Source organism: Oncorhynchus mykiss, chromosome 3, assembly GCF_013265735.2.
Source record: "Oncorhynchus mykiss isolate Arlee chromosome 3, USDA_OmykA_1.1, whole genome shotgun sequence".
NCBI classification, from domain to species: Eukaryota; Metazoa; Chordata; class Actinopteri; order Salmoniformes; family Salmonidae; genus Oncorhynchus; species Oncorhynchus mykiss.
In genome coordinates, this window is record NC_048567.1 from 80,944,567 (window position 1) to 81,010,742 (window position 66,176).

The 66,176-nt window shown below is 43.5% G+C and overlaps 2 protein-coding genes across 2 annotated transcripts; one reads left to right on the top strand and one right to left on the bottom strand.

Moving 5' to 3' along the window:
• The first annotated feature begins 18,407 nt into the window (after positions 1-18,407).
• LOC110520655 (granzyme B) lies at positions 18,408-20,899 on the top strand. Its single transcript, XM_036975320.1, has 5 exons — positions 18,408-18,511; positions 19,081-19,231; positions 19,362-19,509; positions 19,792-20,052; positions 20,277-20,899. Exons 1-5 carry the CDS (start codon positions 18,466-18,468, stop codon positions 20,460-20,462), a joined length of 792 nt encoding a protein of 263 aa, XP_036831215.1. The 5' UTR covers positions 18,408-18,465; the 3' UTR covers positions 20,463-20,899.
• A 13,672-nt stretch (positions 20,900-34,571) lies between these two features.
• LOC110520654 (putative butyrophilin subfamily 2 member A3) lies at positions 34,572-39,817 on the bottom strand. Its single transcript, XM_036975309.1, has 11 exons — positions 39,701-39,817; positions 39,383-39,498; positions 38,832-38,885; positions 38,596-38,694; positions 38,057-38,158; positions 37,807-37,968; positions 37,551-37,688; positions 37,379-37,430; positions 37,109-37,135; positions 36,982-37,008; positions 34,572-36,840 (listed from the first exon to the last, which is right to left on the bottom strand). Exons 1-11 carry the CDS (start codon positions 39,717-39,719, stop codon positions 36,305-36,307), a joined length of 1,332 nt encoding a protein of 443 aa, XP_036831204.1. The 5' UTR covers positions 39,720-39,817; the 3' UTR covers positions 34,572-36,304.
• Positions 39,818-66,176: the final 26,359 nt, after the last annotated feature.

Sequence of the window (66,176 nt, forward strand, 5' to 3'; positions counted from 1 at the left end):
GAGGGGTGGCCAGTCCTCTTCTGGCTGTGCCGGGTGGAGAGGAACCAGGCTCTGAGGGGTGGCCAGTCCTCTACTGGCTGTACCGGGTGGAGATTATAACAGAACATGGCCAAGATGTTCAACGTTCAAACGTTCATAGATGACCTGCATGGTCAGATAATTTTTTACAATGGTTGTAGAGGGTGCAACAGGTCAGCACCTCAGGTGTAAATGTCAATTGGCTTTTCATAGCCGATCATTCAGAGCTAGAGACAGCAGGTGCGCTAGAGAGAGGGTCCAAAATAGCAGGTCTGGGACATGTAGTCCAGTGAACAGGTCAGGGTTCCATAGCCGCAGGCAGAACAGTTGAAACTGGAGCAGCAGCACAGCCAGGTGGACTGGGGACAGCAAAGAGTCATCAGGCCAGGTAGTCTTGAGGCATGGTCTAGGGCTCAGATCCTATGAGAGAAGAGAGAGAGAGGGAGAGAGAAAGAGAGAGAGAGGGAGCATGCTTAAATTCACACAGGACACCAGATGAGACTGGAGAAATACTCCAGATATAAAATACTTACCCTAGCTCCCTGACACAAACTACTGCAGCATAACTACTGGAGGCTGAGACAGGAGGGCTCGGGGGACACTGTGGCCCTGTCTGACAATACCCCCGCACAGGGCCAAACAGGCAGGATATAACCCCACCCACTTTGCATTAGGACAGCCCCCACACCACTAGAGGGATATCTTCAACCACTAACCTACTACCCTGAGACAAGGCCGAGTATAGCCCACAAAGATCTCCCCACAGCACGAACCAGAAGGGGGCACCAACCTAGACAGGAAGACCACGTCAGTGACTCAACCCACTCAAGTGACACACCCCTCCTAGGGAGAGCATGGAAGAGCATCAGTAAGCCAAATGACTCAGCCCCTGTAATTGGGTTAGAGGCAGAGAATCCCAGTGGAGAGAGAGGAACCTGCCAGGCAGAGACAGCAAGGGCAGTTTGTTGCTCCAGTGCCTTTCCGTTCACCTTCACAACCCCTGAGCCAGACTACACTCAATGATAGGACCCACTGAAGAGATGAGTCTTCAATAAAGTATTAAAAGGTCAAGACCGAGTCTGCGTCTCTCACATGGATAGGCAGACCAATTCCTCCTGTGGGGAAATCGGGGCTGAAAGGCCAAGAGGAGAAGCCAAAGTTTGGCTTTGTTGGAGAAGAGGCGCCATGTTACTTAGTACTGAATGGCCAAGAGGAGAAGCCAAAGTTTGGCTTTGTTGGAGAAGAGGCGCCATGTTACTCAGTACTGAATGGCCAAGAGGAGAAGCCAAAGTTTGGCTTTGTTGGAGAAGAGGCGCCATGTTACTTAGTACTGAATGGCCAAGAGGAGAAGCCAAAGTTTGGCTTTGTTGGAGAAGAGGCGCCATGTTACTCAGTGCTGAATGGCCAAGAGGAGAAGCCAAAGTTTGGCTTTGTTGGAGAAGAGGCGCCATGTTACTCAGTGCTGAATGGCCAAGAGGAGAAGCCAAAGTTTGGCTTTGTTGGAGAAGAGGCGCCATGTTACTCAGTGCTGAATGGCCAAGAGGAGAAGCCAAAGTTTGGCTTTGTTGGAGAAGAGGCACCATGTTACTCAGTGCTGAATGGCCAAGAGGAGAAGGCAAAGTTTGGCTTTGTTGGAGAAGAGGCACCATGTTACTCAGTGCTGAATGGCCAAGAGGAGAAGTCTGAAACCTTCTATCAGCTTCACTCCTTTGAGTACTGGGCTCCGGTTGCTTGGTTGGGTAGTCACGCTGTAGCGTGTGACCGTTCTGAAATTCCACCGGATTGTACCTAAGGGTGGTTTTCTGTTGCATTGCAGAGTCTACTTGAGTGCTTAGAGTACTGATTTTGGACACGTGAGTGTTGCACTTGCTTTTTTCGGTCTCATACTTATCTGTCCTGGTTTGCAGAGAGAGGTCTTGAGTACTGAGCGAGAGATTCAGTGAGGAGATTTCCTTTGCTTGCTTAGAAATCAATACTTAAGTCTTCATCACCGGAGTTCTCTCATCATTCATTTGGTCAGCGACTTCAATGAGTTATGCTGATTTGTCATCCAACTTAGTCACTGTGTTCGTTAACTAAACGTCTTTGGTAGTAGAACTGCATGCATATTATCAAGTTGCGCGCTCCTGTTTGTAGATAACTCGTCAAATGTATCTAGTTTGGCGTGGACATCGTCATATTTAGTTTTGGCTAAATCGAGTTGTTCCTTTAGAAGGTGATTTTGTTCCTGTGGAAGACAATTTTGTTGAACAGTTTGTGATTGTTCTTCCTCATAGGTTTTTGCAATTACATTTAATTGTTCAGTTTTCAAAAGCAGTTCCAGGGCTAGCAGATTTTTTCATTTTTCTGCTTTTTTCATTAGTTTCCTGGTTCTCTCCCCCTGTCCCCTTATGTCTCCCATTTCCTGCTCGTGCTTCAGCTGTGCACTGCGACGCCGATCTCGGATGGCAAGACATCAAGGCTAAACTGGAGAGAACCTTTACAAGGCCTGTGCCCAAAGGTTGATTTTGGAGAGCGTTTGTCGCGATTTCTACTGTTTTTCCACGAATGGCATAGTTAGGGTTCGTATCGCTGCTGAGGTCAGAGATCAATCCTTTTATGGGTGAGGGTTCACTAATTAGCAGGAGAGTGGGGACCACCCCCTCTGATAGCTTGCACATTATTTGAAAAATTGAGAGTGAAAATATTCCAATTTTTTCAAAGGGTTTGGAATTCGTTGGAAGCTGCAAAGATAAAAATGATCTATTTATAGACATTAATGAACAAACACTACTGTATCTGTAATGTGGGAGTTGAACGTGAATTAATTTGCAAAATAAAATGTAATTGATTAATCATTGATAATGACTAATCATACCTAGATAGGCTATCTGGGAAATAAACTTTAATTAACCTGAGAAGTTGGTTCATCTAGGTTAATATGGGAAACTGCAAAATGTCTCATTTAATTGGAAGAACCTGCCATTGTATGTTCGACAATTTAACTTATTAAATTGAATGAGACGATGATATTCAATCAATTGAGATTGTCTGGATCATCATAAGTGTAACCAGTAGTTCAAATGTTAGGGTACATTCACCACCAGAGTCCCTTATCCATAAGGCCGAAGCCACATGGGATTCCCGCGAAGGCGGGACTTCCGTCAGTACTAGACAGTACTGAATGAGCTTTGCAAAAGCAAATTTGACTGATCAATCAATGTTAATGATAAATCAAACCTGTATAGGCTATTTGGGAATTAAACTTTAATTAACCTGAAAGTGTAGCTGTGTATCAAGCTTAACGTGGAAAAGTTTAGATTGTCTGTTTCATTTGTAGAAATCAATACTTTCGCAAGGCACTGTATATGTATATATACAGTGGGGAGAACAAGTATTTGATACACTGCCGATTTTGCAGGTTTTCCTACTTACAAAGCATGTAGTGGTCTGTAATTTTTTTTATCATAGGTACACTTCAACTGTGAGAGACTTAATCTTAAAAAAATCCAGATAATTACATTGTATGATTTTTAAGTAATTAATTTGCATTTTATTGAATCAATAAGGATAATATTTAAAATGTCCATTTAAAAAAAGTAAATCTGTTTTACCTCTTAGTTAAATTGAATGAGACATTGATATCCAATCAGTTGAGATTGGCAGGATATCATAAGTAACCACTTGTCAAACGTGATACACGTTGGGTGTCAAGTAAATTATTATAAAAAAAAAACTAAAAAACATTTACTGCCGATTCTTCACCCCAAGGGGGTCACTGATCGCAGAAAGCTGAACTCAAACGGAAGTACAACGGGCGGGACTTCCATCGTCCAAGACGGAGGAATTTCAACATGACACAGGAAAAACAAAATGGCTGCTCTCCCTTTGTAAGCTGCAGCATCTCTTGCAAGCTAATCCTACTTTATAAATTTTCAAGCATAAACGATTTTATTAGTAATTGTCTTACATTCAAACCTTTCCGGCAATATTTTTTGCAATGTTTTAACCGGCCGGCAAAGAAATACACAGAGTCTACTCTCTCTCTACTTCTACTCTGAAACACGACTGACAAAAATAGTACTACGTCTGGCCCAACGTGTCTATTTGTCAAATTTCTATAATTAGCTGGATCGTGTCCTAGCACTAGAAATGTGATCTGACCCGACCCTGACTATGTCAGAAAGACAACACGGAGGGAACCTCCTTGTATTGTTTAAATGTCAACACACGCAACCAGTAATTCCTGTCTACAACTCCCATGTTGTATAACATAACCTGGGTGCATGATGCAATCTGCTTTTCAAATGTATATAGGCTGAATCAAAATAAATGCCTCATTCTATTTTAGATTCCGAGAGCTGCTTTATGTTGTGTCATTGACTATCATTAAAAAGTGAAGACTGTTATATTATCAAATCAATTCTTTATGTGTTATTTAAACTAATCATGAAACTTTAATGAACTAATCATGTAACTTTAATGAACTAATCATGTAACTTTAATGAACTAATCATGTAACTTTAATGAACTAAAAAGTTGGGGCACCACCGGAACATGTTTTTTGTAGAATGTCAATTTGCTGAATATAACTCTTCAGATATTTTCTTATCTTATCAAAACAGTCGCTTATTAATGAATTTTACCTCATCAGTCTCATTACTGAATGTCGCAAGCTCTCAATCACAGAATTACATGAACACACACACACAAATAGGTTATACTTTGGTTACTACATGATACAAAGAAAAAGTCCAGAGTGGACGAAACTGATATGACGGCTTGGTAGACAATGGAAAAGGGGGTGGGGACCGCGCAAGAGCGGGAAACTCAGAGGATAACTACAATCATAGAAATTGCTAATACTTTGAACATGAACAACCGCTCATTCGAAAAGAAATTGCAATTTACATATTAACGGGTGTATTTTTTGTCTCTCTCTGTGATCGCCGGTCTGTCTGTTGGATAGTCAGCAGACAGAGAGCCTCTGGTTTGTCCATCAGAGATCACCATCGTAGGTTGTTAGAACGGATACTGTAGCGTCAGTGCCATCTAGTCGTCTTAACCATTCCAGACGTCCGGCTTACCGTGGGTCTCTTTGACACAGTTGCCAATCATTTCCACACGTAGCTACCGCTTCATGTTTTCTAATCGAATGTAAATTTTGTCGAAAGTGGGTTTTATACTCTGTAGAAAAGGGGGCGTGTCGTGTCTGTGCTCACGGGGGGCGTGGCCACTGACTAATTCAACTCTATATGTATACCCATACTCTCATCACATTTAATCTTTTCACGAATAGTTTCATATGTACTCCAATACTTTTCAGAACATTTAGATGTAAACCCCATAATGGAGAAGTGTACACAACCAAAGACACAGTAATGTGTGTTTCCTGTCCCTCATGAGATCACCAAATGAAACACACTCGACATGACTGTCCCTTAAGTGTCCACGGACCATTCCAAATAATCAACCTGGCCCGGGTATCCTGGAAGGATATGGACCTCATCCCGTCAGTAGAGGACGCCTGGTTATTCTTTAAAAACCTTCCTCACCTTCCTACCTTCCTCACCAACTTCAAAAATTTAGAACCAGGAACAGATATAGCCCTTGGTTCTCTCCAGACCTGACTGCTCTTGACCAGCACAAAAACATCCTGTGGCGTTCTGCATTAGCATCGAATTACCCCCGTGATATGCAACTTTCAGGGAAGTTAGGAATCAATATACACAGGCAGTTAGGAAAGCCAAGGCTAGCTTTTTCAAGAAGAAATTTGCTTCCTGCAACACAAACTCAAAAAGGTACAAAAAGGGACGCTGTAAAGTCCATGGAGAATAAGAGCACCTCCTCCCAGCTTCCCACTGCACTGAGGAAAGGAAACTACTGATAAATACACAATAACTGAGAATTTCAATAAGCATTTCTCTACGGCTGGCCATGCTTTCCACCTGGCTACCTCTACCCCGGTCAACAGCCCTGCACCCCCCACAGCAACTCACCCAAGCCTCCCCCATTTCTCCTTCTCCCAAATCCAGTCAGCTGTTGTTCTGAAAGAGCTGCAAAATCTGGACCCTACAAATTGCCGGGCTAGACAATCTGGACCATTTCTTTCTAAAATAATCTGCCGAAATTATTGCAACCCCTATTACTAGCCTGTTCAACCTCTCTTTCGTGTCGTCTGAGATTCTCAAAGATTGGAAAGCAGCTGCGGTCATCCCCCTCTTCAAAGGGGGTGACACTTTTGACCCAAACTGCTACAGACCAATATCTATCCTACCCTGCCTTTCTAAGGTCTTCGAAAGAAAGTTAACAAACAGATTACTGACCATTTCGAGTACCACCGTACCTTCTCCGCTATGTAATCTGGTTTCAGAGCTGGTCATGGGTGCACCTCAGCCACGCTCAAGGTCCTAAACGATATCTTAACCGCCATCGATAAGAAACAATACTGTGCAGCCGTATTCAATGATCTGGCCAAGGCTTTTGACTCTGTCAATCACCACATCCGTATCGGCAGACTCAAAAGCCTTGGTTTCTCAAATGATTGCCTCACCTGGTTCACCAACTACTTCTCCGATAGAGTTCAGTGTGTCAAATCGGAGGGCCTGTTTTCCGGGCCTCTGGCAGTCTCTACAGGGGTATCACAGGGTTCAATTCTTGGGCCGACTCTCTTCTCTGTGTGCATCAATGATGTTGTTCTTGCTGCTGGTGAGTCTCTGATCCACCTCTATGCAGACGACACCATTCTGTATACTTCTGGCCCTTCTTTGGACACTGTGTTAACTACCCTCCAGACGAGCTTCAATGCCATACAACTCTCCTTCCGTGGCCTCCAACTGCTCTTAAATACAAGTAAAACTAAATGCATGCTCTTCAACCGATCGCTGCCCGCACTTACCCGCCCTTCCAGCATCACTACTCTGAACGGTTCTGACTTAGAATATGTGGACAACTACAAATACCTAGGTGTTTGGTTAGACTGTAAATCAAATCAAATCAAAATCAAATCAAATCAAATGTATTTGTATAGCCCTTCGTACATAAGCTGATATCTCAAAGTGCTGTACAGAAACCCAGCCTAGCACGGTGGCTAGGAAAAACTCCCTAGAAAGGCCAAAACCTAGGACGAAACCTAGAGAGGAACCAGGCTATGTGAAGTGGCCAGTGGAGATTATAACAGAACATGGCCAATATGTTCAAATGTTCATAAATGACCAGCATGGTCAAATAATAATAATCACAGGCAGAACAGTTGAAACTGGAGCAGCAGCACGGCCAGGTGGACTGGAGACAGCAAGGAGTCATGTAAACTCTCCTTCCAGACTCACATCAAACATCTCAGATCCAATTTTAAATCTAGAGCTGGCTTCCTATTCCGCAACAAATCATCCTTCACTCATGCACCAAACATACCCTTGCAAAACTGACCATCCTACCGATCCTCAACTTTGGCGATGTCATTTGCAAAATAGCCTGCAACAATCTACTCAGCAAATTGGATGCAGTCTATCACAGTGCCATCTGTTTTGTCACCAAAGCCCCGTATACTACCCTCCACTGCGACCTGTACTCTCTCGTTGGCTGGCCCTCGCTGCATACTCGTCGCCAAACCCACTGGCTCCAGGTCATCTACAAGTCTTTGCTAGGTAAAGCCCCACCTTATCTCGGCTCGCTGGTCACTTTGTATATAGACTTGTTTTTCTACTGTGTTATTGACTGTATGTTTGTTTTACTCCATGTGTAACTCTGTGTTGTTGTATGTGTCGAACTGCTTTGCTCTATCTTGGCCAGGTCGCAGTTGTAAATGAGACCTGGTTCTCAACTAGCCTACCTGGTTAAATAAAGGTGAAATAAAATAAACATAAATAAAAAAAACATTTTTAAAAATAGAAATATTGTTTAATTCTCCCATTTTGGTGATTATGAGTTTTGGCAAGGAGAATTGATTTGTTCTCCATAGGCCTATGGAGAACAAATCAATTATCCTTGCCAAAACTCCCTCCATACTGAGAGTTTCTACCATTCATTTATGACCGTTTTATGACCGTAAAACCTGATGTGGGAGAAGGGGGAGCCACGATATACACCCAAAAGGGCCACGTCGTGACAGTGACATCAAATGTACTTTGGTGGCCAAGATGTGTTGATATCTGTACTGATGGTGTGATGACAGGGAGACATAGTGGAGTGGTAGTGCACGTGCAAGCAGTTAGGTACACTGCAGTATCCACCGAGAGGCTCTTGGGTACACTGCAGTATCCACCGAGAGGCTCTTGGGTACACTGCAGTATCCACCGAGAGGCACTATGTAATGATATGGGCAGCGACCATCTAACGCTTTTACAACATACAGAAGTGTGCTGGTTGTCAAGGGGCAAAGTATTGACTTTTTTTTTTTTAATTGAGAGACGAGCTTAAAGTTTTCTTTACTGACCATCATTTTCACTTGTCTGACCTCTTGCATGATGACGAGTTTCTCACACGACTGGCCTATCTGGGTGATGTTTTTTCTCGCCTGAATGAACTGAATCTAGGATTACAGGGACTCTCCGCAACTATATTAAATGTGCGGTTCAAAATTGAGGCTATGAGCTCTTTTCTGTCTGCTTTAACAAGGACAACACACAGGTCTTTCCATCATTATATGATTTTTTGTGTGCAAATGAACTCAAGCTTATGGACAATGTCAAATGTGACATAGCAAAGCACCTCAGGGAGTTGGGTGCCCAGTTACGCAGGTAGTTTCCCGAAACAGATGACACAAACAACTGGATTCGTTATCCCTTTCATGCCCTGCCTCCAGTCCACTTACCGATATCTGAACAAGAGAGCCTCATCGAAATAGCAACAAGCTGTTCTGTGAATATTGAATTTAATGAGAAGCTACTGACAGATTTCTGGATTGGCATGGGCTCAGAGTATCCTGCCTTGGCAAATCGCGCAGTTAAGCCCTTTGCAACCATGTACCTATGTGTGAGTTGATTCTCGGCCCTCACTAGCATGAAAACTAAATACAGGCACATTCTCTGTGTGGAAAATGATTTAAGACTAAGCCTCTCTCCAATACAACCCAACATTGCAGAGTTATGTGCATCCTTTCAAGCCCTTCTCATTAACCTGTGGTGAGTTATTCACCATTTCCAATTGAACAAATACGTTTTTATATGTAACATGGTTAAATAAAGAGCTAAATTATTGATTATTATTATATTATTATTTGTGCCCTGGTCCTATACTTTCTACGAGATGGGTTGTGACAAAAACTCGCACTCACTCTTATGTTTAATAAATGTATCGTATAGTGTGTGTGTGTGTGGCAGGCTTACAACGATGGCAAAAAACAACATTTGAGAGTGCGCTGACCCTGGTGCTAGAGGGGTATGCAGCTGGAGGTTGAATGTTTGAAGGTGTACGGGACTATAAAAACTTTAGGAACCATTGTACTAGAACAACAACAACTAGCTATATCAGATCGACAATTTCAGGAAAAGCAGGTCCCTGACCAAGGTCCTTCTTGCCCAGTTGCTCAGTTCTAGGCAGTCTGGGTAGTTCCTTATTTTTTCAATTTCCCAATGATTGAGACCACTGTGCTCTTGGAAACGTTCAACACTCTAGAAATAGTTTTATACCCTTCCCCAAATATACACTCCCGGTCAAACGTTTTAGAACACTTACTCATTCCAGGGTTTTTCTTTATTTGTACTATTTTCTACATTGTAGAATAATAGTGAAGACATCAAAACTATGAAATAACACATATGGAATCATGTAGTAACCAAAAAAGTGTTAAACAAATCAAAATCTATTTTATATTTGAGATTCAAAGTGTTTTATATTTAGATTTGTTTAACACTTTGTTGGTTACGACATGTGTTATTTCATAGTTTTAATTAGTAGTCAAACCTTTGACTGATACTATAGATACTATAGATCCTAAGATAAGAGACACAGAATGTATTGATACATCTTCATACACCCTTCCTCCATGGACAGGATACAGAATAAGAGAACAGCAGACATTCATTTCACTCATAACATCTGAAAGTGTAAACTTTTTCCAACCCAAAACCAAATCAAACGATACGTCACGATCATTGGAAGCATACTCGGACCAGCGTGCAGCGTGATCTGGGTTCCGTGGAAACAAGCTCCCTAAATATGATCCCCAATTAGAGACAACGATTACCAGCTGCCTCTAATTGGGAATCATACAAAATCACCAACATAGAAAAATAAAACTAGAACCTCACATAGAAAGTATAAACTAGACTAAACCCCAGTCACGCCCTGACCTACTCTACCATAGAAAATAAGGGCTCTCTATGGTCAGGACGTGACACGATACGAGTTTACAGCAACCTCACTCATACCCAGCTGAATATTGTCTTTCTCTACAGGGTGCCACAGCATCTAAAGGCTTGTGGAGGGATGACACCACAGTAACCTCAATCATACCCAGCTGAATATTGTCTTTCTCTACAGGGTGCCACAGCATCTAAAGGCTTGTCGAGGGATGACACCACAGTAACCTCAATCATACCCAGCTGAATATTGTCTTTCTCTACAGGGTGCCACAGCATCTAAAGGCTTGTGGAGGGATGACACCAATGTAAATAGATAATATAAATCCCTTCGCATAGAGTCATTAGCGCGCACCACCGCTGACTAGCTAGCAGTTTCACATCTGTTACCCTCACCCCCCTTTTGACCTCCTCCTTTTCCGCAGCAACCAGTGATCCGGGTCAACAGCATCAATGTAACAGTATAACTTTAGACCGTCCCCTCGCCCATACCCGGGCGCGAACCAGGGACCCTCTGCACACATCAACAACAGTCACCCAAGAAGCATCGTTACCCATCGCTCCACAAAAGCCGCGGCCCTTGCAGAGCAAAGGGGAACCACTACTTCAAGGTCTCAGAGCAAGTGACGTCACCGATTGAAACGCTATTTAGCGCGCACCGCTAACTAAGCTAGTCGTTTCACATCCGTTACACGCAGACACAAGTTACCACAGAGTTCATACATCCATATATCGTAAATGGCTTCAGAGTTCTACTCAGAGGATACGTTTCAGATGGATACCAGGTATGGAGACCATAGGATTATTCTATCACACGTTTAATAGTCAGTCCTCTGGATACTGTAGAGAACACAGGAGGTTGGTGGGCACCTTAATTGGGGAGGACGTGCTTGTGGTAATGGCTGGAGTGGAACCAGTGGAATGGTATCAAATACATCAAACACATTCATTGCATGTGTTTGGTGCCAGTCCATTTGTTCCACTCCAGACATTATTATGAGCCATCCTCCCTTCAGCAGCCTCCACTGGTAGAGAGAGATATATTTTAGCCCGTCAGTGGGGAGGAAGGACGTGCTGAACCTTAGACATTGTCTTGGGCCATTTGCCGTGTGGCCGGAGGAGACAGAGAGCTCATAAATTAGGGCCGAGCTACAACATCATAATTGAGTTGAAAGTCTGTTCAGAAAGACATTACCAATTAGATAAACAAAGAAACAGTAGATCATGATACAATTGGATGAGAGAGATAACGAGCTTTGGACAAATCACAATTTCTCAGGTGGTTAGCATCTTTGGATATTCAGAAGGGCAGGGGGACATCTGGACACCAGACTTTGCGAAGAGAGAGGGTGGAGCTCTTCATTCCGGTTTCATCCCTAGTTCTTAAGGACTTAATCGAGCACCTGACCAATTACACGATACTTTAGTTGGGTTAACCAAGATTACCAATAGCTTAATAAAGCTTACTAATGTGTCTTCATATACTTGCTGTTCTTTCCTGTGCAGAGAGGAAACCCCATGGCGAAGTTTGTGAGGGGTGTACCTTGGGAGTTTGGATAGGTGGTACCTGACTATGTCCTGGGACAGACTACCTGCACTCTCGTCTTCAGGTGTGTGTGTGTGTGTCCTCTTCTGTTCCACTGAAACCTGTCATGCGCGTCTACCTCTCACCTAGATAGTGAGAAACCACCAACCACCTCTATGCTTTTCCTGTGAACCTACAACTTCTCAGAAATAGCCCGGACCCTTAAACCCACACAGCGCAACGTGGTCTCTGTTGCTAGGCTATAAGTTCTCTGGAACCAACTTTACGGTGACATGTGTGTGTGTGACCGTAAGTACAGTTGAAGTCGGAAGTTTACATACACTTAGGTTGGAGTCATTAAAACTTGTTTTTCAACCACTCCACACATGTCTTGTTTATAAACTATAGTTTTGGCAAGTCAGTTAGGACATCTACTTTGTGCATGATGCAAGAAATATTTCCAACAATTGTTAAATGACAGATTATTTCACTTATAATTCACTGTATCACCATTCCAGTGGGTCAGAAGTTACGCAAATTGACTGTGTCTTTAAACAGCTTGGAAAATTCCAGAAATTATGTAATGGCTTTAGAAGCTTCTGGTAGGCTAATTGACATAATTTAAGTCAATTGGAAGTGTACCTGTAGATGTATTTCAAGGCCTACCTTCAAACTCAGTGCCTCTTTGCTTGACAATATGGGAAAATCAAAATAAATCAGCCAAGACCTCAAAAATAAATTTGAAGACCTCCACAAGTCTGGTTCATCCTTGGGAGCAATTTCCTAACGCCTGAAGGTACCACGTTCATCTGTACAAACAATAGTACGCAAGTTTAAACACCATGGGACCACGCAGCCGTGATATCGCTCAGGAAGGAGACGCATTCTGTCTCCTAGAGATTAACATACTTTGGTGCGAAAAGTGCAAATCAATCCCAGAACAACAGCAAAGGACCTTGTGAAGATGCTGGAGGAAACCGGTACAAAAGTATCTATATCCACAGTAAAAATGAGTCCTATGTCGACATAACCTGAAAGGCCGCTCAGCAAGGAAGAAGCCACTGCTCCAAAACCGCCATAAAGAAACCAGACTACGGTTTGCAACTGCACATGGGGACAAAGATCGTACTTTTTGGAGAAATGTCCTCTGGTCTGATGAAAGAAAAATAGAACTGTTTGGCCACAATAACCATCGTTATGAATGGAGGAAAAAGGGGGAGGCTTGCAAGCCGAAGAACACCATGCCAACCGTGAAGCACGGGAGTGGCAGCATCATGTTGTGGGGGTGCTTTGCTGCAGGTGGGACTGGTGCACTTCACAAAATAGATGGCATCATGAGGAAGGGAAATTATGTGGATATATTGAAACAACATCTCAAGACATCAGTCAGGGAGTTAAAAGCTTGTTCGCAAATGGGTCTTCCAAATGGGCAATGACCCCAAGCATACTTCCAAAGTTGTGGCAAAAAGGCTTAAGGACAACAAAGTCAAGGTATTGGAGTGGCCATCACAAAGCCCTGACCTCAAGCCTATTGAAAATGTGTAAGGTGAACTGAAAAAAGCATGTGCGAGCAAGGAGGCCTAAAAACCTGATTCAGTTACACCAGCTCTGTCAGGAGGAATGGGCCAAAATTCACCCAACTTATTGTGGGAAGCTTGTGGAAGGCTACCTGAAACGTTTGACCCAAGTTAAACAATTTAAAGGCAATGAAACGGAATACCAATTGAGTGTATGTCAACTTCTGACCCACTGGAAATGTGATGAAAGAAACAAAAGCTGAAATACATCATTCTCTCAACAATTATTCTGACATTTCACATTCAGTTATGCATTAGGGGGCGCTATTAAACATTTTGGACGAAAAACGTTCCCGTTTTAAACAAGATATTTTGTCACGAAAAGATGCTTGACTATGCATATAATTGACAGCTTTGGAAAGAAAACACTCTGACGTTTCCAAAACGGCAAAGATATTGTCTGTGAGTGCCACAGAACTGATATTACAGGTGAAACCCAGATAAAAATCCAACCAGGAAGTTCCGCATTTTTTGAAACCGCCTCATGCCAATGACTCCTTATATGGCTGTGAATGAGCTACGAATGAGCTTACATTTTCCACGCATTCCCCAAGGTGTCTACAGCATTGTGACGTCTTTTTAGGCATTTCCATTGAAGAATAGCCGCAAGGGACCATATATAGCATGTGGTCACATGGTGTCTCCCGCAGAAAATCTTGCATAAAATACTGAGGTAGCCATTTTTCCAATCGCTTCTTATGAGAAACCAATTGCCTCGACGGATATATTATCGAATATATATGTTAAAAACACCTTGAGGATGGATCCTAAACAACGTTTGCCGTGTTTCTGTCGATATTATGGAGCAAATTTTGAAAAAAGTTTGGCGTTATAGTTGCAGCATTTTCCGGTCGATTTCTCAGCCAATCATGATGAAGAAACGGGAGCAATTTCGCCTACAAAAATAATATTTTTTGGAAAAAAGGAAAATTTTCTATCTAACTGGGAGTCTCCTGAGTGAAAGCATCTGAAGTTCTTCAAAGGTAAATGATTTAATTTGGTGGCTTTCCTTATTTTGGTGAAAATGTTACCTGCTGCTAGCAGAGCCTAGCATAGCCTTATGCCATGATAAACTTACACAAATGCTTGTCTAGCGTTGGCTGTAACGCATATTTTGAAAATCTGAGATGACAGTGTTGTTAACAGAAGGCTAAGCTTGTGTTTGAATGTATTTATTTCATTTCATTTGCAATTTTTTTGCGTATTTACGTCCGCTGCGTTATGCTAATGCCTTTGAGGCGATGATTACGCTCCCGAATACGGGTTTGCTCGTCGCAAGAGGTTAAAATGAAGTGGTGTTCCTATCTGACCTAAGACAGGGAGTTTTTACTAGGATTAAATGTCAGGAATTGTAAAAAAAAAAAAGAAGAGTTGAAATGTATTTGGCTAAGGTGCATGTAAACTTCCGACTTCAACTGTACACGTATGTGTGTGTATCCGTGTGTTTGCACGAGTGCGTTTGAATGCGGGTGCACCTGCCTCAGGCAAATAGGCATTGGATGTAACAGTGTTGCCCCTCAGTGTCATTCAAACCTACTTTTTAATTTTGTTGAGTTTATTATTATTATTATTATTATAAAAGTTTTTAAAAAATATATACTTTTTTAAAACTTTTACCCCTTTTTCTCCCCAATTGGCAGTTACTGTCTTGTCTCATTGCTGCAACTCCCATATGGACTTGGGAGAGGCCACATCCCTGTCGGCCAAACCATCCCCTAACCCGGACAACGCTGGGTCAGTTGTGTGGCGCCCCATGGGTCTCATCCTGGCCTGGAGGTAACACTCTCATCCTATCCTGGAGGTAACACTCTCATCCTGGTGGTAACACTCTCATCCTGGCCTGGAGGTAACACTCTCATCCTGGCCTGGAGGTAACACTCTCATCCTGGCCTGGAGGTAACACTCTCATCCTGGCCTTGAGGTAACACTCTCATCCTGGCTTTGAGGTAACACTCTCATCTTGACCTGGAGGTAACACTCTCATCCTGGCCTGGAGGTAACACTCTCATCCTGGCCTGGAGGTAACACTCTCATCCTGGAGGTAACACTCTCATCCTGGAGGTAACACTCTCATCCTGGAGGTAACACTCTGATCCTGGAGGTAACACTCTGATCCTGGAGGTAACACTCTGACCCTGGAGGTAACACTCGGATCCTGGAGGTAACACTCTCATCCTAGAGGTTACACTCTCATCCTGAAGGTAACTCTCTCATCCTGGCCTGGAGGTAACACTCTCATCCTGGCCTGGAGGTAACACTCTCATCCTGGCCTTGAGGTAACACTCTCATCCTGGCTTTGAGGTAACACTCTCATCTTGACCTGGAGGTAACACTCTCATCTTGACCTGGAGGTAACACTCTCATCCTGGCCTGGAGGTAACACTCTCATCCTGGCCTGGAGGTAACACTCTCATCCTGGCCTGGAGGTAACACTCTCATCCTGGCCTGGAGGTAACACTCTGATCCTGGAGGTAACACTCTGACCCTGGAGGTAACACACTCATCCTGGAGGTAACACTCTGACCCTGGAGGTAACACTCGGATCCTGGAGGTAATACTCTCATCCTAGAGGTTACACTCTCATCCTGAAGGTAACTCTCTGATCCTGGAGGTTATTCTGGATAGCAATTTATTGGATTACATTACAGTTGTTCTGTCTTGATCAGCCTGGAAACAGTGGGGGACACAGTGAGGAGGTATGTACACTACATGGTCAAAAGTATGTGGACACCTGCTCGTCAAATATCTCATTCCAAAATCATGTGCATTAATATGGAGTTGGTCCCCCTCGCTTTGCTGCTATAACAGCCTCCACTATTCTGGGAAGGCTATCCACTAGATGTTGGAGCATCATTCAGCCACAAGAGCATTAGTGAGGTTGGCCACTGATGTTGGCCGATTACGCCTGGCTCGCAGTCGGAGTTCCAAATCATCCCAAAGAGGTCAGGGCTCTGTGCAGGCCAGTTCTTCCACACCGATCTCGACAAACCATTTCTGTAAGGACCTTGCTTTGTGCTCGGGAACATAGTCATGCTGAAACAGGAAAGGGCCTTCCCCAAACTGTTGACACAAAGATGGAAGCACAGAATAGCCAAGAATGTCATTGTATGCTGTAGTGGGAAGATTTCACTTAACTGGAACTAAGGGGCCCGAACCATGAAAAACAGCCCCAGACCAGTATTCTTCCTCCACCAAACTTTACAGTTGGCACTATGCATTGGGGCAGGTCATGTTCTCCTGGCATCCTGTCCTGTACTGTTGACCTACTGTCCTGTCCTGTTGACCTACTGTCCTGTCCTGTTGACCTACTGTCCTGTAATGTATTGTTGACATACTGTCTTGTCCTGTCCTGTTGACCTCCTGTCCTGTCCTGTCCTGTTGACCTACTGTCCTGTATTGTATTGTTGACCTACTGTCCTGTCCTGTTGACCTACTGTCCTGTATTGTATTGTTGACCTACTGTCCTGTCCTGTTGACCTACTGTCCTGTATTGCTGACCTACTGTCCTGTCCTGTTGACCTACTGTCCTGTATTGTTGACCTACTGTCCTGTCCTGTTGACCTCCTGTCCTGTCCTGTCCTGTTGACCTACTGTCCTGTAATGCATTGTTGACCTCCTGTCCTGTCCTGTCCTGTTGACCTACTGTCCTGTAATGTATTGTTGACCTACTGTCTTGTCCTGTCCTGTTGACCTCCTGTCCTGTCCTGTCCTGTTGACCTCCTGTCCTGTATTGTATTGTTGACCTACTGTCCTGTCCTGTTGACCTACTGTCCTGTATTGTATTGTTGACCTACTGTCCTGTCCTGTTGACCTACTGTCCTGTATTGCTGACCTACTGTCCTGTCCTGTTGACCTACTGTCCTGTATTGCTGACCTACTGTCCTGTCCTGTTGACCTACTGTTCTGTCCTGTTGACCTCCTGTCCTGTCCTGTTGACCTACTGTCTTGTCCTGTCCTGTTGACCTCCTGTCCTGTCCTGTCCTGTTGACCTCCTGTCCTGTATTGTATTGTTGACCTACTGTCCTGTCCTGTATTGTTGACCTACTGTCCTGTCCTGTTGACCTCCTGTCCTGTCCTGTCCTGTTGACCTACTGTCCTGTAATGCATTGTTGACCTACTGTCTTGTCCTGTCCTGTTGACCTACTGTCCTGTAATGTATTGTTGACCTACTGTCTTGTCCTGTCCTGTTGACCTCCTGTCCTGTCCTGTCCTGTTGACCTCCTGTCCTGTATTGTATTGTTGACCTACTGTCCTGTCCTGTTGACCTCCTGTCCTGTCCTGTCCTGTCCTGTTGACCTACTGTCCTGTAATGTATTGTTGACCTACTGTCTTGTCCTGTCCTGTTGACCTACTGTCCTGTAATGTATTGTTGACCTACTGTCTTGTGCTGTCCTGTTCTTATCTACTGAGCTGTTCTTATCTACTGAGCTGTTCTTATCTACTGAGCTTTCTATTGTCTATTAATGTTCTGTATCGTGTTTACTGTTTTTTTGTGGAACCCCAGGAAGAGTAGCTGCTGCTTTCTCAACAACTAATGGGTCTGATCCTAGTAAATTACCCACAAACTATAGACCACCTCTACTCCAAGGACCCACTGACGAAACGGTTCTAGTACTTTATGGAGCAGACTGGAACAAGTCAACTGGGACAAATACGTTGCAGCTCAACTGGGAAGTTGAAACAGTTTAAAAGCACATTGAATCGATTCCATGTGGACAATTATATGATGTGTTTACTTGGCTGTAGTGTCAACTAACTGTATGTGTTTCTAAATGCAAGTTTATTTTTTGCAATAAATGTAAGTAATAAATGAGGTAATTTGTTAGACTTAAATTTAAAAAGATGCTTTTGGAATGAATTATCTGAGAATTTCCAAGTCTATCACATACCTCTATCTCAACATTAAACTTTCACTTTCAGTATGAATAGTCGGCTAGACCACCAAACACCTTCTTGCTGTGTATGTGGGTAGTATGGAAGGGGGGAGATGATGTTAAGGTGGTATATATAGAGAGGAGAAACCTGCAGTCTCTCAAATCATCTAGATCTCTGCCAGTCCACCACCATGTACCTGAACCTCCTCATCCTCCTCCAACTCCTTTCCTCTGCTGGTGAGTTGATCTATTCTATACATTATATATCTACGAAGAACCAGCTAGTAAAGAAGGTATAGCTGATTATTCTCTATATAAGAACCAGCTAGTAAAGAAGGTACAGCTGATTATTCTCTATATAAGAACCAGCTAGTAAACAAGGTACAGCTGATTATTCTCTATATAAGAACCAGCTAGTAAACAAGGTACAGCTGAGTATTCTCTATATAAGAACCAGCTAGTAAACAAGGTACAGCTGATTATTCTCTATATAAGAACCAGCTAGTAAACAAGGTACAGCTGATTATTATCTATATAAGAACCAGCTAGTAAAGAAGGTATAGCTGATTATTCTCTACAGAGAAACAGCTAGTAAAGAAGGTATAGCTGATTATTCTCTATATAAGAACCAGCTAGTAAAGAAGGTACAGCTGATTATTCCCTAAAATAATTACTTGGTAGCAGACAGTAAAGAAGTTAGCTAATTGTTAACCAAATTGAACACAAATGATGTTGTTGTTGTTTTGCTGCTTGTGTGTCCCAGAAGACATAGTTAACATGATATCCTCTTTCCTCCTCCTTCCAAGGAGCCTCTGAGAGTGGTATTGTGGGTGGTAAGATAGCTAAGCCCCACTCAAGGCCCTATATGGTCTCTCTGCAACACAGAGGATACCATGTTTGTGGAGGAATGCTCATCCGGGAGGACTTTGTCCTGACTTCAGCACACTGCTTGAAAAAGTGAGTTAACAACGAATACAAATGCATCGTGTTTACATGTCTCTTGAAGGGGCATCTATGAGTAATAACTCAATGTTGACTGTCTCGTTGTTTTAATGTGACTCGTTTTTATTTTTAATGTTATTTTTAGTGCTTATCCTTTAACGGTGGTTCTTGGAGCTCACGACCTAACCAAAGAAGAGAAGAAGAGTCGGCAAGAGATTCAGGTGGTACATCACCATCGCCATCCTTTGCACGGACAATATAGCCAGCTCACTTATGACATCATGCTACTCCAGGTAAACTTTTTTTTAAAAACATCTTTCTTTTATACATTTCTTTGCGGTATTTACTTAAACATTTGACAGTAGATTAGCTTTAAATTGAGGGTTTATGACATGGATTTGTTTTACCTTCAATACGATCATTTGAAGGTTTCAATATTGTTGATGTAACCCTTTTTGTCTGAATTAGCTAATAGTACTTATGTAGATAAAAAAAATAAACATCCACTACTAAAATATCTGAAGTGGTTTCACACAATTTAAACCCTGTGTGTTATTTTTCTTGTCTTTCAACAGTTAAAGACTAAAGCAAAACTGAACAGGTATGTAAAAGTCACTGGACTCCCAAAGAAGGATGGATCAACCCCAGCAAACATCAAGTGCTCCGTAGCTGGTTGGGGCAAGACTAACTCGAACAACAACCAGGGTTCTGGCGTTTTGATGGAAGTGGCGGTGACGTTGGAGGATGTCTCTGAATGCAAGAAGGTGTGGCAGAAATACTTTGACAAAAAACAAATGATGTGCACTCGTACTACCGGAGGGAAAGGATTTTGTCAGGTAACTAAATTAAATTTGGATCAAATGATTATAGTAATAGTAGAAACAACATGCTGTAGAGGACAACCAGTACAGGTTTTAGTTGATCAGATAAGCAGTGTTTATTTATCTGTAACATTACTGTACTGAAACACTAAAACAGACTTGGAAGTGTTCACTTATTCTCCTTTCACAATCTCACTTCTGTATGTCTCTTCTCTAATTCCTGTTGTTCTGTGTTCCAGGGAGATTCAGGGGGACCTCTTATTTGTAACAACAAGGCACAGGGTATCGTTGCTTTTAATTATCTTGAGAGATGTGATGATTCCCGATATCCTCATGTGTTCATGAAAATCCCTTTCTTCATGCCCTGGATTAAAGAGGTGTTACACGGATATGGTGCCAACATGTCTTTAAACAAGCAGGAATAAAGGACTAGGAAGTACATTGATGCTAGTGTACTAACATAATGGTATCTATTCCTGCACAAATACACTTCTCATCATGCCCTGGATAGAGGACAAGTTTCTGATAAAGCTAAACCTTTACCCGTTCATAGTTGTTAGAGTACTAACATAATGGTATCTATTCCTGCATAAATACACTTCTCATCATGCCCTGGATAGAGGACAAGTTTCTTATTTTTATCATTTTGTTTCCATTTAAAACACATTTGTAACTGATTTTAACTGATTATAACTGATTTTCTTGTTTTTATATATTTTTTTGGTAATTAGTAATTAGAAAATAATTTAAAAGATAAAGCAAAACCTTTACTCTGCCATTGTTGTTATTTTTGGATAGTCCATCTGTGTCCTGACCGTAGATTGCTTTGTATGTTTCTATTTTTAGTTTGATCAGGGTGTGAGGTGGGTGGGAATTCTATGTTTTTGTTCTATGTTTTGTATTTCTATGTGTTTGGCCTGGTATGGTTCCCAATCAGAGGCAGCTGTCAATCGTTGTCTCTGATTGAGAACCATACTTAGGCAGCTTGGTTTCACCCTTGAGTTGTGGGCAGTTGTTTTCTGTTTTTGTGTGTATCACCTGACAGAACTGTTTCGTTCTCGTTATTCCTCGTTGTTATTTTGTTTAGTGTTCAGTTTTGATTAAATTTACAACATGAACACTTACCACTCTGCACCTTGGTCCTCTCCTTCTTCCACCTACGACGATTGTTACAATCTGGTCATACTACCAACAAACTATCTGTTGATAAGCAACTGCTTGCTAAGGTTAGGGTTATGTTTAGAATAAGGGTTATGGTTTAAAGTTTAGCATAAGGGACTAAAGGTTAGGATAAAGGGTTTACGGCTTGGGTTAGCGTTAGTAGATAGTTAGTTGGGATGTTACAGATGGTCTGTAGGGTTCTTAAACTCCTTTGGCCCCATAATGACATCACAATAGCTCATAATGACATCACAATACCTCAAATACCCATGACCAACCCAATTTTGATATTTAAAGAATGCGAGACCCACACCATGTAAAAAAAAATAATGATGTCATCTATTTACTTTTTAAAAATTTTTTATGACAATGACAATTGCTATGACAATCGAAAACAAATAAGTCTGACAGTATTTTTGAAAGCATTTCAATCTGAAGACAGTATGGTTTTGATGTGACTGAAATGCATCTGAAAGGTATTGGGATGTTCAGAAAATCATCAGGCAATAATGTTGTATGATCTTCTGTGTAGTGCGGGGTCAAATTGGGGTCATGATAAGGGCTACACCAAATGTTTGATGTGGAAGGGTTATACGACCCCTCCCCCACTATATTTATAGGGTCCTAGACTACAGGTGAACTATATATATATATATATATATATATATATATATATATATATATATATATATATATACATATTATAAGGTTTTAAATGGTTTCACAGTTATTTTCCAGTCTCTGCCCCTTATAAAGAAAGGGTCTGAGAGATGTGTGCGTTATTGCATGGGGTCTGTGAGAAAGCACTTCAAAGATAAACACAGAACCCTGCAGGGGAGTAAAAGAGATGAGACTAGTCAGACATACCTCTATAAATCAACTTGGGGAGTGGACATTTACTGCTGAGCCCTTAGAAAACACTGGAACTATTGTATCTCCCTTGCAAGTTTGTATAGCTGTGTATGCATGGGCTTGGTCTGTTGGGTAGAAGGTAATGACGTATGCAGTGACATTACTTCGGACTTCGAGACTGTAAAACTGTAAAACCTTTTAAAAATCGGACACGATGGGTAGATTAACAAGATGTTTATCTTTCGTTTTGCTGTATTGGACTTGTTAATGTGTGAAAGTGAAATATATCAGCTGAATGGGGGGTGGGGTGTTCCTTTTGAGGGACTCCTAGCCATAACAAGTTTTAACACACACTGAAAGGAGATAGAGAATAATTTATATAGGCATGTACATACATATTACACCCACTTTAGGATAACCCTAAAGAAATTAGGTTGGATTGAGTCAAGGAGATAATTCAGACAAGAAAAATTGACCAAAAGAAGGGGAAGAAGAAAAGTGCCCTTGTATCAGAAACTGTGATAGGAATGATGATGCTGGAAGGAAAGATCTTCATGAACAAGGCTACCCGTGACCATAATTTAAAGCTGGAGAGAACAATAGCGAGAAAGGGAAGAAAGAAAGCGAGAAGAAAGACGACTGGAAAATGATAATTTGTATACATTATGAAAAGAGAAGAGGAAGTTGATAGAAGATCTGCAGGTGCTAATTGCTGATACGATTAAAAGAGACACAGATGATGTGGTCTAAAGTAAAAAGCTAAAAGAGGAGGTCGGGACAAGCCACGGATACGGTAAAGGCAATACCAGAGGGAGATAGAAGAGTGTGACGAAGAGGACTAGACACTGCACTGAAGAAGGCCCAGCTTGCACAGATTGAGACAGGAAGTGGTTATTTTACTCACAATATGATGGCTGCTTAAAGTTGTTTCTACAGGCTCACCACAACCACAGCCTGCAGCTCCCCCACAGTCACATCAGTCACACTCGTTGAACACGGTGCCTGCAAGGTATGTGCTTTTCACCACTGAGCATTATGGTGACCCACAAACATGGACTGGAAGAGGTGGGCCCGCCAGAGCCTTTCGTGACTAGAACAATGCTGGACCTGTGGGAAGTTGGGGCATGTGAGTTTGCAGTGTGGGGGAAATGAAAGAGGTAGAGGTTACAACAGAGGTAGAGGAAACTTTGGGTCTGGCAGAGGAAGAGGAAACTTTGGGTATGGCAGAGGAAGAGGAAACTCAGCCGCAGTACCACTTGCCCGGAGCTGAATATGCTCCCCTGAGCCACCTATGGACAAGGAGTACAAGTTAATGATAGAGGAAAACCACGGCCAATGGGAAATCAGAACGCCAACAGTTCTTATTTCCCTCACAATGAAGGTGCCCGACTCCCCTTGCTCCAGTGTCCCCTGTACGAATTCAATGACGGAAGAGAAGAGCCAATGGTTACTCTTGATGTTAATGGACATGATCTACCATTTCTAATAGACACTGGAGCTCACTGTTCCTGTTTAGGACAAGTTGTTGGAGAGCTTCCCTGAGCAAATCATCAGTAACAATAACAGGGACATCGGGACAGCCCAGGAATGTGCACCGGACAAAGACTTGTTTTGATGAACCTCTGCCTGACATGGTGCTGTTCGTTGCTGGTTTACTAATACCACAGGCACACCTATTAAAAACAGACCTTATGTTGAACAGTTGATTGAAGCTATGTGAAAACCTAACGCATTGGCTATTGTTAAGGTTGAGGCACACACGGGTTGGAGTGATTATGCTAGAATTGGTAACAGCATAGCTGATGAGGCGGCCAAATTCACTGTTTCCCGTTGTGTCACACACATGCATTTTATTTTTAGTCGTTTGTGTCGTCTGAAACTACTGATCTTGAGAATCAGCTGCAGGCTGATATTCTCAATCACCAGGTGTGGAGGGAGAGAGGGTGTGCTCTCTGTCCTACGTCTGGCTTATGGCTACATCTTCTGTACGACATGCCCTGTTCACCATCAACTATGATCTCTACTATTTGCCGATTGGCTCATGGAGTGAGCCATTCATCAAAGGGTGGATATGGGAAAGGAGGAGGAGAAGATTTCGGCCCAATGGTTTGAATCAGCACGTGAAACAGTTCATTTATCGTTGCGTGTTTGTAATATAACATAAACAAGGGAACTCCACTGCAACACAGGGTCGTTCCCCACTCCAAAATGACATTTTTTCCACCTAGCTATGGATTTCATAGACACGATAGAGCGAAAACAAAGAAAGAGATACTGCTTGGTTATAATTGACAGGTTTACCAGGTGGGTGGAACCATCCCACCCACCAACTGTTATGCGCAAACAGTTGCAAAATTCCTAGTGACGGAAATCATACCCATGTTCGGAGTGCCTGAGGTTTTGTCTGCAGACTATGGGACCCATCTCATAGGAGATGTGGTTTCCCAAGTGACCAAAATGATGGGTGTTGACCAGAAGTTTGTGTCCATCTATCACGGGATTACAGAGAGGCCTAATTAAAGGATCAAAAGCCTGCCATTCCACAAAATTGAGCTGTGTGGAATGCTTGCCCTTGTCCTCATGACAATGCGCAGCAGCCTTAACAAAGGTATTGGGTGTACACCTTACGAGATGTTAACAAGACGACCAATGAACACCCCAGGGGTGAGACCTATGACTGACCGACAGATAGACATAACTAAAACATAGTGTGACCATCTTGAGTACATGAAGGAACTAACTTCTGTTGTAAGTTTTCTCCACTCTAACACTAGGAAAGCAGCAGAACCAATCCCAGGTGAGGATCCAGATGCTCTGACCATTTGCATAGGAGACTGGGTGAAACTACGAGTCCATAAAAGAAAATGGAACCACCCAAGATGGATGGGTCCCTTCCAGGTGACCATGACAACAAAAGAGGCTGAGATCCACCGATGAGGAAGGAACAGAGGAGAAACGGGGAAGACCACAGCCAGAGGGCCCGAGAACAAAGGCAAGAAGAACCAACAGAGGGTTCAGCCACAGGTCCTGAACAGTCATCAGATGTTACCATCATACACACATACTATGGTTGTGAAACAAGAAAAATGCACCCATGGAAACACACATGCAGGGTATTTATTGTTCTCCAAATTCAACTCGTTCCCTTTGTGGACGGGGATGTGGAGACCAGTAAATGTGTGAAAGCAGTGACATTACATAGGATGACAGGGGAAGGGGAACACATCTGGCACACGGGTAATGATTTCCCAGAAATCCACCTCCGCAGCCTTTCTGTGGGGAACCCAGGTAGTATCAGGTTATCTATAAGACTACGCTAGGTAAAGCTCCGCCTTACCTCAGCTCACTGGTCACGATAACAACACCCACCCGTAGCACGCGCTCCAGCAGGTATATCTCACTGGTCATCCCCAAAGACAGCACCTCCTTTGACCGCCTTTCCTTCCAGTTCTCTGCTGCCAGTGACTGGAACGAATTGCAAAAATCGCTGAAGCTGGAGACTTACATTTCCCTCACTAACTTTAAACATCAGCTATCTGAGCAGCTAACCGATCGCTGCAGCTGTACATAGTCCATCTGTACATAGCCCACCCAATCTACCTACCTCATCCCCATATTGTGTTTATTTTATTTTCTGCTCTTTTGCACACCAGTATCACATCATCTGCTAAATTGTGTTAATCTGATAAATTGTAATTACTTCGCAACTATACCAATTGGCAAAGGAACAATACCAAGGTTTGACAAAGAAAAAGCAATTATACTATTCTGATGTTGGTCACTGGAGGGAAGGAAGGGAAGGAAGAAGCATGGGAAGGTGGATTATCCAATAGGGCAACAGGTAATAGTTCAGATGCAGCTTGCAATAAACAATTCAGAGACTGGCGGATTAATACTTTTCTGTGGTTTTTGTGACCAGGTTTTTCTTGGGATTTCGCTTGCTGTTCACGTTCTGTTATAGTCACAGACGTTATTTAACCAGTTTTAGTTTCAGAAAGTTTCAGAAACTTCAGAGTGTTCTCTATCCACACATACTAATCATATGCATATACTATATTCCTGGCATGAGTAGCAGGACGCTGAAATGTTGCGCGATTTTTAACAGAATGTTCGAAAAAGGAGGGGGTAGACTGAAGAGGTTGGGAGGGTGGGCCATTGAGACTAAATGGTACTCGATTACATATTGGTGTCTGCAGGGCCCTTGGAATAGATGATCAGGATTACTGTGTCATGTTGCTTCCTGACTTCTGTGACAACATGACAGCGTTTATTTATGACCTGGCTAAATTAGGAGTTACTGTCAACACCATCTATGACCAAATTTGGACACTGGTTTAATGGTGTATTTGGATACGTGATGGGTAAGGTGATGATGTTCCTGTCTGCCATGATCGTTCCACTTCTGGTAGGACTACTGTGCTTTGTTGTTGCTTTCTGTATAATAAATTGCTTAGCTAAAAAGACTGTTAAACATTTGGTGATAATGGGACGCATGTATGTCGGGGTGGTCACAAGAAGGGGGCAAAGTTACCTAATGTGGTAGAAGGAAGATATGGGAGATACTAGAGCTTGTCGTGTATATATGGGTCAACTGAGAGCATGTAGTATAGTGATAGGAGAAACTATGCTGAAGGTGATTTTAGTGTAGTAGATGTACAGCAAAAGGTGACAGGTGTAAAAATGTCCAGGATAGAAGAAGGCATGGGAGTACCTTTTGGATGTGGGTATGCTGTGACAAGGGGTACCTCACTTTACCTCCTGGATAAGGGGGGGGGGGGGTTGTTATTTGGGGAGAACAGAAATGTACATTTTAAGAATTCTAGTCACCTATCTTTTCAATAAACAGGCAAAAACCAAATATGGGGAACTGAAGTGTACCAAACGACTCATTCCAGACAGTCAGGAAGCCTATGGTCATGTCCTACACCCGGGTGAGATCTTTTGGTATGTCAGTCCTGGGGTGTGGCTTTCCTGGGAAAGTGGGTAAATAATTTAACCTCAATCTTTACAGGCCCATATGATTTTAACGATCTGAGGATTTAGCCAACTCTCATTAGATGTCGAAAATCTGAAAGCAGTAGTCGGCCGCCATGAGTTGGCTTTAGATGATCTTTTGGCGAAGGAAGGAGGACACTGTAACGTTCTAGGCATTATTGATCCTGAAATTGTGTTATGCTCCTCCCTGACTCCTCTGAGAATATGACTGTGATAATTGATAGGATTGCTGATCTTAGTAAAACTCTCTCAAATCTGAAAAAATCTGTTTTGACTAAATTGGTGACTGGTTAAATGCTAAATTTGGAATTGTAATGGAGAAAGTTTGTTGACTTTATTTTCATTGTTTACTCCTATACTTGTAGGAAGTTTGGGGATTTTGATTACTGTTTATATGTGTAAGAAAATGACTGTAAACTGTAACTGCTCTTGAACATGCTGGAGTGATGGTGTTGGTGGAAGTTGATACAAATCGTGCTGAAGGTGAGACTGGTGCATTTCTGGTTTCTCTTAATCCCATTGTTTATTCAACTCCATGGTTCTTCCCAGGACTCAGGAGGAATGGGAGTATAGACAGAGTCACCCCACCCCCACCAGCATTCCAGGAAACTCATTTTATAACAGGCCATCCCAAATGGTTCCGTGGGATTGCCAAATCTGTTTGATTTCAGAGGAGAATTTTATGATTAAAACTTTGGGTGAGTCTCAAAGGGGGGAATGATGGGGTCAAATTGGGGTCATGATAGGGGTTGAACCAAATGTTTGATATATTATAATAATTGAATATGCATATGTTGTATTATGTGAAGGGTTATAAGACCCCTCCCCCACTACATTTATAGGGTCCTAGACTACAGATTAACTATATATATATATATATATATATATATATATGCATTATAAGGTTTAAAATTGTTTCACAGTTCTTTTCCAGTCTCTGCCGCCTATAAAGAAAAGGTCTGAGAGATGTTTGAGTTATTGCATGGGGTCTGTGAGAAAGCACTTCAAAGATAAACACAGAACCCTGCAGGGGAGTAAAAGAGATGAGACTAGTCAGACAGACCTCTATAAATCAACTTGGGGGAGTGGACATTTACTGCTGAGCCCTTAGAAAACACTGGAACTATTGTATCTCTCTTGCAAGTCTGTATAGCTGTGTGTGCATGAGCTTGGTCTGATGAGTAGAAGGTAATGACGTATGCAGTGACATCACTAGGGCTGGACTTCGAGCTTAATAAAATAACTTGGGACTTTTCCTATTTTGCAGAACTCAGGAGAGACATAAGTTGTTGGGACAACCCTAACGGTCGCTCGCTCAGTGGGAGGGTCTTATCATCTGGGAAGGCTCCAGGGTTGAAAGTGATCCAGCGACCTTATAGCTGTGATGTAGGTGAGAAGAGTTTTACTCAATCAGGAAACCTACACAGACACCAAACAGTACACTAACAGTACACTAAGTACATCAGACCAGTTGTGTGATATTTGACTTCTGTCATCATTGGCGATGGTCTTTTTTCCTCAGTCTGATTTAGTGCCTGGTCTTGTCCACTCAGTTCTAATGGCTTATGGGCATAGTAGAGGGAAAAAGTACAGACAAACGTGTTCCTGAGTCTCTTATCTTTCAGTAATGGGTTCATAACATTTTGTAGCTTAAACCATTCAAAAGATAGACTCACTTGTAGGAAGAAAACAGAAACTGCTCTGTTTACCGGAGGCCACTGACATAACCCCGGTTTTATGAGCCAAGCGCAAATGTTCTCTGATAACCCCAGTTTCAAAGTCTTTATGCCAGCACAGCAGCATACCACCCTGCATCCCACTAATGGATTACCTCTGAAGTTCAGCCGGATTGGTCCTGGTCATCCCTGGATGGGAGACCAGATGCTGCTGGAAGTGGTGTTGGAGGGCCAGTAGGGGGCACTGTTTCCTCTGGTCTAAAAAAACATATCTCAATGCCACAGGGCAGTGATTGGGGACATTGCCCTGTGTGGGGTGCTGTCTTTTAGATGGGATGTTAAACGGGTGTCCTGACTCTCTGATGGTATATAAAGTTCCCATGGCACTTATTGTAAGAGAAGGGGTGTTAACCCTGGTGTCCTGGCTAAATTCCCAATCTGGCCCTCATACCATCATGGCCAACTAATCATCCCCAGTTTCCAATTGGCTCATTCATCGCCCCTCCTCTCCCTTGTAACTATTCCCCAGGTTGTTGCTGTAAGTTAAAATGTGCTCTCAGTCTTCTTACCTGGTTAAATAAAATAATCAGGTGACCCCACATGGGGTTGCAAGCCCTAGTTTGGGAAACCTTGTTGCACAGATGGATTATCCAAATAAAGTGTTAAAGGATGTGACGCAGAAACAAAATATTCAATCAATTTTATAATATAGCAAATTGTCCAATTACATTGGTTTTGAAGTCGAAAAGCACATTATGCCTTTTATAAATCTACTCCTATACAATTTTTGCAAAATTTGAAATAGTTTTAAAATAAATAGTAATAGTAAGTATATCCCCCCCCCCCAAATACTTAAGTAGTACTTTACACCACTGCCCAAATGCCTTCACACCAGTATATTAGCATGCTTTATATACTTTTACACAGTAATCCATACATAAGTTAAGGCCATGCAACCTGAGTTGAAACCTGAGGTGCACAAGTACAGTCCATTTACAGCAAAAAAAAGAAACGTCTCCGGTTGAAACATTATTGAAGATTTATGATAAAAAAAACCTAAAGATTGATTCTGTACTTCATTTGACATGTTTCTACGAACTGTGATATTACTTTTTGTCTGAAATTTTGCCTGGACTTGCCCGCGCCTCGTGAGTTTGGATTGTGTACTAAACACGCAAACAAAAAGGAGGTATTTCTACATAAATGATGGACTTTATCGAACAAATTCAACATTTATTGTGGAACTGGGATTCCTGGGAGTGCATTCTGATAAAGATCATCAAATGTAAGTGAATATTTATAATGCTATTTCTGACTTCTGTTGACTCCACAACATGGCGGATACCTGTATGGCTTGTTCTGTTGTCTGAGCGCTGTACTCAGATTATTGCATGGTGTGCATATTCGGTAAAGCTTTTTAGAAATCTGACACAGCGGTTGCATTAAGGAGAAGTTCATCTAAAGTTCCATGCGTAACACTTGTATTTTCATCAACATTTATGATGAGTATTTTAGTAAATTGATGTCGCTCTGCAAAATCAATTTTGGAAGCAAAACATTAGTGAACGTAACGCGCCAATTTAAACTGAGATTTTTGGATATAAATATGAACTTTAGCCAACAAAACATACATGTATTGTGTAAAATGAAGTCCTATGAGTGTCATCTGATGAAGATCATCAAAGGTTAGTGATTCATTCTATCTCTATTTCTGCTTTTTGTGACTCTCTTTGGCTGGAAAAATGGCTGTATTTTCCTGTGATTAGGTACTGACGTAACATAATCGTTTGGTGTGCTTTCGTCGTAAAGCCTTTTTGAAATCAGACACTGTGGCTGGATTTACAACAAGTTTATCTTTAAAATGGTGTAAAATACTTATACGTTTGAGAAATGTTGGTAATGATTATGGGATTTCTGTTGTTTTGAATTTGGCGCCCTGCAATATCACTGGCTGTTGGCGAGGTGGGACTGTACCGTCCCACATCCCAGAGAGGTTTTAATGACCATTCCACAGGTCTCTTCATTAATTGTTTAAGGTTCCTTGAACAAGCATGAGAAACAGTGTTTAAACCCTTTACAATGAAGATCTGTGAAGTTATTTAGATTTTTACCAATTATCTTCGAAAGACAGGGACGTTTCTTTTTTCACATCTACTCAGGATTTTCTAAAGCTAGTTTCACATTCCAACTCAGGCTTCATCAATGTCATAAGGGTGGATATTGATTAAACACCTGCTGCCATCTCAAGCCAGGCTTCAAACTGCAGAGGCATTTTTTTTTATACATTTTTTATTTAACCCTTATTTAACTAGGCAAGTCAGTTAAGAACAAATTATTATTTACGATGATGGCCGACCAAGCCCCGGCATCAGTTGGGTATGGCAGAGTATAGCAGTCGCGTACCCTAGCTCAAGACCCCCCCCCCCCCCCCCCCAAAAAAAAAGTAGGAACATTTTTGGGGACTAGAATCATTCTAATCCCAATTAAATTGCAAGGAATGTTTAGCATGTTAGCTGCCTGGCTTTAGGACCATGCGGCTCATCGCTCGGAGAGAAGCCCCCAGCATGCATCACCTTTTCTTTCAAATATAAAAAGCAGAGACAGTGCCAGTTTGCTTGTAAAAACTCGACTTACCCAGTTGCGGCCCACTTTTTGGAAGCAAACCACTCGATTTTGTCTCTGCGTTATATTGGCATCGAACATGTCACCCTCCCTAGGAGAGGGGGTGACCTCGATAATTTATTTTAAAAAAGTTTGAAATATCCAATAAATGTCGTTCCACTTCATGATTGTGTCCCACTTGTTGTTGATTCTTCACAAAAAAATACAGTTTTATATCTTTATGTTTGAAGCCTGAAATGTGGCAAAAGGTCGCAAAGTTCAAGGGGGCCGAATACTTTCACAAGGCACTGTATATATATATATAGATATACCCCTCAGGGATCACCATGGGAGTATTCCTACAGAAGCGTATTAGTACTGATTATTTTTTAGATTAGTTTCATTACTGAATAAAGTTGAAATATTTTTTTTTAAATCGTGGAAATAATATTTCAATAATGAAGCCAAAAGATTTAGAGAAGAATGTCAGACGGGCTCACGTCTCAGCCAGTGGCTGGCAATATTGAGGAGCCTTTTACGTTCTGACTTTTATTTCCGTTGTTTTGTATTTAGTTAGTATGGTCAGGGCGTGAGTTGGGTGGGCAGTCTATGTTTGTTTTTCTATGATTTGGGGATTTGTATGTTTCGGCCTAAGTATGGTTCTCAATCAGAGGCAGGTGTCATTAGTTGTCTCTGATTGAGAATCATACTTAGGTAGCCTGGGTTTCACTGTTTGTTTGTGGGCGATTGTCTAAGTTGATTGCTTGTGTTCAGCACAGTTCTCATTAGCTTCACGGTCGTTATTTCGTTTAACTGTTTTTGTATAGTGTGGTTCAGTGTTTTCTTTATTAAAATTCATGATGAACACAAACCACGCATTTTGGTCCTCCGATCCTTCTCGCCTCTCCTCTTCAGATGAAGAGGAGGACGTCCGTGACAGAGCCAATGCGCGGCAGGGACATAAAGGCCTGTGAACTCTTATGATAGGTTCAGCTAAAATCCAACTTTTACCGTGAATGCAGTCTGCGCTAACGCGGGGAACATTGCCTTATTAAACTTTCTATCAAGCAGTAGAGCAGCTCTTCAGGAATACGGATTGAACCCAGCCTTTACACATCCGACAGACACCCAGATTAGGCTGCGTAATATTATGCATTGATAGTGGCCAAGCAAAAGGCATTATTGGGCACATTCTTTAAGAAGTGATCAAAGATGCATCTTTAAATATTTGGACATTAATCTGAACAATAATTGTCAGTTGGCTGTGTTTACACAGGCAGCCCAATTGTGATCTTTTGCCCAGTTATTGGCAAAAGAGCTGATCTGATTGATCAAAAGACCAATTTGTGGAAAAATAATCAGAATTGGGCTGGAGGTGTAAACGCAGGACCTGCACTTCCATAGAATCCTAATCCACATTCATCAATGTGCCATGGTTTGAAAATGTTGAGAGAGCATTGTGCTCCCAGAGACCATCAATTGGTGTGGTATTGGTGGCGGGTGGTCAGGCGGCCTCATAAACACAGGCGATCTCATAAACACAGTCCTACCTCATAAACACAGTCCTACCTCATAAACACAGTCCTACCTCATAAACACAGTCCTACCTCATAAACACAGGCGACCTCATAAACACAGTCCTACCTCATAAACACAGTCCTACCTCATAAACACAGTCCTACCTCATAAACACAGTCCTACCTCATAAACACAGTCCTACCTCATAAACACAGGCGACCTCATAAACACAGTCCTACCTCATAAACACAGTCCTACCTCATAAACACAGTCCTACCTCATAAACACAGTCCTACCTCATAAACACAGGCGGCCTCATAAACACGGTCCTACCTCATAAACACAGTCCTACCTCATAAACACAGTCCTACCTCATAAACACAGTCCTACCTCATAAACACAGTCCTACCTCATAAACACAGTCCTACTTCATAAACACAGGCGACCTCATAAACACAGTCCTACCTCATAAACACAGTCCTACCTCATAAACACGGTCCTACCTCATAAACACAGTCCTACCTCATAAACACAGGCGACCTCATAAACACAGTCCTACCTCATAAACACAGTCCTACTTCATAAACACAGTCCTACCTCATAAACACAGGCGACCTCATAAACACAGTCCTACCTCATAAACACAGTCCTACCTCATAAACACAGTCCTACCTCATAAACACAGTCCTACCTCATAAACACAGTCCTACCTCATAAACACAGGCGACCTCATAAACACAGTCCTACCTCATAATCACAGTCCTACCTCATAAACACAGTCCTACCTCATAAACACAGTCCTACCTCATAAACACAGTCCTACCTCATAAACACAGTCCTACCTCATAAACACAGTCCTACCTCATAAACACAGGCGACCTCATAAACACAGTCCTACCTCATAATCACAGTCCTACCTCATAAACACAGTCCTACCTCATAAACACAGTCCTACCTCATAAACACAGGCGGCCTCATAAACACGGTCCTACCTCATAAACACAGTCCTACCTCATAAACACAGTCCTACCTCATAAACACAGTCCTACCTCATAAACACAGTCCTACCTCATAAACACAGTCCTACTTCATAAACACAGGCGACCTCATAAACACAGTCCTACCTCATAAACACAGTCCTACCTCATAAACACGGTCCTACCTCATAAACACAGTCCTACCTCATAAACACAGGCGACCTCATAAACACAGTCCTACCTCATAAACACAGTCCTACCTCATAAACACAGTCCTACCTCATAAACACAGTCCTACATCATAAACACAGGCGGCCTCATAAACACAGTCCTACCTCATAAACACAGTCCTACCTCATAAACACAGTCCTACCTCATAAACACAGTCCTACATCATAAACACAGGCGGCCTCATAAACACGGTCCTACCTCATAAACACAGTCCTACCTCATAAACACAGGCGATCTCATAAACACGGTCCTACCTCATAAACACAGTCCTACCTCATAAACACAGTCCTACTTCATAAACACAGGCGACCTCATAAACACAGGCCAACTGACTGATGCTGAGAGACAAACATATCTGATTGGTTTGGACATCATCTGTGCCCATATAAACGTCCTCATGGTTATTCTTGAATTACATTCTTCAAACGGTCTGTTTGAACAAAGAATATAAAGTTAACATGTAAAGTGTTGGTCCCATTGTTTCATGAGCTGAAATAAAACATCAAACCAAGGAAGACCAAGATACTAAAATATGCTCTGTTTAATCCATACTTGAAAGAATAACAGAAAGTGCAAAGTGCAAAGTGCATAAACAAAGAATAAACAAACATTTTTATCTTCTGTAGCTTCGTCAGTGCTTTACAAACTCATTGAGGAAGTATGAAAAAATTTAAAAATTATTACTGTAGCTAACCTCAAATTATGAAATTATAGTAAACATCTAATGTCATATTATCATTCAAATTCAGAAAGTAAAGCTTCCCAAGTCATAAAGAAAGATACATCTGGCTTCATTAATCATAATGCAGACACTCTTTAGGAAGATAGACTCTAGCAAACAGCTGATTTCTAACTGGATTAAGGATAATAGATGGTCACCATTATGGATTACCATCGACCTGCTGTGCTTGGCGATGGAAGAGAACAGATCAAAGATCAATGTTGTGTATGGAATTAGCTGTGCTTTGGCGATGGAAGAGAACAGAACAAAGTTAGTAAATATTATATACACCATGTCATGTATGGAATTAGCTGTGTTTTTTTTGTGGCATAATTGGTGCTATCATGGGCAGAGTAATTTCGCCAAAATGTCAATGTTAAAAATATGGGGATGTCATCACATGATGGCCTGTTGTCTAGGGTGGTCTACGGTTGTCTAGGGTGGTCTAGGGTGGTCTACGGTTGTCTAGGGTGGTATAGGGTGGTCTACGCTTGTCTAGGGTGGTCTAGGGTGGTCTACGGTTGTCTATGGTTGTCTAGGGTGGTCTAGGGTTGTCTACGGTTGTCTAGGGTGGTCTAGGGTGGTCTACGGTGGTCTAGGGTGGTCTAGGGTGGTCTACGGTTGTCTACGGTTGTCTAGGGTGCTCTACAGTTGTCTAGAGTGGTCTAGGGTGGTCTAGGGTGGTCTACTGTTGTCTAGGGTGGTCTACGGTTGTCTAGGGTGGTCTAGGGTGGTCTACGGTTGTCTACGGTTGTCTAGGGTGGTCTATGGTTGTCTAGGGTGGTCTAGGGTGATCTACTGCTGTCTAAGGTGGTCTATGGTTGTCTAGACTGGTCTAGGGTGGTCTACTGTTGTCTAGGGTGGTCTACGGTTGTCTAGGGTGGTCTACGGTTGTCTAGAGTGGTCTAGGGTGCTCTACGGTTGTCTAGAGTGGTCTAGGGTGGTCTAGGGTGGTCTACGGTTGTCTACTGTTGTCTAGGGTGGTCTACGGTTGTCTAGGGGGGTCTACTGTTGTCTAGGGAGGTCTACGGTTGTCTAGGGTGGTCTACTGTTGTCTAGGGTGGTCTACGGTTGTCTACGGTTGTCTAGGGTGGTCTACGGTTGTCTAGGGTGGTCTACTGTTGTCTAGGGTGGTCTATGGTTGTCTAGGGTGGTCTAGGGTGGACTACTGTTGTCTAGGGTGGTCTACAGTTGTCTAGGGTGGTCTAGGGTGGTCTACGGTTGTCTAGGGTGGTCTACGGTTGTCTAGGGTGGTCTACGGTTGTCTAGGGTGGTCTAGGGTGGTCTACTGTTGTCTAGGGTGGTCTACTGTTGTCTAGGGTGGTCTACTGTTGTCTAGGGTGGTCTACGGTTGTCTAGGGTGGTCTAGGGTGGTCTACGGTTGTCTAGGGTGGTCTACGGTTGTCTAGACTGGTCTAGGGTGGTCTACTGTTGTCTAGGGTGGTCTACGGTTGTCTAGGGTGGTCTAGGGTGGTTCTTAGTCATGAGACATCCTCAATAACTTCTGTGACTTTTATTTTCTATTTAGCTGTGTACTACAGTATGATAAGGTCTCTGTCTGTCTCTACTGTGCCAAAGACTGGATAAACCTGTTCAGAAAACGTGTTATTGAAGGTGTAGATATGGCTGCGTCTTACAACGTCATAAAAGGAGAGCTGCCCCTCCTCCATGTCAAGGTAGACCCCAATCTTCTTGAGATTTTCTGGAATCTTGATATCAACAGCCGGAACAGTTAGAGCCTTCAGCCCACTGATCTGCATCCGTAGTGTCCAGTAACCTGTTGATGTGTTCAGTTGACTGAAGCCTCTTCTTGGTGCAGACTCCTTAGCTATCCCTATCCTCCAGTCTGTCTTCCCGTCCACCCCCACCTCCCAGTAATGCCTACCCTTGGTAAAGCCCTGTGTTCCCAGTGCACACCACCACCCGTCATACTTGTGAGATGCGCGGCAGTGACGGTATCCGTCTCTAGGATCATGTTTACTCTCTATTATTTTGCCCACTCTCACACGTTTCTGATTGTTGGACACTATGAAATCTGGATTGGCTGATTCAGGGTCCAAGAGGATGTCAACTGTAGGTAAAAAAAAATGACTTTTGATTTCCGGAATATAAAAAACTTTTGGTGCATGAAACAAAAATATTAAAAACAATTCTGAATGAAGACTGCCGTTGTCATGTTGAAATAGCACAATGGTTTAGTAGTTTAATTTACCTGATGCTTTGCTTATCCAGTCCCATACTGAAATAAAACAATGTTTTAAAACCTGATGAGTTTACAACCGAAAAGTAATTTGATAAAAGTGAATTCAACTGAATTTATTTTTAATCCTACTGCTTACCTGATTCAGGAATCACTGTGGTGAAGCCTGAGGACAAAATGAAAGCATTTTGAGGAACGGTCAATTCATGCAGGCATTTGCTTAATCAAACAGAAAGTGTTTGAGGAATGAAAAAACAGGTTTTGTGCATGTCAAACTATATACTGAAAGTATTGTGTAGGCCTACAGTCAGTGTAATACTAATGTTATGTTAGCTCATGTTGAAAAGGAAAGGGATATCTTAGCTCATGTTGAAAATGAAATAGATATCTGAGCTCAAATGAGAGGTACCTGAGTGTTTGAACCTCTGCTTGGATTTGAGCCACAGCTCTGGGATGGAGCCCTGTATGACAAAGTGACCAATGATTAATGATGAATTGTCCTACTAATCACTCAGAAATATATTCCAACATCATAAATTAAGGAAAAACCCCTATCATAATAGGTTACTATCATGCCACACCTCTTTAGGTTGTTCCTGTAACACAGTCCAGATTATGAAGTCCATGACAGGGAGCATGTTGGGTAGTTTCCCACTCTTCCACTGTCCCTCCAGATCCTGCAGGACTGAACAGACATCCTCTCCTGGACACACTGAGTCCTACAGAGACACAGAAATTATATATGAGAATTTACAAACCTTAAAAAGTTGAAATGCTTTTATTTTTTGTCTTAATAAGCACAGGTTGTTTAAAATTGTTTGTTGTTAGTTGTGAGACCTGTTTTCGTGTTTGTAGTCCTGCAGCCCATCCTGAGATGATGCGCTGAGCTTCTGCCAGTCTTCTCTCAGCCTCTTTTGGAGATGTTCTCTCCTCTACCTCATAGTCCTCCCAGCAGGTACGCAGGGGCTTTGGTGAGCTCCTGCTTTGCCCCACGGATATCTTTGAACACAGATGTTTGTCACTCATTACAGGAGCATTGCATGGATTCAATAATGTTGCTGTTTTTGGTGGTTGTTCTCAACAGTACCTTTGGTAAGATGCTCAACTCCTCCGCCCATTGTAGGATGAACTGTTGACACTCTGCCAGGCTGTAGCCATCCTCGTGGCTGGTGTTGAAATTATCTTGATACTATGGAGATAGAAAAGACATATACAACTGAAAGGTTGAAGGGAAAACACCTACATGTTCCCCTCGACCCTTCTCTCTCTCTCTCTCTCTCTCTCTCTCTCTCTCTCTCTCTCTCTCTCTCTCTCACTGTCTCTCTCTCTCTCTCTCTCTCTCTCTCTCTGTCTGTTTTGAATGGCAGTGTTTGCAGCACATGCAATTTTCATGTGTCCTTTTACAATGCAAACTCTTTATTCTTTCCCTGTTCTTCCCCTATTTTTTGGGGGTATTTATTTATTCAAATGTTCCATGGCGATCAGATGTTGCAATGCAAATGTTTGTTATACTGTGTCAGGACGGTTCTATCTCTACTGCTCTGCTATTTCTCAACATGTAATCCCGTTCAATCCTTTTCACTCCTGTTAATCCGGTTATCCTGTTCAAATGTTAACCAGGACTACCTTTGATATCCGATGTAGCTCGGTGGCCAGTTCTCTGATTATGGCTTTACACTCATCCAGAGATGAGCTTGTTTCTACGGTGGAAATCCGAGAGGGTCCCTACACAGAAAACAACTGTTAGGAATTCTATAGTGTCTCACTGATTTGACACAACATAGAATAACAATACAATACTCATGATTAACTCAACAAAACAAAGCATTCAATCAATAATTTTGTAAAAGTATTACATTTACCTTCAGAAAATTCTTAAATAAAATATGACATTTCTTCAGCGGTCTTCTGATTGTCTGCAAGCAAAAATAAATATGGTAGAAGTTCATCAACACTGGACCTATTCTAGAATTCGAAGCAGAGTTGAAGAGGAAGTTGCAAAACTCTGAAGTTGTTTACACCCAAAAAAGAACAAGAAAAAAAACTGGCACCACGCCGACAGATATTAAAAATAAAGGTCACGCACACAGACACACACACACACACACACACATGCACACCCACACACACACGCACACACACACACACACACACACATGCACACGCACACCCAACCACCCACACGCACACACACACACATGCACACACACACACACGCACACGCACGCACACACGCATGCACACACGCACACACACACTCACACACACACACACACACACACACACACACACACACACACACACACACACACACACACACACACACACACACACACACACACACACACACACACACACACACACACACACACACAGACACTGCGTAAATTGACTTGTTTGTTGTTTTCCTTACCTGATAAAAGCTGAGATTAGGCTTCCCAAATGGTTGTGAACAACAATCATAAGGATGTGTTACTTTTTCCCAAGATTTGCCAAAACTTCCAAAGCTCTGGCTGTCGTTTAATGTTTCTGGAAATGATCATCACAACCAATGAGAATAGACTTTCAACAGCAACAATAACAACATAAAAACATCTATTAATTTATCATACTGCTTGGATCAAATGTAATTAAAATATGCATGTTTGAATATTTGGAAAAACACAGTGAAAGCTATATCGACAGTTATAAAATGTGCCTCGTTATAGTCTTACTGCATCAATTGACTCACCTGCAGTCCAATTTTGCATTGTTTCTGAAACTTTTATACATAATTTAATTGTCTAGTACAGAGTTAGTAGCCAAGCCTGCTCCCCACAGAGACTGAAAGGGGAAATATTCAGTAAACAGATACCAACTGTAGCTAGACACTCCCCTCCCCTCCCCCTACACTCGACACTCCCCGCCCCCTAGAGAGCAGCAAAAGTACTTTTTAATTTAATTATTTCAGTCGTAGGCTACATACATGTTGGAAAGTTTGGGTTTTATGAGAGTTGGACTTGGAAAGCACCAAAACCGGAGAATTGAAGAAAGACTTTATTTACACCGTTGGCTTAATGGATTGGAAAAGTAAGCCAGTATTGGGGAAAAAATGCACGCTGTTCCAAACGACTGAATTCATGGTCAATACAATAGCCTCTTGTATAATCAGATAGGGCGTATATGGTGAGGTGTCACAAGTTTGATTTGCAGTTTCTTAACCCCCCACCACCCACTCCTAGCCGTAACAAAACACACAAACACTTCCCTATGTTTCTTTCACTCTCACCGTAAGTAAAGATGTAAAAAATAAAAAAAACTATAACAGTTCCTCCATATCTAGGACCAGCCTGTAGATTGAGGATCTAGGACCAGCCTGTAGATTGAGGATCTAGGACCAGCCTGTAGATTGAGGATCTAGGACAAGCCTGTAGATTGAGGATCTAGGACCAGCCTGTAGATTGAGGATCTAGGACAAGCCTGTAGATTGAGGATCTAGGACCAGCCTGTAGACTGAGGATCTAGGACCAGCCTGTAGATTGAGGATCTAGGACAAGCCTGTAGATTGAGGATCTAGGACCAGCCTGTATATTGAGGATCTAGGACAAGCCTGTAGATTGAGGATCTAGGACAAGCCTGTAGATTGAGGATCTAGGACCAGCCTGTAGATTGAGGATCTAGGACCAGCCTGTAGATTGAGGATCTAGGACCAGCCTGTATATTGAGGATCTAGGACAAGCCTGTAGATTGAGGATCTAGGACAAGCCTGTAGATTGAGGATCTAGGACCAGCCTGTAGATTGTGGATCTAGGTCAAGCCTGTAGATTGAGGATCTAGGACCAGCTTGTAGATTGAGGATCTAGGACCAGCCTGTAGATTGAGGATCTAGGACCAGCCTGTAGATTGAGGATCTAGGACCAGCCTGTAGATTTAGGATCTAGGACCAGCCTGTATACTGAGGATCTATGACAAGCCTGTAGATTGAGGATCTAGGACAAGCCTGTAGATTGAGGAGCTAGGACAAGCCTGTAGATTGAGGATCTAGGACCAGCCTGTAGATTGAGGATCTAGGACAAGCCTGTAGATTGAGGATCTAGGACCAGCCTGTAGATTGAGGATCTTGGACCAGCCTGTAGATTGAGGATCTAGGACCAGCCTGTAGATTGAGGATCTAGGACCAGCCTGTAGATTGAGGATCTAGGACCAGCCTGTAGATTGAGGATCTAGGACCAGCCTGTATATTGAGGATCTAGGACAAGCCTGTAGATTGAGGATCTAGGACAAGCCTGTAGATTGAGGATCTAGGACCAGCCTGTAGATTGAGGATCTAGGACCAGCCTGTAGATTGAGGATCTAGGACAAGCCTGTAGATTGAGGATCTAGGACCAGCCTGTAGATTGAGGATCTAGGACCAGCCTGTAGATTGAGGATCTAGGACAAGCCTGTAGATTGAGGATCTAGGACCAGCCTGTAGATTGAGGATCTAGGACAAGCCTGTAGATTGAGGATCTAGGACCAGCCTGTAGATTGAGGATCTAGGACCAGCCTGTAGATTGAGGATCTAGGACAAGCCTGTAGATTGAGGATCTAGGACAAGCCTGTAGATTGAGGATCTAGGACCAGCCTGTATATTGAGGATCTAGGACAAGCCTGTAGATTGAGGATCTAGGACAAGCCTGTAGATTGAGGATCTAGGACCAGCCTGTAGATTGAGGATCTAGGACCAGCCTGTAGATTGAGGATCTAGGACCAGCCTGTAGATTGAGGATCTAGGACAAGCCTGTAGATTGAGGATCTAGGACAAGCCTGTAGATTGAGGATCTAGGACCAGCCTGTAGATTGTGGATCTAGGTCAAGCCTGTAGATTGAGGATCTAGGACCAGCTTGTAGATTGAGGATCTAGGACCAGCCTGTAGATTGAGGATCTAGGACCAGCCTGTAGATTGAGGATCTAGGACCAGCCTGTAGATTGAGGATCTAGGACCAGCCTGTAGATTGAGGATCTAGGACCAGCTTGTAGATTGAGGATCTAGGACCAGCCTGTAGATTGAGGATCTAGGACCGGCCTGTAGATTGAGGATCTAGGACAAGCCTGTAGATTGAGGATCTAGGACCAGCCTGTAGATTGAGGATCTAGGACAAGCCTGTAGATTGAGGATCTAGGACCAGCCTGTAGATTGAGGATCTAGGACCAGCCTGTAGATTGAGGATCTAGGACCAGCCTGTATATTGAGGATCTAGGACAAGCCTGTAGATTGAGAACCTAGGACAAGCCTGTAGATTGAGGATCTAGGACCAGCCTGTAGATTGAGGATTTAGGACCAGCCTGTAGATTGAGGATCTAGGACCAGCCTGTATATTGAGGATCTAGGACAAGCCTGTAGATTGAGGATCTAGGACAAGCCTGTAGATTGAGGATCTAGGACCAGCCTGTAGATTGAGGATCTAGGACAAGCCTGTAGATTGAGGATCTAGGACAAGCCTGTAGATTGAGGATTTAGGACCAGCCTTTAGATTGAGGATCTAGGACCAGCCTGTAGATTGAGGATCTAGGACCAGCCTATACATTGAGGATCTAGGACCAGCCTGTAGATTGAGGATCTAGGACCAGCCTGTAGATTGAGGATCTAGGACCAGCTTGTAGATTGAGGATCTAGGACCAGCCTGTAGATTGAGGATCTAGGACAAGCCTGTAGATTGAGGATCTAGGACCAGCCTGTAGATTGAAGATCTAGGACCAGCCTGTAGATTGAGGATCTAGGTCAAGCCTGTAGATTGAGGATCTAGGACCAGCCTGTAGATTTAGGATCTAGGACAAGCCTGTAGATTGAGGATCTAGGACAAGCCTGTAGATTGAGGATCTAGGACAAGCCTGTAGACTGAGGATCTATGACCAGCCTGTAGATTGAGGATTGAGTGGAAAAGCAGCTATCCACATTTTTTAAGACACTCTTGAATGTCCACAGTCTAATGCAAGAAGTTGTTACATTAAACTACAATGTCAACTACCCTCTAAACCACGTATCCAAAAGGACATGTAAAATGTGTCAAATATGACAGAGTAGCGAATAGTTTTCTGAACTGAAAGGAATTACAAGTGCAAATTCATATTCACATTGACGGACAGAAAAAGCTAGTCAAAACAAGAACTGTACTTGCTGTTGGAATGACCCAAACAAACCAGAGGATTTCACACCAGAGGAGGCTCCTCAGAGGAGGAAGGGGAGGACCATCACACTCAATGAATTTCATAAAAATTGAAATAGTGAAAAATGTGTCATTTTTACGTACAAGTATACTAAAATAATTATTCACATGTCAACCTAATAAATGACTAGAACACACTGTTTTGCAATGAATGTCTACAGTAGCCTCAACAGCACTTTGTTAGGTAGCACCATGGTGTAGCCGGAGGACAGCTAGTTTCTGTCCTCCTCTGGGTACATTGACTTCAATACAAAACCTAGGATGCGTTAGTTCTAGTTGCTATGTTGATGATGATGTTAGCTAATGTGGTGACAACTATACTATATGGGCTGTGTGTTGCAGTTATGGTATGAAGGTTTGGCACTGAGCATGTTTGGGATGCTCTGGATCGACATGTATGACAGCGTTTTCCAGTACCCTTCAATATCCAGCAACTTGACACAGCCATCGAAGAGGAGAGGGACAACATTCCACAGGCCACAATCAACATCCTGCTCAACTCTATGTGAAGGAGATGCGTTGCGCTGCATGAGGCTACTACTTCACAGGAGAGCAGTTTGAACGTAAACTTTTAACGCGGCTTTAAAAAAAAAAAAAGCATTGTATGTATTAAAACAGCGTAAATGTTGCTCTCCACTTTCTGGAGGACTGAGTTTTGAAATCAGTGGAATTCGAGAATGATTATATCCGGATTACATCCTCACCCAACAGGAGATGCATCCATGAATGAGGTAACGGTATACAGGTAGGAGGAGTCTGGCTAGCTACATTATCAGATATGAAATGTTTCTAATTTTGACAGAAAGAAACATTTTCTTGGCTAGCTATAGTCTAATGTTAGCTAGCTAACGTTGAGCCTGTGTCACGTGTGCTCCCTCTCCGGCCTCTAGGTCACCAGGCTGCTCGTTATGACACCAAACTGTCACCATCGTTACGGGCACCTGCGCGTCATCTGACTCACCTGGACTCCATCACATACTTGATTACCTTCCCTATACAGTGGGGCAAAACAGTATTTAGTCAGCCACCAATTGTGCAAGTTATCCCACTTAAAAAGATGGGAGAGGCCTGTGATTTTCATCATAGGTACACTTCAACTATGACAGACAAAATGAGAGAAAAACATCCAGAAAATCACATTGTAGGATTTTTAATGAATTTATTTGCAAATTATGGTGGAAAATAAGTATTCCATCACATACTTGATTATCTTCCCTATATATATATATATAAATATAAATATATATATATATATATATATATACATATATTATTTATTTTTTTTACCTTTATTCAACTAGGCAAGTCAATGACGGCCTCCTTTTGGTTCCTTCCCCAGGAGTTATTGTTTCTGTTCCTGTGTCAGTTCTGTGCATTGTTTGTGTGTCTTATTTTGTATTACGTTGTGTTTATTTATTAAAACACTCACTCCCAGGACACATCATTACAACCTGGTTGGTAAACTACCTGCAGATTCATTCAGGGTAGTAACGTCATGAGTTGGGATCATGGTTCATTGTATAGCTAGCTAGCTACATGTCTTAACAAAAGACTCCACTATGCAAGTAACCATTTCGGGTGATTAAATAAATTCAGTCTGGCCCTCTACTCCGATTTCAGAGCATTCTCGTCTGAGTGTGCCAGAGAGCACAGAATAATTGATGAATTTACAAACGCTCAATACCCGTTGAATATGGCTGTTGTCAGTAAACTTCAGTAAACTCATTGACCAGAGCATCCACTGTGTGAAACGCTCTGAATTTACGAACGGACAATTTGACAGCACAGTTGCAGTCACCAACACTCTGGATAACATAACAGCCTAACCAGCTCTACTAGGGTGAATAATGTTCAGTGAGCTGTTCTCTCTCTCTCACTTAGATGTCTGGAAGTAGCTGGAAAGTTAGCTTGGGTGCTTGACTGCTGTTGTTAGTACAGAACGTTTGGATCTTAAAGAGATGGGCGGGGCCAAAGCATAAGAGGGTGTGAACAACACTGAATGGGTGTAGACAAAGAAGTGTTCTCCAGTAGTAGTACCAAATCATTCAAAGGCCATTTTCTCAAAAATTAGTTTACAAGTTAACTTTCAAAGCAAAATTACTTTCAGATTGTTCCTCAACTGTAGTGTATGTAATAAACCATTTTGTAGCTCTGAGTCTCTACTTTTATCCAATGTATTAAAAAAATACAATTTCAAATGTTGCTACATACTGTAAGACCGATTTGAGCCTGTCGGTCACAAATGCTCAGATGTTGACACTGGCTTCTGTATTTTGACTGAAAAGTGAAACTGAATGCAAACAGAAATACATTCAACTGAGCAAAAAGTGCACACAGTATAACCACTTCCCTCTGATTGAAAGCAGCAGTATGAAGCTCTTTTCCTGTCAGGGGACAGTAGGAGATTTGGTTTGGCTGTTTTTTCATCCAGTGTGATCTTAGCTGTAAGGAAAGAAATCAAATGAAGTTAGAAATTATAAAGATAGTGGCAGGAGAAACCTTGCTGTTTGTAACAAGATTATTATTATGATGGTAATAAATGTATTTTGCATTGATAATCATCCTAGTTATATAGCCAACCAATGAAGTTTTTGTTCATACTAGAACAGTGAAACTAGAGTTTGCATGTTATCTCGTTTGAATAATATTTGCGTTGGCAATGAACCATACTGTCACGCCCAGACCGTAGATTGCTTTGTATGTTTCTATTTTTAATTTGGTCAGGGTGTGAGGTGGGTGGGTATTCTATGTTGTATGTCTAGGTGTTGTGTTTCCATGTTTAGGCCTGGTATGGTTCCCAATCAGAGGCAGCTGGTTATCGTTGTCTCTGATTAAGAACCATACTTAGGTAGCCTGTTTTCTCACTCTTGTTTGTGGGTGGTTATTTTCCATTTCAGTGTTTTTCTGATCATGGTGTGTGGATTTATGTTTGCACATGATGTGTGCTGTGTACACTTTGACTGTTGTATTTCAACCGGTTCTAGGTTTACCTCTAACATACAGTATCTGGAAGGTTTCCCCGGATACAGATTAATCTAAATCCTGGATCTACATGGAATATTATTTTTATTCTAGGACTAAAATGTAAAAATGTCTGTGGTGACTGGTGTATGTACCTGTCCAGTCTGTGGTGACTGGTGTATGTACCTGTCCAGTCTGCAGAGAGGCAAGTGACGGGGGACACAGTGGTGAGGACGATGGAGTAGAACTTGGGGAGGGGTGCTCCATGGCAACAGAGGTGCCACTGGAGGCAGGGCAGTGGGAAGATGGCAGTGCAGTGGGAGGCGAGTTACAAGTGGGTCGGGAATTCAATGAGGCCTTTGGGAAGAAAGGCTTACATTTTGTGCACTTCAACGTCCGAAGCCTACTACCAAAGATCGATGAGATTCGCCTGTTGGTTTGCAAATCAGAGGTGCGTGTCTTATGTTTTACTGAGACATGGTTGGATTCATCTGTTTTTGACTCAGAAATTGAGAAGGGTAATTATTCTGTCGTCAGGAAGGATCGGAACGGTGGAGGAATATGTGCGTTTGTAAGATCAGACATTACTTTTAACGTCAGATTGGATTTGCATATTAACAATATAAAAAACTGTGAGTTGTGGCGTTCCGCAGGGGAGCGTGCTTGGGCCTCTACTGTTTTTATTGTATATTAACGATATGAAAGATGCTTGTTCTTGCCGTCTTTTCCTTTTATGCGGATGACTCTACACTTCTGGTGTCTCACAAAAGTAAAAATATGTTGGAGAGCAGACTTAGCACAGAGCTGACTAACTTTAGCAAATGGCTTGGAGATAATAAGCTATCTTTGCACTTAGGGAAAACTGAATAAATTATTTTGGGATCCAGACCTAAATTGTGTTGGTCCTCTGAAATCAGAGTGAAGTTAGGGGGTGAGGTGCTGACTACTAAAACCTCTGTTAGCTACCTGGGATGTATCCTTGATGGAAGCTTGGGACGTGTGAGCATGGCCAATAAGGTTCTAGGGAAGGTTAATGCCAGGACTACATCTTTGGCTAGAAAGTCCAAGCTGCTTGGACTCCATGAAAGTGTTAGCTACTGCCCTCATTCATTGCCATTTTGACTATGCTAGTACTTCCTGGTTTGGGGGCTTATCTAAATTTATGAAGGAGAAGCTCCAGATAGCCCAGAATAAGCTGATCAGGGTAGTATTGAAGGTGAGTCCACGTACTCGCATAGGCAGGAGCTGCTTTCAGGAACTAAACTGGCTGCCTGTTGAGGGTTTTCCTGATTAGACTAGGTGTGGTTTACAGGAGTATTTTTGGTCCTGTGCCCAGATTTCTAAGTGATTACTTTCCTCATGTTAGGGATGCACACAATCACAGCACCAGATCAAGTTTTGCTTATACAGGTTAATGAGTAATGCTGGGAAAGGTACTGTCTTGTATACTGGAGCCTCAGAATGGAATGAGTTACCTCTGCCAATAAAAACAATGTCCTCTCTGGGCAGCTTTAAACATAAAGTAAAAATATGTTTGATGTCTTCTGAATAACCCCTATGATGTAACTGAAATGATGAGATAGATGTTCTTCTTCTCTGTTTTTGATGATATAGATGTTCTTCTTCTCTGTTTTTGATGAGATAGATGTTCTTCTTCTCTGTTTTTGATGAGATAGATGTTCTTCTTCTCTGTTTTTGATGAGATAGATGTTCTTCTTCTCTGTTTTTGTTACGGTGCGTGAATGAGGACCCAAAAGCGAATCAACTTAAACAGAGCTTCTTTAATTACCAAACATAGGTAGGCTCAGATGGACCGGCAGATTCCGACAGGACAGGACAAGGTTACAGCAAACATGACGACAGTCTGGTTCAGGCATGAATGACACAAACAAACAAGAATCCGACAAGGACAGGAGCAGAAACAGAGAGAGATATTGGGACCTAATCAGAGGGAAAAAGGGAACAGGTGGGGAACGGGGTGAATGGGTAGTTAGAGGAGACAAGGGACAGCTGGGGGAAAGCGGGGGAGAAAAGGTAACCTAACACGACCAGCAGAGGGAGACAGGGTGAAGGGAAAGGACAGAGACAAGACAACATGACAGTACATGACAGTACCCCCCCACTCACCGAGCGCCTCCTGGCGCACTCGAGGAGGAAACCTGGCGGCAACGGAGGAAATCATCAATCAGCGCACGGTCCAGCACGTCCCGAGAGGGAACCCAACTCCTCTCCTCAGGACCGTACCCCTCCCAGTCAACTAGGTACTGATGACCACGGCCCCGAGGACGCATGTCCAAGATTTTACGGACCCTGTAGATAGGTGCGCCCTCGACAAGGATGGGGGGGGGGGGGGGGAAGACGAGCGGGGGCGCGAAGAACGGGCTTAACACAGGAGACATGGAAGACCGGGTGGACGCGACGAAGATATCGCGGAAGAAGAAGTCGCACTGCGACAGGATTAATGACCTGAGAGATACGGAATGGACCAATGAACCGCGGGGTCAACTTGCGAGAAGCCGTCTTAAGGGGAAGGTTCTGAGTGGAGAGCCAAACTCTCTGACCGCGACAATATCTAGGGCTCTTAGTTCTACGCTTATTAGCAGCTCTCACAGTCTGCGCCCTATAACGGCAAAGTGCAGACCTGACCCTCTTCCAGGTGCGCTCGCAACGTTGGACAAAAGCCTGAGCGGAGGGGACGCTGGACTCGGCGAACTGAGATGAGAACAACGGAGGCTGGTACCCGAGGCTACTCTGAAAAGGAGATAGCCCGGTCGCAGACGAAGGAAGCGAGTTGTGGGCGTATTCTGCCCAGGGGAGCTGTTCTGACCAAGACGCAGGGTTGCGAAAAGAAAGACTGCGTAAGATGCGACCAATAGTCTGATTGGCCCGTTCTGCTTGACCGTTAGACTGGGGGTGAAAGCCGGAAGAGAGACTGACGGAAGCCCCAATCAAACGGCAAAACTCCCTCCAAAATTGAGACGTGAATTGCGGACCTCTGTCCGAAACGACGTCTGACGGAAGGCCATGAATTCTGAAAACATTCTCGATGATGATTTGTGCCGTCTCTTTAGCAGAAGGAAGCTTAGCAAGGGGAATGAAATGAGCCGCCTTAGAGAACCTATCGACAACCGTAAGAATAACAGTCTTCCCCGCTGACGAAGGCAGTCCGGTGACAAAATCTAAGGCGATGTGAGACCACGGTCGAGAGGGAATAGGAAGCGGCCTGAGACGGCCGGCAGGAGGAGAGTTACCGGACTTAGTCTGCGCGCAGACCGAACAAGCAGCCACGAAACGACGCGTGTCATGCTCCCGGGTGGGCCACCAGAAACGCTGGCGAATGGAAGCAAGCGTACCCCGAACGCCAGGGTGGCCGGCTAACTTGGCAGAGTGAGCCCACTGAAGAACGGCCAGACGAGTAGGAACGGGAACGAAAAGAAGGTTCCTAGGACAAGCGCGCGGCGACGGAGTCTGAGTGAGTGCTTGCTTTACCTGCCTCTCAATTCCCCAGACAGTCAACCCGACAACACGCCCCTCAGGGAGAATCCCCTCGGGGTCAGTGGAGGCTACTGAAGAACTGAAGAGACGAGACAAAGCATCAGGCTTGGTGTTCTTAGAGCCCGGACGATAAGAAATCACGAACTCGAAACGAGCGAAAAACAGCGCCCAACGCGCCTGACGCGCATTAAGTCGTTTGGCAGAACGGATGTACTCAAGGTTCCTATGGTCAGTCCAAACGACAAAAGGAACGGTCGCCCCCTCCAACCACTGTCGCCATTCGCCTAGGGCTAACCGGATGGCGAGCAGTTCGCGGTTACCCACATCATAGTTACGTTCCGACGGCGACAGGCGATGAGAAAAATACGCGCATGGGTGGACCTTGTCGTCAGAGAGGGAGCGCTGAGAAAGGATGGCTCCCACTCCCACCTCTGACGCGTCAACCTCGACAACGAACTGTCTAGAGACGTCAGGTGTAACAAGGATAGGAGCGGATGTAAAACGATTCTTGAGGAGATCAAAAGCTCCCTGGGCGGAAACGGACCACTTAAAGCACGTCTTGACAGAAGTAAGGGCTGTGAGAGGAGCTGCCACCTGACCGAAATTACGGATGAAACGACGATAGAAGTTCGCGAAGCCGAGAAAGCGCTGCAGCTCGACGCGTGACTTAGGGACGGGCCAATCAATGACAGCTTGGACCTTAGCGGGATCCATCTTAATGCCTTCAGCGGAAATAACAGAACCGAGAAATGTGACGGAGGAGGCATGAAAAGTGCACTTCTCAGCCTTCACAAAAAGACAATTCTCTAAAAGGCGCTGGAGGACACGTCGAACGTGCTGAACATGAATCTGGAGTGACGGTGAAAAAATCAGGATATCGTCAAGGTAAACGAAAACAAAGATGTTCAGCATGTCTCTCAGGACATCATTGACTAATGCCTGAAAGACAGCTGGAGCGTTAGCGAGGCCGAAAGGAAGAACCCGGTATTCAAAGTGCCCTAACGGAGTGTTAAACGCCGTCTTCCACTCGTCCCCCTCCCTGATGCGCACGAGATGGTAAGCGTTACGAAGGTCCAACTTAGTGAAAAACCTGGCTCCCTGCAGGATCTCGAAGGCTGAAGACATAAGAGGAAGCGGATAACGATTCTTCACTGTTATGTCATTCAGCCCTCGATAATCTATGCAGGGGCGCAGAGACCCGTCCTTCTTCTTGACAAAAAAAACCCCCGCTCCGGCGGGAGAGGAGGAGGGGACTATGGTACCGGCGTCAAGAGCTACAGACAAATAATCTTCGAGAGCCTTACGTTCGGGAGCCGACAGAGAGTATAGTCTACCCCGGGGGGGGGGTGGTTCCCGGAAGGAGATCAATACTACAATCATACGACCGGTGTGGAGGAAGAGAGGTGGCCCTGGACCGACTGAACACCGTGCGCAGATCGTGATATTCCTCCGGCACCCCTGTCAAATCACCAGGCTCCTCCTGTGAAGAAGAGACAGAGGAAACAGGAGGGATAGCAGACATTAAACATTTCACATGACAAGAGACGTTCCAGGAGAGGATAGAATTACTAGACCAATTAATGGAAGGATTATGACAAACTAGCCAGGGATGGCCCAAAACAACAGGTGTAAAAGGTGAACGAAAAATTAAAAAAGAAATGGTTTCACTATGATTACCAGAAACAGTGAGGGTTAAAGGTAGCGTCTCACGCTGAATCCTGGGGAGAGGACTACCATCCAGGGCGAACAAGGCCGTGGGCTCCTTTAACTGTCTGAGAGGAATGTCATGTTCCCGAGCCCAGGTCTCGTCCATAAAACAGCCCTCCGCCCCAGAGTCTATTAAGGCACTGCAGGAAGCTGACGAACCGGTCCAGCGTAGATGGACCGACAAGGTAGTGCAGGATCTTGAAGGAGAGACAGGAGTAGTAGCGCTCACCAGTAGCCCTCCGCTTACTGACGAGCTCTGGCCTTTTACTGGACATGAAGTGACAAAATGACCAGCGGAACCGCAATAGAGACAGAGGCGGTTGGTGATTCTCCGTTCCCTCTCCTCAGTCGAGATGCGGATACCTCCCAGCTGCATGGACTCAGCACCCGAGCCGGCAGAGGAAGATGGTAGTGATGCGGAGAGGGAGGCGACGGAGAGCGCGAGCTCCTTTCCACGAGCTCGGTGACGAAGATCAACCCGTCGCTCAATGCGAATAGCGAGTTCAATCAAGGAATCCACGCTGGAAGGAACCTCCCGGGAGAGAATCTCATCCTTTACCTCTGCGCGGAAACCCTCCAGAAGACGAGCGAGCAAGGCCGGCTCGTTCCAGCCACTGGAGACAGCAAGAGTGCGAAACTCAATAGAGTAGTCTGTTATGGATCGATTGCCTTGACATAGGGAAGACAGGGCCCTGGAAGCCTCCTCCCCAAAAACAGATCGATCAAAAACCCGTATCATCTCCTCCTTAAAGTCTTGATACTGGTTAGTACACTCAGCCCTTGCCTCCCAGATTGCCGTGCCCCACTCACGAGCCCGTCCAATAAGGAGAGATATGACGTAGGCGACACGAGCAGTGCTCCTGGAGTAAGTGTTGGGCTGGAGAGAAAACACAATATCACACTGGGTGAGGAACGAGCGGCATTCAGTGGGCTCCCCAGAGTAACACGGCGGGTTATTGATTCTGGGCTCCGGAGATTCGAAAGCCCTGGAAGTGGCCGGTGGATCGAGGCGGAGATGGTGAACCTGTTCTGTGAGGTTGGAGACTTGGGTGGCCAGGGTCTCAACGGCATGTCGAGCAGCAGACAATTCCTGCTTGTGTCTGCCTAGCATCGCTCCCTGGATCTCGACGGCTGAGTGGAGAGGATCCGAAGTCGCTGGGTCCATTCTTGGTCGGATTCTTCTGTTACGGTGCGTGAATGAGGACCCAAAAGCGAATCAACTTAAACAGAGCTTCTTTAATTACCAAACATAGGTAGGCTCAGATGGACCGGCAGATTCCGACAGGACAGGACAAGGTTACAGCAAACATGACGACAGTCTGGTTCAGGCATGAATGACACAAACAAACAAGAATCCGACAAGGACAGGAGCAGAAACAGAGAGAGATATTGGGACCTAATCAGAGGGAAAAAGGGAACAGGTGGGGAACGGGGTGAATGGGTAGTTAGAGGAGACAAGGGACAGCTGGGGGAAAGCGGGGGAGAAAAGGTAACCTAACACGACCAGCAGAGGGAGACAGGGTGAAGGGAAAGGACAGAGACAAGACAACATGACAGTACATGACAGTTTTTGTTGAGATAGATGTTCTTCTTCTCTGTTTTTGATGAGATAGATGTTCTTCTTCTCTGTTTTTGATGAGATAGATGTTCTTCTTCTCTGTTTTTGATGAGATAGATGTTCTTCTTCTCTGTTTTTGTTGAGATAGATGTTCTTCTTCTCTGTTTTTGATGAGATAGATGTTCTTCTTCTCTGTTTTTGTTGAGATAGATGTTCTTCTTCTCTGTTTTTGATGAGATAGATGTTCTTCTTCTCTGTTTTTGATGAGATAGATGTTCTTCTTCTCTGTTTTTGATGAGATAGATGTTCTTCTTCTCTGTTTTTGTTGAGATAGATGTTCTTCTTCTCTGTTTTTGATGAGATAGATGTTCTTCTCTGTTTTTGATGAGATAGATGTTCTTCTTCTCTGTTTTTGATGATATAGATGTTCTTCTTCTCTGTTTTTGATGAGATAGATGTTCTTCTTCTCTGTTTTTGATGAGATAGATGTTCTTCTTTTCTGTTTTTGATGAGATAGATGTTCTTCTCTGTTTTTGATGATATAGATGTTCTTCTTCTCTGTTTTTGATGAGATTGATGTTCTTCTTCTCTGTTTTTGTTGAGATAGATGTTCTTCTTCTCTGTTTTTGATGAGATAGATGTTCTTCTTCTCTGTTTTTGATGAGATTGATGTTCTTCTTCTATGTTTTGGTTTGATTATTTCACTGCCATACTGTGTTTAACTGTGTTGGATCTTGTCCAGTCATCTTGTCTCAAAAGGACCTCAATGGAAATAAGTCCCAGACTTTATTGTGTGTTATCCTCTGATTTTACTCATGTGCATGTAATGGCTTTTTCAAGTTTTATGTGTGCGTGTTGTTTTTAAACTTAAATCTAAATGATGTAAACTCATTATTGGTTTGATGAAAGGTTGTGATGAACAGGTTCTGGTATTGTTCTCTTTTTGTTCTCATTTTGAAAAGATGCCCTTTGCACTCTTTGTTGGTCTACTTCCAGTCGCTATTTTATTAAGCAATAGCACTTCAGAAAACAACTGTTATTGTTGCTGTAAATGTGAGAAGCTACATTTCAAACTACCAGCTGTCTGTGATGCCATCTTTGTCCTATAATGATGTCCTTAATGTGCAGTGAGAGTATGGAGAATCCTTCCTGTTGTTCATCACCATCCAGAGAATGAAGAACGTCTCTTATTTATATCGTCTCAGAGACTCCACCCTCTCTGCACTACCTCTAACCAGTCGTCCATCTCAGACTCCACCCTCTCTGCACTACCTCTAACCAGTCGTCCATCTCAGACTCCACCCTCTCTGCACTACCTCTAACCAGTCGTCCATCTCAGACTCCACCCTCTCTGCACTACCTCTAACCAGTCGTCCATCTCAGACTCCACCCTCTCTGCACTACCTCTAACCAGTCGTCCATCTCAGACTCCACCCTCTCTGCACCACCTCTAACCAGTCGTCCATCTCAGACTCCACCCTCTCTGCACTACCTCTAACCAGTCGTCCATCTCAGACTCCACCCTCTCTGCACTACCTCTAACCAGTCGTCCATCTCAGACTCCACCCTCTCTGCACTACCTCTAACCAGTCGTCCATCTCAGACTCCACCCTCTCTGCACTACCTCTAACCAGTCGTCCATCTCACACATTGTTTTTTTTTATATGAACGACACAGAAAGTGAAATTGAAAACAGTAATGTAGCTATATTACAATTACTAAGCTTCACTACAATATACAACCATCTAAAAAAATACTACAATACTGTACAATTTAAACATGGTTTTGTCTCAAAAATGTTAGTTCATGACAACCCAAATATATAAATGAGAACTCATGCCACCTAAACTCAGAAACTCAGAATGGTCAGACTAGGGAACTGGTTGTAGAAAGATGAGCTCTGAGTTTCCCACTTGGAAAGTATCAGAATTAACCAACAGGAAGCTCTATGCAAAAAAACATAGGTACATTTTGACTTGGACGTTCTGCGTTGTCTTGAAAGCACCAAGAATATGAACCAGAAACATTGAGAAACCAATACGAAGAAAAACAGGATGATATCACTGTGTTGGTAGACAAAATAGAAACTTGTATTTAGTCCTTAAAGAATGGCAAATCATTCAAATGAAGCACGTTTTATATATATATATATATATATATTATCTTATTGGCCACGAGTCAATTAACAAGTCGTGGTGTGATCAAAACAGCATCTCTCTCTCTCTATATATATATAGTAAGAAGGGCGGGGGTGTATGCCTTATGATTAACGAGTCGTGGTGTGATCATAACAACATACAGGAACTCAAGTCCTTTTGTTCACCTGACCTAGAATCCCTTACAAACTGTGTCATAGTTTGACGTCTCTCTCTTTCTCTCTATCTCTCTCTCTCTCTCTCATCCTCTCTCTCTCTCTGCCCCTCTCTCTCACTCTCTCTCTCTCTCTGTCTCTCTCTCTCTCTCTCTATATATATATATAGACGTCAAACTATGACACAGTTTGCAAGGAATTCTAGTTCCTGTATGGACTTGATGTTTCTGGTCTGCGAGGACTGGTACAGGACAACTGATTTTGACTCACAAAGAGTCACATTCTTTTCACTACATAGACGTGAACCTGTTTCTAATAAGAGTTATTTACCAGAAATTACACAGCACACAATGACAGGGTGACAGCTGGTTTGAGCACATCAAATCTTGGGTATCATGCTCAGCCTCTATAGAGAGAACCTGTCCTCGTGAAAACTATGCAATTAGCGACACCTTGTGGTGAAACAAAACAATGTGTATTTGTATTTTTTTCCTTTGTGTTTTGTTGTTGTAATGCATTTGACCACTAGATGGCATTGTGGGGTAATTATTGATCAAGTATCTCCTGCCAAATGGCATGGTTGGGTTCAATTCAGTTTTCAGATCAGCAATGAGGATGTGGATTGAAATAACGTTTTTAATTAAAGAATTCTCAAAGAAAAACAACAGTGTTTTCTATCCACTTCTTGACTTGACCCCAACCAGCTACCCCCAGCCCCGTCTCTCCCTCAAACCATCACACAGATCCTTACCGTAACTCAACTTAGTAAATGTCCTAAAGTTGTGTCATGTGACAAACCACACAGCACATGGCCAGATTGCATAACATCATCCAATAGCATTGTAGCAAAACCATTACACCCTCCCCCAGCTCCAGGAAGTCCTGTATGATGTCATTCCAACAGTCGTGCTTTTCATTCAAACATCAAAGATCCACCACCATATTTTACAGGAAGGATGAGGTATTTTCTACCTGTGCATTGTTTTTTTCAGTGGACAAACCCATCCCTGGTGGGCGTGGCCAAAGAGCTCTATTTTTCCTGTCATATGACTAAAGCAACAAGCAAAACAAGCAACCCCCTCCCCCCCAAAAAAAACAGATTTTTTTTTTCTTACCTAAAAGTGTGGTGCTCAAAACAGGTGCCCTGAATGACGGGTCGCCACTGATAATAAGTGATGTCCGTATCGCCGTAGACGACACCACTGATAATAAGTGATGTCTGTATCACTGTAGACGACACCACTGATAATAAGTGATGTCCGTATCGCCGTAGACGACACCACTGATAATAAGTGATGTCTGTATCGCCGTAGACTGATAATAAGTGATGTCTGTATCGCCGTAGACTGATAATAAGTGATGTCTGTATCACTGTAGACGACACCACTGATAATAAGTGATGTCCGTATCGCCGTAGACGACACCACTGATAATAAGTGATGTCTGTATCGCCGTAGACTGATAATAAGTGATGTCTGTATCGCCGTAGACTGATAATAAGTGATGTCTGTATCACTGTAGACGACACCACTGATAATAAGTGATGTCTGTATCTCCGTAGACGACACCACTGATAATAAGTGATGTCCGTATCGCCGTGGACGACACCACTGATAATAAGTGATGTCTGTATCACCGTGGACGACACCACTGATAATAAGTGATGTCTGTATCGCCGTAGACTGATAATAAGTGATGTCTGTATCATCGTAGACGACACCACTGATAATAAGTGATGCCTGTATCGCCGTAGACGACACCACTGATAATAAGTGATGTCTGTATCACCGTAGACGACACCACTGATAATAAGTGATGTCTGTATCACCGTAGACGACACCACTGATAATAAGTGATGTCTGTATCACCGTAGACCACACCACTGATAATAAGTGATGTCTGTATCACTGTAGACGACACCACTGATAATAAGTCATGTCAAGATCACCGTAGACCACACCACTGATAATAAGTGATGTCTGTATCACTGTAGACGACACCGCTGATAATAAGTGATGTCCGTTTCACCGTAGACGACACCACTGATAATAAGTGATGTCTGTATCGCCGTAGACGACACCACTGATAATAAGTGATGTCTGTATCACTGTAGACGACACCACTGATAATAAGTGATGTCTGTATCACTGTAGACGACACCGCTGATAATAAGTGATGTCTGTATCACCGTAGACGACACCACTGATAATAAGTGATGTCTGTATCTCTGTAGACCACACCACTGATAATAAGTGATGTCCGTATCACCGTAGACGACACCACTGATAATAAGTGATGTCTGTATCACCGTAGACGACACCACTGATAATAAGTGATGTCCGTATCACCGTAGACGACACCACTGATAATAAGTGATGTCTGTATCACTGTAGATGACACCACTGATAATAAGTGATGTCTGTATCACTGTAGACGACACCACTGATAATAAGTGATGTCTGTATCACGGTAGACGACACCACTGATAATAAGTGATGTCTGTATCACTGTAGACGACACCACTGATAATAAGTGATGTCTGTATCACCGTAGACGACACCACTGATAATAAGTGATGTCCGTATCTCTGTAGACGACACCACTGATAATAAGTGATGTCTGTATCACCGTAGACGACACCACTGATAATAAGTGATGTCCGTATCTCTGTAGACGACACCACTGATAATAAGTGATGTCTGTATCACCGTAGACGACACCACTGATAATAAGTGATGTCTGTATCGCCGTGGACGACACCACTGATAATAAGTGATGTCTGTATCACTGTAGACGACACCACTGATAATAAGTGATGTCTGTATCACCGTAGACGACACCACTGATAATAAGTGATGTCCGTATCTCTGTAGACGACACCACTGATAATAAGTGATGTCTGTATCACCGTAGACGACACCACTGATAATAAGTGATGTCTGTATCACTGTAGACGACACCACTGATAATAAGTGATGTCTGTATCACCGTAGACGACACCACTGATAATAAGTGATGTCTGTATCACCGTGGACGACACCACTGATAATAAGTGATGTCCGTATCACCGTAGACGACACCACTGATAATAAGTGATGTCTGTATCACCGTAGACGACACCACTGATAATAAGTGATGTCCGTATCGCCGTGGACGACACCATTGATAATAAGTGATGTCCGTATCACCGTAGACGACACCACTGATAATAAGTGATGTCCGTATCGCCGTGGACGACACCACTGATAATAAGTGATGTCCGTTTCACCGTAGACGACACCACTGATAATAAGTGATGTCCGTTTCACCGTAGACGACACCACTGATAATAAGTTTTTATTTTTTAATTTTTTTTATTTCACCTTTATTTAACCAGGTAGGCTAGTTGAGAACACCTTTATTTAACCAGGTAGGCTAGTTGAGAACACCTTTATTTAACCAGGTAGGCTAGTTGAACACCTTTATTTAACTAGGTAGGCTAGTTGAGAACACCTTTATTTAACCAGGTAGGCTAGTTGAGAACACCTTTATTTAACCAGGTAGGCTAGTTGAGAACACCTTTATTTTTATTTATTTATTTTATTTTACCTTTATTTAACCAGGCAAGTCAGTTAAGAACAAATTCTTATTTTCAATGACGGCCTGGGAACAGTGGGTTAACTGCCTGTTCAGGGGCAGAACGACAGATTTGTACCTTGTCAGCTCGGGGGTTTGAACTCGCAACCTTCCGGTTACTAGTCCAACGCTCTAACCACTAGGCTACCCTGCCGCCCCAAGGCTAGTTGAGAACACCTTTATTTAACCAGGTAGGCTAGTTGAGAACACCTTTATTTAACCAGGTAGGCTAGTTGAGAACACCTTTATTTAACCAGGTAGGCTAGTTGAGAAAAAGTTCTCATTTACAACTGCGACCTGGCCAAGATAAGGCATAGCAGTGTGAACAGACAACACAGAGTTACACATGGAGTAAACAATTAACAAGTCAATAACACAGTAGAAAAAAGGGGAGTCTATATATACATTGTGTGCAAAAGGCATGAGAAGGTAGGCAAATAATTACAATTATGCAGATTAACACTGGAGTGATAAATGATCAGATGGTTATGTACAGGTAGAGATATTGGTGTGCAAAAGAGCAGAAAAATAAAAATAAATAAATAAAAACAGTATGGGGATGAGGTAGGTGAAAATGGGTGGGCTATTTACCAATAGACTATGTACAGCTGCAGCGATCGGTTAGCTGCTCAGATAGCAGATGTTTGAAGTTGGTGAGGGAGATAAAAGTCTCCAACTTCAGCGATTTTTGCAATTCGTTCCAGTCACAGGCAGCAGAGAACTGGAACGAAAGGCGGCCAAATGAGGTGTTGGCTTTAGGGATGATCAGTGAGATACACCTGCTGGAGCGCGTGCTACGGATGGGTGTTGCCATCGTAACCAGTGAACTGAGATAAGGCGGAGCTTTACCTAGCATGGACTTGTAGATGACCTGGAGCCAGTGGGTCTGGCGACGAATATGTAGCGAGGGCCAGCCGACTAGAGCATACAAGTCGCAGTGGTGGGTGGTATAAGGTGCTTTAGTGACAAAACGGATGGCACTGTGATAAACTGCATCCAGTTTGCTGAGTAGAGTGTTGGAAGCAATTTTGTAGATGACGTCGCCGAAGTCGAGGATCGGTAGGATAGTCAGTTTTACTTGGGTAAGTTTGGCGGCGTGAGTGAAGGAGGCTTTGTTGCGGAATAGAAAGCCGACTCTTGATTTGATTTTCGATTGGAGATGTTTGATATGGGTCTGGAAGGAGAGTTTAGAGTCTAGCCAGACACCTAGGTACTTATAGATGTCCACATATTCAAGGTCGGAACCATCCAGGGTGGTGATGCTGGTCAGGCGTGCGGGTGCAGGCAGCGAACGGTTGAAAAGCATGCATTTGGTTTTACTAGCGTTTAAGAGCAGTTGGAGGCCACGGAAGGAGTGCTGTATGGCATTGAAGCTCGTTTGGAGGTTAGATAGCACAGTGTCCAAGGACGGGCCGGAAGTATATAGAATGGTGTCGTCTGCGTAGAGGTGGATCAGGGAATCGCCCGCAGCATGAGAAACATCATTGATATATACAGAGAAAAGAGTCGGCCCGAGAATTGAACCCTGTGGCACCCCCATAGAGACTGCCAGAGGACCGGACAGCATGCCCTCCGATTTGACACACTGAACTCTGTCTGCAAAGTAATTGGTGAACCAGGCAAGGCAGTCATCCGAAAAACCGAGGCTACTGAGTCTGCCGATAAGAATACGGTGATTGACAGAGTCGAAAGCCTTGGCAAGGTCTATGAAGACGGCTGCACAGTACTGTCTTTTATCGATGGCGGTTATGATATCGTTTAGTACCTTGAGCGTGGCTGAGGTACACCCGTGACCGGCTCGGAAACCAGATTGCACAGCGGAGAAGGTACGGTGGGATTCAAGATGGTCAGTGACCTGTTTGTTGACTTGGCTTTCGAAGACCTTAGATAGGCAGGGCAGGATGGATATAGGTCTGTAACAGTTTGGGTCCAGGGTGTCGCCCCCTTTGAAGAGGGGGATGACTGCGGCAGCTTTCCAATCCTTGGGGATCTCAGACGATATGAAAGAGAGGTTGAACAGGCTGGTAATAGGGGTTGCGACAATGGCGGCGGATAGTTTCAGGAATAGAGGGTCCAGATTGTCCAGCCCAGCTGATTTGTACGGGTCCAGGTTTTGCAGCTCTTTCAGGACATCTGCTATCTGGATTTGGGTAAAGGAGAACCTGGAGAGGCTTGGGCGAGTAGCTGCGGGGGGGGGGGAGCTGTTGTCCGAGGTTGGAGTAGCCAGGCGGAAGGCATGGCCAGCCGTTGAGAAATGCTTGTTGAAGTTTTCGATAATCATGGATTTATCGGTGGTGACCATGTTACCTAGTCTCAGTGCAGTGGGCAGCTGGGAGGAGGTGCTCTTGTTCTCCATGGACTTCACAGTGTCCCAGAACTTTTTGGAGTTGGAGCTACAGGATGCAAACTTCTGCCTGAAGAAGTTGGCTTTAGCTTTCCTGACTGACTGTGTGTATTGGTTCCTGACTTCCCTGAACAGTTGCATATCGCGGGGACTATTCGATGTTAGCGCAGTCCGCCACAGGATGTTTTTGTGCTGGTCGAGGGCAGTCAGGTCTGGAGTGAACCAGGGGCTATATCTGTTCTTAGTTCTGCATTTTTTGAACGGAGCATGCTTATCTAAAATGGTGAGGAAGTTACTTTTAAAGAAAGACCAGGCATCCTCAACTGACGGGATGAGGTCAATGTCCTTCCAGGATACCCGGGCCAGGTCGATTAGAAAGGCCTGCTCGCAGAAGTGTTTTAGGGAGCGTTTGACAGTGATGAGGGGTGGTCGTTTGACTGCGGCTCCGTAGCGGATACAGGCAATGAGGCAGTGATCGCTGAGATCCTGGTTGTAGACAGCGGAGGTGTATTTGGAGGGCCAGTTGGTCAGGATGACGTCAATGAGGGTGCCCTTGTTTACAGAGTTAGGGTTGTACCTGGTGGGTTCCTTGATGATTTGAGTGAGATTGAGGGCATCTAGCTTAGATTGTAGGACTGCCGGGGTGTTAAGCATATCCCAGTTTAGGTCACCTAACAGAACAAACTCTGAAGCTAGAGTGATGTCCGTATCGCCGTAGACGACACCACTGATAATAAGTGATCGCCGTGGACGACACCACTGATAATAAGTGATGTCTGTATCGCCGTAGACTGATAATAAGTGATGTCCGTATCACCGTAGACGACACCACTGATAATAAGTGATGTCCGTATCGCCGTAGACTGATAATAAGTGATGTCCGTATCGCCGTAGACTGATAATAAGTGATGTCCGTATCTCCGTAGACTGATAATAAGTGATGTCTGTATCGCCGTAGACGACACCACTGATAATAAGTGATGTCCGTATCGCCGTGGACGACACCACTGATAATAAGTGATGTCTGTATCGCCGTAGACGACACCACTGATAATAAGTGATGTCCGTATCGCCGTGGACGACACCACTGATAATAAGTGATGTCTGTATCACTGTAGACGACACCACTGATAATAAGTGATGTCTGTATCGCCGTAGATGACACCACTGATAATAAGTGATGTCCGTATCGCCGTAGACGACACCACTGATAATAAGTGATGTCCGTATCGCCGTGGACGACACCACTGATAATAAGTGATGTCTGTATCGCCGTAGACTGATAATAAGTGATGTCCGTATCACCGTAGACGACACCACTGATAATAAGTGATGTCTGTATCACCGTAGACGACACCACTGATAATAAGTGATGTCTGTATCACCGTAGACGACACCACTGATAATCAGTGATGTCCGTATCACCGTAGACGACACCACTGATAATAAGTGATGTCTGTATCTCCGTAGACGACACCACTGATAATAAGTGATGTCCGTATCTCCGTAGACGACACCACTGATAATAAGTGATGTCTGTATCACTGTAGACAACACCACTGATAATAAGTGATGTCCGTATCTCCGTAGACGACACCACTGATAATAAGTGATGTCTGTATCACTGTAGACAACACCACTGATAATCAGTGATGTCCGTATCTCCGTAGACGACACCACTGATAATAAGTGATGTCTGTATCACCGTAGACGACACCACTGATAATCAGTGATGTCCGTATCACCGTAGACGACACCACTGATAATAAGTGATGTCTGTATCACCGTAGACGACACCACTGATAATAAGTGATGTCCGTATCGCCGTGGACGACACCACTGATAATAAGTGATGTCCGTTTCACCGTAGACGACACCACTGATAATAAGTGATGTCCGTTTCACCGTAGACGACACCACTGATAATAAGTGATGTCCGTATCGCCGTGGACGACACCATTGATAATAAGTGATGTCCGTATCGCCGTGGACGACACCACTGATAATAAGTGATGTCTGTATCACTGTAGACGACACCATTGATAATAAGTGATGTCTCTATCACTGTAGACGACACCACTGATAATAAGTGATGTCTGTATCACTGTAGACGACACCACTGATAATAAGTGATGTCTGTATCACTGTAGACGACACCACTGATAATAAGTGATGTCTGTATCACTGTAGACGACACCACTGATAATAAGTGATGTCCGTATCTCCGTAGACACCACCACTGATAATAAGTGATGTCCGTATCGCCGTAGACGACACCACTGATAATAAGTGATGTCCGTTTCACCGTAGACGACACCACTGATAATAAGTGATGTCTGTATCCCCGTAGACGACACCACTGATAATACAGTGCCTTGCGAAAGTATTCGGCCCCCTTGAACTTTGCGACCTTTTGCCACATTTTGCCACATTCAGGCTTCAAACATAAAGATATAAAACTGTATTTTTTTGTGAAGAATCAACAACAAGTGGGACACAATAATGAAGTGGAACGACATTTACTTTAGCCCGTCGCCTGCAGCAGAAGCCTCTATCCCGTTCCCTGGCTGGGCAGAGTACTGTAGGACTTTAGTCACTTCGGTGTAACCTTGTGCCTAGTTGGTGCGGCCCCACCAACTCAGTGGACAAACCCTGGTGGGCGTGGCCAAAGACCTCTCCTCCTGGCTAGGCAGAGGACGGGCCAACTCAGTGGCCAAAGACCTGGCTGGGCAGACTTTTGGATTTTAGTCACTTCGGTGTAACAAGGGCCTAGACGTGCGGCCCCACCAACTCAGTGGACAAACCCACCCCTGGTGGGCGTGGCCAAAGACTTCTCCTCCTGGCTAGGCAGAGGACGGGATAGAGGCCCCACCAACCATCGTAATGGCGTGAGTTGGGTGTGTTCCTTCGTTCACGTTGTCACTCCCTTATTTCCCGGTCTAGTATAGGGCCTTGGATAGATGAGTACTTTATTTATTTATTTATTTATTTGTACCCCTTTTTCTCCCCAATTTCGTGGTATCCAATTGTTGTAGTAGCTACTATCTTGTCTCATCGCTAGAACTCCCGTACGGGCTCGGGAGAGACGAAGGTTGAAAGTCATGCGTCCTCCGATACACAACCCAACCAAGCCGCACTGCTTCTTAACACAGCACGCATCCAACCCGGAAGCCAGCCGCACCAATGTGTCAGAGGAAACACCGTGTACTTGGTTAACGTGCACTTGGTTAACGCGCACTGCGCCCGGCCCGCCACAGGAGTCGCTGGTGCACGATGAGACAAGGACATCCCTACCGACCAAGCCCCACGGACCTCCCGGTCGTGGCCGGTTACGACAGAGCCTGGGCGCAAACCCAGAGTCTCTGATGGCACAGCTGGCGCTGCAGTACAGCGCCCTTAACCACTGCGCCACCCGGGAGGCCGATGAGTACTTTATTACTTTATGTTTATAGACTCTTCCTACACTCCCTTACCTTGTGTCTTCTTATTTTATATATCAATACCGAATAACTTATTCTCAGTTAGTTATTATGCTCGTCAGCTAGTAGTCACTTGGAAACTAATATCGTTATATGCATTGACTTTTCCAAAGATATATTATTGTCCACACAATGAAATATTCTTTAGTGCAATCCCTTTAACCTATAACCAGGGTCACTTTCTGTTCAGTGAGAGTGTCAAAGGCGTTTGCTCTCCAGATCGTTAATCTGGCCTAGTTGTCAAAGTTTCAAGCTTTTATTAAGTCACTCTGTTTTTGGTCTTTATACACATTATTACAATTCAATGGTTATACAGTTACTCAATACAACAATAATGCTCAATCAATCCTTAATGCGCTATACTATGCCAGGCATTGCAAATATAATTAGCTCAAAACACTTCTTATAACTCTTAAACAAAGCAAACACCCATATATTTACCTTGACGGTCTATTCCCTTGGTCCTTCCACTGGTCTTTATAAGAGTCGTAATATTTTGGCCTCCACTGTTTATACTACTATAATCTTCTTATTTAGTCTGAATTTCCTATGTTTACAATTTTTACTGCCTACTGTTTAGATATTGATTTCCTTTTGTCGACCCTTGGCTTTTCAATCTTGCCAAACTGCAATTGTCACTGACACACCAAAGATGGAACTTGTTGCTCCCAAGAGTTCTCTACGCCTCGCTCTGTTGAGGGGTGAAGTTCTCTCTGGCGCTGTTGAGGGGTGAAGTTCTCTCTGGCCAGTTGAGGGGTGAAGTTCTCTCTGGCCTGTTGAGGGGTGAAGTTCTCTCTCGCCCTGTTGAGGGGTGAAGTTCTCTCTGGCCTGTTGAAGGGTGAAGTTCTCTCTGGCCTGTTGAGGGGTGAAGTTCTCTCTCGCCCTGTTGAGGGGTGAAGTTCTCTCTGGCCTGTTGAAGGGTGAAGTTCTCTCTGGCCTGTTGAAGGGTGAAGTTCTCTCTCTCGCCCTGTTGAGGGGTGAAGTTCTCTCTGGCCTGTTGAAGGGTAAAGTTCTCTCTCGCCCTGTTGAGGGGTGAAGTTCTCTCTCGCCCTGTTGAGGGGTGAAGTTCTCTCTGGCCTGTTGAAGGGTGAAGTTCTCTCTCTCGCCCTGTTGAGGGGTGAAGTTCTCTCTGGCCTGTTGAAGGGTAAAGTTCTCTCTGGCCTGTTGAGGGGTAAAGTTCTCTCTTTCACAACTTTGTTCTCTTGATCTTTTAAAGTGGTGTGAGCTTCCAGTGTACAATACAATATCTTAAGATATACCAGTCGATAGTTTTGCTCGTGCCTTGATGTCAAAGTAGTCAATACAAACAGAGTATAGTAAAAGTAATTTACCTGGTCTGATGATTCTCTATGATGTCCAAATCATATGGGTAGAGGGTCATGCCTTGGCACTGATCTCTCCTCCTTTTATACCTCTTTTAGACACTCAGTTTGGGGGAAGATGTTCGGGAGTGCAATCTATCTTAAACCTCTAGTGACTCCCCATCCCGCATGCGGGAGCGTAATCATCGCCTGACACTAATTAGCATAACGCAACGGACATAAATATTCC

What these genes read in the sequence shown, in the direction of transcription:
- LOC110520655 (XM_036975320.1), top strand. Translation starts at nt 18,466, where the DNA reads ATGTACCTGAACCTCCTCATCCTCCTCCAACTCCTTTCCTCTGCTG. An exon ending in TCAGCACACTGCTTGAAAAA is followed by an intron (nt 19,232 to 19,361) that starts GTGAGTTAACAA and finishes TGTTATTTTTAG; the next exon opens with TGCTTATCCTTTAACGGTGG. An exon ending in ATGACATCATGCTACTCCAG is followed by an intron (nt 19,510 to 19,791) that starts GTAAACTTTTTT and finishes GTCTTTCAACAG; the next exon opens with TTAAAGACTAAAGCAAAACT.
- LOC110520654 (XM_036975309.1), bottom strand. An exon ending in GACTACAAACACGAAAACAG is followed by an intron (nt 37,689 to 37,806) that starts GTCTCACAACTA and finishes GTGTCTCTGTAG; the next exon opens with GACTCAGTGTGTCCAGGAGA. An exon ending in CTGGATAAGCAAAGCATCAG is followed by an intron (nt 36,841 to 36,981) that starts GTAAATTAAACT and finishes TTTTACCTACAG; the next exon opens with TTGACATCCTCTTGGACCCT.